The 61,465-nt window shown below is 42.4% G+C and overlaps 2 protein-coding genes across 2 annotated transcripts; one reads left to right on the forward strand and one right to left on the reverse strand.

Annotated features, from left to right (window-relative positions):
- Window positions 1-25,678: 25,678 nt before the first annotated feature.
- On the reverse strand, window positions 25,679-36,694 carry FAM76B (family with sequence similarity 76 member B). Its single transcript, XM_086481739.1, has 10 exons — window positions 36,590-36,694; window positions 36,322-36,386; window positions 35,920-35,974; window positions 34,194-34,349; window positions 33,053-33,249; window positions 30,991-31,038; window positions 30,713-30,793; window positions 29,894-30,029; window positions 26,432-26,533; window positions 25,679-25,776 (listed from the first exon to the last, which is right to left on the reverse strand). The coding sequence occupies exons 1-10, from the start codon at window positions 36,692-36,694 to the stop codon at window positions 25,687-25,689; spliced, it is 1,035 nt and encodes a 344-aa protein (XP_086337865.1). The 3' UTR covers window positions 25,679-25,686.
- Window positions 36,695-37,567: 873 nt separating this feature from the next.
- CEP57 (centrosomal protein 57) lies at window positions 37,568-58,604 on the forward strand. Its single transcript, XM_086481740.1, has 11 exons — window positions 37,568-37,597; window positions 42,934-43,090; window positions 46,052-46,231; window positions 46,554-46,675; window positions 47,533-47,649; window positions 52,771-52,848; window positions 53,976-54,080; window positions 54,231-54,311; window positions 54,666-54,910; window positions 56,102-56,246; window positions 58,104-58,604. Exons 1-11 carry the CDS (start codon window positions 37,568-37,570, stop codon window positions 58,338-58,340), a joined length of 1,497 nt encoding a protein of 498 aa, XP_086337866.1. The 3' UTR covers window positions 58,341-58,604.
- The last annotated feature ends 2,861 nt before the right edge of the window (window positions 58,605-61,465 follow it).

Raw genomic sequence — 61,465 nt, forward strand, 5'->3', positions numbered from 1 at the left:
AACAGTTTGGGTTGGAAGGGACCTTTAAAGATCATCTAGTCCAACCCCCCTGCAGTCAGCAGTGACATCTTTAGCCACATCAGTTGCTCAGAGCCCCATCCAGCCTGACCTTGAATGTTTCTAGGGATGGGGCTTCTACCACCTCTCTGGGCAGCCTATGCCAGTGTTTCAGCACTCTCAGTGTAAAAAATTTCTTCCTTATATCTAGTCCAAATCTCCCCTCTTTTAGTTTAAAACTGCTACTCCTTGTCCTATTGCAACAGGCCCTACTAAAAAGATTGCTGCCATCTTTCTTATAAGCCCCCTTTAAGTACTGGAAGGCCACAATAAGGTCTCCCTGGTGCCTTCTCCTCTCCAAACTGAACAACCCCAACTCTCTCAGCCTGTCCTCCAGCCACCAGATCATCTTTGTGGCCCTCCTCTGCACCTGCTCGAGCAGGCCCATGTCTTTCTTGTGCTGAGGACTCCAAAGCTGGATGCAGTAGTGCAGGTGTGATCTCAGCAGAGTGGAGAAGAGAGACAGAATCACCTCCTTTGACCTTCTGGCCACACTTCTTTCGATGCAGCCCAGCCTTGATTCTGCCAGCATTCATCCTGCCACTCCAATTTCTATATCTCATTTATTGAGTGAACTGCTGAGGAACCTAGCTTAGGTTCCAGGGTTCACATCTCGGATCCAAGACTTGTAGGCCACTTGCAAGAAACCTGATATCCTGAAGAGACTGGCTTATGCCAGATCCTTGCATTGCAGCAAAGTGCTTCAAAGTCTTGGACGCATCACTTAGAAGAGGGCTTTCATGCTTTCCACTCTTCAATGAGAAACATCTTCTAGTATTCCCTGGGTCTTCTGCTATTGCCCTCTGCATTAACAGGTGCCTTGAACAGGCCCTTGAGAAAGAGGTCAGAGCCATGTTGATCAGTAGGAAGAGAGAAGATGTTCTCTGGAGGGCTTGTTCTACATGGGGGCCAATCTTCACAATAAAAGGCAACAACTAGGATGTAGCCTTACAGATGCCCAGAGCCAAACCAAATTAATCAGGGATGCAAATTGGTTAGCTTGCCTTGGCCCCAACTCGTTATCATACTCAGCTTTTCAGACCTCTCAGATTTCTTCTGACCCAGCCTGGGAGACCGAACTACATCATGTTTTTGGGAAGGTCTGTGTTGGATCAATGTTTTGAAGAGGGATTGTAGCACTAGGGTGCTCTGTGCCTCCTAATGAATAGTATGCATTTTTCCAACTTCAGTGAATCAGCACACCAATCTTTGATGTAGGCCTCCCCAGCACTCCTAAATCTGAACAACATGGAGGAGGTTGAATGTCACCTCAGCAGACCTCACAGAATTAGTGCTCTCATCTTAGAAAAGTTTAAAAAATCTTATTTTGCTAGATTTAATGCTAAATCCTGTACCTTTGCTGGATTTTACCATTTAACCTTCCTTTGCACATCTTTTTCACCACTTTGAGACTGTAAGCAGCTTAATTACCTCTGTTGCAAGACCCTTTGCATGTAATGTCCTCACATTGTCTACAAACGTGTAATTTAAAGAACTTCAGGGGAAAGTGATGCTTTCTAGGTAGTAGAGTATAGAAATCCAGTGGTTTATTTTTTTTTGCCCACAGATTCCCTTTAGGGTCTGCAGGCACTCATAATACCAAGAGATATTACATTGCCTTTCGTAAATCAGTCACCAAGTACTGCCACCACTCCTATCACACCACTTCATATTGTTCTAGGTAACCACCACCATGGAAAATTCTCCCTAGAAAAGTAGCTGCTCTGATTTGGACACTGTCTCATGATGACATGGTTTCTTCTTTTTTTTTTTCACCTTCACTTAAGGTTTGCATTTGCTTGCCTTTGCTTGTGTGCCCAGGGGATTCCTGTTTCAATCTGTTATTCTGGGGGAAAATAATATTGTCAGTGACATTGCTCTGCTTTCCTTCTATTGATTTCTTGCCCGTGCAATGTGGAGAACACACTCTTAGGATGAGCATTTTGCATATGCCATTCATTTAGGTGTTAGTTGTTGGAGCAAAGATCAATGACGGACAAAAATAACCGCGTTCCTCCACAGGGCACTGAAATGTGTAGTCTGAGCTACCAGAATGGTCCTGGGACAGCTGTGGCACGAGGCTCTTCACAGGGCCACAATTAGTTCTCGCTCCTCTCCCGCCCCATGACAGAGGCAAGTAGCAGTCAGCCCCGTCAGTGAGCAATTAGAGACCCATTCATTGTCACAGCTTTGTTCTGTGGACCAAGGAGCAAAGGAGGAAGCATTGCCAAGGCTGCTCATGCAGAAGTGAATTTAGCAGGAGCAGGGCCCAAGTCGGGATCCAGCTTCTCATCAAGAGCACCATACTCCCATCAGCTTAGCCCCATTGGTAACCCACGCAAAGGAAAAAAGGGAAATCTTATCTCGCTTTCTTCCCTTCTGTAAGTGAGCAGATGAATTTAATTTCTCTCTTCCCCTGCAGTCTCACGGGCTCTCTTCTGATTGAAATACTGTCATTCTAAAAGTCTTTGCTGGAACAAAATCTGCATCTTAATTCAGCCTGGACTGGAAACTTCTAAATTACGTTAGCTGGATTCTCCTTGGTTACACTGGTTTGGCACTGGCTGTACTGGAGCGATGTCTATCAATGGGGAAAAGTCATCTCAGTTACTATACTATTGTTCCATACTTGATTCTTTTTCTCTCCAGTTTATCCCTCTGCAATAATAAAGAGATCTTTCACATGATTATGAGCTAGCATAACTAAGCTGCATAGCTATTCATGACTTAAATGTCCCTGCTATGAAATTCCATGCACAAAAGAGAAGGCATAGCAAAAGCTTATTTGGAAAAGCAAATATTCCATGTCAGTGTATTCATTAATGACTGTCTCACAGTCAAGTTCTTGGCATATTATTGTTGTATTTTTTCCCAGCAAGACACAGAAATTGCTCGGCAAAGCGTTCATCAAAGCACATAAGCATATGTCTTAAATAGATGCTTTAAGTTAGTCATATGGTCAAGTACTTTGCTAAACTGGGACCTGTGCGTTACACAGTGGCTGCTTCCAGAGATCTAGTCTACTAAAAAGTGCAGACAGACAGACAAGAAAGTGTAGGGTTGACAAAAGGAAAAGCAAACTTGAAATTATACGATGACTACCTCTGCTCCAGATAATACATTGTCTTAATGACATAATGAAGTGTCAATTTACATAAAAAATAAAATTATTTTACCAGTCATGACTTACCCACAGCCTTGTCATCATCAGCCTGTAAGCATGGAAGGACATCCATGAAAAATAGGCAGAGGCCACGTGGATAGAAAGAATGTAGGGAAAGGCAAAGGTGATTTTTGGGGTATGAGGACAACTGATATGTCAAAACTGATGTCACTGGCAAACTGTAAAGGACGGTTGCAGTAAGAAGACAACAGGCATCGATGAAGCAGAAGTACATTACTGGAAGAAGGAGAAGCTTTAAGTGACACAGAATGAAACAGAAAAGAGCTAAGAGCAATTAACCGCATGCAACACTTCTGACTTGACCCGCTATAAGCATGGCTTGACATAAATATGCTGTCATACTAGCAGTGAATGAGAGAAATCTGTCTCCAGCCCATTCCACAGCTCATCACCTCAACATAATCATCTCTACATTATGAACAACTGTGGATAGACTTTTTGCTCCATTTCCATACACATATATTTTTAAATTCTGTTCTTCTATATGTTGTTCAAAATCGATACTTTAGCCTACCAGCCTAGCCTGAAATGCTATTATCACAACAGCTTTTGAAGTGTTTTCCAACAGACATCTAAAACCACTTTAAGGACTTTAAAATCTAAAGTGTCAAGATAACAGAGCAACAATGAACTGATCAGAAGATTCTTCTGCACCTTCTGATAGGGGGTTTCAGAAAGAAAGAAGTTAGCTGTAAATTTACTTTTCCAAGGGAACAACCACTGTTGTCCACACAAAGTTCACAGTGTGCAGGTTTGTAGTGGAAGTCAACTATTTGTTAACATGCAAACAACATGCTCAGTAAATATCAGCATCTAATCATGCTTTTTTACAGTAACAAATTTTCTGCTATTATGGCTCCCCTGATAGAGATGTGTTATGAGAAAGAAAGAAATTTCAGACCAATTACTGCCTCTAAAAAACATAATAGCAAGAGCAAGGACTACTTTTGTTCAAATATGTTTTCTGTTTTGGGGTGCATGAGTTATTAATCATCACTGTACAGGGAAGTGACTTCTACTCCAAGAAATGACGACTAAAGTTCAAACAAGGTGGGCCCAGATTCTTATCATAAACACATAAACTTAAGAGGAGGGTGTCTCCTCTGCCTTCAGCCTAGTCTTTCTGGATTTAAACAGGTATAAATGAGATCAGCATATGATAACCTTTCAGATACCTACAAGGAAAATACTCAAATAGCAAAACATAATTTCCAGACAGTTCCAGTAAGTGCATTATGCTAGTAATTTAATGACTAATTGCAAAATCTGTTATCTTGGAGATGAAAAGATTTTGGAAGATTCAAGATCAGATTTCAAGTTCAAGAAAAGCAGGAAACAAAAAAGAACAATAAACTAGATACTGGAAAACACATGCATGACTCAAAGTCCTGCAATAGAAACTGCTGTAAGCTTTCATACACATTAATATGATTAAAAACAACTACAAGGTATGAGGGAAAAGTTGAGCTTAGTATCGAATGTGAATAAGAAACTTTCAGAAGACCACTGAAAATGAAAAGGAAAGGACAAAGCAGCGTGAACCTTTCTTTGCCAAAACTGAACAGCAAATGACTGAGAGGCCAAAGCAGTAATGCTTACCAGGCAAGACAGCAACATCCAGAGAGGCCACCATCTTCAAAGGCCAACCGTTATAATTGCCAGTTGTACGGAGCGTCTGAGGCACTGAAATGTCTAAGGCAAGTTATTCAGCAGCATACAGCTAATGGAACAGGGGGGAAAACAACCCAGGAGAACTTGGGGAGCAAACTATTATGTTAGATGTGAAAGAGCTTATAAATATTGTTACAGGGACCTGGCTGTGTCAGACTGATGGTTACACAGTGAGACAAGACACTAGCTCTTGCTGGGTAAAACTCATCTCTGTAGCAAAGGCTAGTTTTGCAGACTCAAGTGAGACATAAATAATGCAAAAATCTTATGATGGCTCCTCTCAATGGACTGAATTTAGCCTACTGTGCTTACTGTAATGACTAGAACGAGAAAGAGAATACTGGGGGCAAAAAATACAGGGCTGAGATAATCAAGGTTTGTTACGATTTTTCAAATAAGCTTCTAGGTCAGAGATTTCATGCACATTTGGGTAGGTTTAGGATTATTTTCCCTGTCTTTTATCTCAGTCTCTGCAATGAAAATAATCTTCAATTTTCCAGACTGTACATAAGAGCTTCAAGTGCTCAGGAGGCATAAAAACACACAAATCTTTGGCTTATCCGGGAAAAAGAGAGTCCTGAGAGTAGTCACTGAAATGCTGGAAACTATGAGCCATTAGTGGTGTTGGAATAGATGCAGATAATGTAAACCAATAGCACAGACTCAAAACATTAATAGTCAAGAAAAATTAATTCTGCACACTTGTATGTTCAAGGAAATGTCAAATTACTGCTTTGCAAAGAATGTTAAAAAATGGTGCAAAAGAGAAAAGCAAATGGTAAACCCTTTAAAGAAAAGAAAAGTTGTGAGATGAACCTGTTGGTGCCTCCGCTTTCTTCTGACCTTGTTGACAGGCTTCTAGCGACATTCCATTGTAAGACACAAAACCATGCTTTATCCCTTGCAATATATAGCTGTGTTAACTTAAATAATGCCAGTGCTTTGGAATCATGAAATCAAGGATGATAGCAGATCAGTTATGCAATAACAAGAGGCAAATGAAGGTTACATACCAGCTAATTCAAGAAGATCACACAGGACTCGCACAAAGAAAGTACATCCTATTTAAAAGGAAGTTAGCATACCCTTCTCTACTGGGACATGAATGAGACTCCCGAACTGCTCTTACTTACACCATCACCAGAGGGTGACAAATTTCAAGTAATACCAACGTTTACGCACACAGGTAAGAAGAAAAGGAAGGATATTCTGCGCATACAAATTTTACCTCTATATAATAGACTCCACAGTATAGAATCATAGAATCATTGAATCATTTTGGTTGGAAAAGACCTTTAAGATCATCAGGTCCAACCAGTATCCTAACACTACAAAGCCCACCACCAGTAAACCATGTCCCTAAGCACCACATCTATATGTCTTTTGAACACCTCCAGGGGTAGCCTGTTCCGATGCCTAACTGCTTTTTCACTAAAGAAATTTTTCCTAATATCCAATCTAAATCTTCCCTGGCACAATTTAAGGCCATTAGCTCTTGTCCTGTCATTGGTTACTTGGGAGAAGAGACCAACACCAGCCTCACTACAACTTCGTTTCAGGCAGTTGTAGAGAGGAATGAGGTCTCCTCTCAGCTTCCTCTTCACTAGGCTAAACAATCCCGGTTCCCTCAGGTGATCCTCATATAAGACCTGTTTTCCAGACCCCTCACCAGCTTCATTGCCCTTCTCTGGATCCCCTCCAGAACCTCAATGTCTTTCTTATACTGTGGCGCCCCAAACTGGACACAGTACTCAAGGTGTTATCTCACCAGTGCCAAGTACAGGGGCCCGATCACTTCTTTACTCCTGCTGGCCACACTATTGCTGATACAGGCCAGGATGCTGTTGGCCTTCTTGGCCACCTGGGCACACTGCCGGCTCATGTTCAGCCGGCTGTTGACCAGCACTCCCCAGGTCCTTTTCTGCCGGGCAGCTTTCCAGCCACTCCTCCCCAAGCCTGTAGCACTGCTGGAGGTTGTTGTGACCCAAGTGCAGGACTCAGCACTTGGACTTTTTAAACTTCACACAATTGACCTCAGCCCATCGATCCAGCCTGTCCAGATCGCTCTGCAGAGCCTCTCTACCCTCAAGCAGATCAACACTCCCACTTAATTTTGTGTCATCTGCAAACTTGCTGAGGGTGCACTGGATCCCCTCATCCAGGACATTGATAAAGATATTAAACAAGACCAGCCCCAATACTGAGCCCTGGGGAGCACCGCTTGTGACCGGCCGCCATCTGGATTTAACTCCATTCACCACGACTCTCTGGGCTCGGCCATCCAGCCAGTTTCTAACCCAGGGAAGAGTGCACCTGTCTAAGCCATGAGCTGCCAGCTTGTCCAATAGGATGCTGTGGGAGACGGTGTCAAATGCCTTACTGAAGTCCCTGGTAAACATCCACAGCTTTCCCCTCATCCACTAGGTGGGTCACCTGATCACAGAAACAGATCAGGTTGGTCAAACAGGACCTGCCTTTCATGAACTGATGCTGGCTGGGCATGACTCCCTGGATGTCCTACACCTGCTGTGTGAGCACACCAAGATGAACCGCTCCATAATCTTGCTCGGTACCAAGGTCAGGCTGACAGGCCTATAGTTCCCCAGATCCTCCTTCTGGACCATTTTGTAGATGGGCGTCACACTGGCAAGCCTCCAGTTATCTGGGACCTCTCCCGTCAATGAGGATTGCTGATAAATGATGGAAAGTGGCTTGGCAATTTCCTCCACCAGCTCCCTCTGCACTCTCGGGTGGATTTCATCCGGGCCCATAGACTTGTGAGTATCCAATTGTCATAGCAGGTCATTAACTACTACTTCCTGGATTTTGAGGGAATCCTTCTGATCTCCATCCCTGTCCTCCAGCTCAGGGGGCTGATTACCTTGAGGGTAACTAGTCTGATTATTAAAGACTGAGGCAAAGGCGGCATTAAGTGCCTCAGCCTTTTCCTCATCCTCGGTGACAATGTTCCCCCTCACATCCAATAAAGGATGGAGATTCTCCCTGGCTCTTTTTTTATTGTTAATGTATTTGTAATGTATGATGTTAGCAATCCCTGTAGTAAACTGTCATTACTCAGGGTTCTAATTAGACAAGCAGACAAAAGTGGGCCAACTATGCCTTTTAAGAAAATCATACTGGGAAAGAGAACCATGGTACCAATCAACCATTTAGGTCAACTGGAGCCAGAGTGGGAGGCAGTGGGAAGGGCAGGAGTGGGGCTGTAGAACAGAGACGCATTGAGAAATCTGTGTGCATTAGAAGAGAATGGGGGACCTTCAATAACCCCCACTCCCATGAAGTTGCTGACACAAGCTGGAAAGCACAAGATTCCTTCTGATTAATCTCTTCTTTCTACCGCAGCTCCTTTGTAACCTTCTGATGCATCCCTCAGCCATGATCCCACCTCCATAGGACCCTTCAACCTACACCTACTATCCTGCTCTCAGAGGCTTCTTGGAAACACCTCCACCCACATCCACCCTGGGCAAGGAGGGGACAGACATCCTCCTCTTACTCTTCACAATGAATAGGAGACAGCCAGCAGGAAAAGGAGAACAAGAAAAAAATGTGAGCATCTCTAGTCTAAACAGGCAAGGAAGACAAAGGGGGCATGGGAGAAGTAATCTGAATTCCACCTGTAGAAGGGAAAGTACCAGAAGGAGAGGTGAAGTCCAGAGAAGGTTGGCAGAGGAATCAGAAAAGCAATCCAGCTCTTCTAAAACTATTGCAGTATCAAGCTTGAATCTTCCTTCCATTACTTTAGATTTAATACAATAGAAAATAAATGTGTCCAATATCTAGCAACCAGCAGGTAGTTCAGCTAGGTTTTAAGGTAACAAAACTGTCTAAAAGCCCCACTAACTTCCTACCTTTATCAGCAGCAATTAAGGCTAGTTGGTACACTCATCTGATTTAATCTGAGCTTTGAAAATACTTTTTTTCTCCAAATACATTGCAGGTGTTAAATGTCGGGTCTCCTCCTGCTTTGTTGAATGGTTTTCCTCCTTTGTAATGGAGAGAGAATAATGTCAGATATTTACTGAGATCTATTTCTTTTCCTTCCTATGCTTCTCAGTCCATGTATCTATCAAGTTTAAGGACCTGTATTTTACTAAAATAGCTGTATTTACTGATTTTTTTCCAACATCTTCTGTTCTATCTTATCCGTGTGCTTTTCTAGTCTCACTATGTGAAAGTAAAAACAAAATCAAGGTCCACAGACAAATTGTGGTGTAATTCATGAATACAAATCTAGAGAAGGATAACCAGAAACTCCCTCTGGTGTTGTCTTGCACGGCATTCATTCCTCCCTTAATGCCTCTTATTCCTTAGGATTGCTTTGTGCATTGGTATTTTCTCAAAACAGCTCATTATTTTAGCCAGCTGATTATATTGTTGCTTTATAAGAAGCATTTATTCTTCATCATCTTTAAGAATTATTTCTACAGCCTCAGTGTAGGGACAAGATGTTTTGGTCTTGTTCTTTCTGAAAGGCTTGTATTTTAATCAAGTCACAACATAATGACAGTGTTTTACATAAATATCAACATAAAACGTGGATCTTAACTACAGCATTCTCTGCTCAGTCATTTAAGTACTTTTGTGTTTGACCATCTCACATTACTTCATGGATTTTCATAGGGCAGAGCTATTTGCCTGGACAGAGAACTGAAGCAAGGATGGAGAGTCTGGAGTATGGCTTCATCAAAAGAGTAAACAGATCCAGATTTGCACTACTGGTGGAGAGGCTGAGCTTGTCTCTCTGCATGCCCAGCCGTGCATGCTTTCAGGTTTCCTTGTACAGACACCAGCTCTGACAGCGGTGCAGTCAGTCGGGCTCACCAGCCACAGAATTACACAGCTGCTTTGTCTCCGGGCATCAGCACCACGTATTTCTGCCTGATAAAACCTTTTGTTGCATAAAACAGCTTCTGAAATACTCTCTCATGAAGTGGTTGCAATTTGATAGGGAGCCATTTTCTTCCATAGAATTTAATTCAACCTGCAGGATGTAGCACACAGTAATATTCCTCCTCTAGAAGTGTGCAGGGTGCTCCTGAGGAAGCCCACTAACTCGTTTTGCATATTGGGAACTAGCTGGACCTTTCTTACAAAAAGGCAGGACACAGATCAAACAGAACCAGCAAGCAGCAAGACTTCCTCTTTGTCATGACCAGGTACGATAAATCCTTAATCAAGCTACTAAACCTTTTTGCACTATTTGACATAAGCAACTGTAGACTTCACTATTTCTGCTTCTTTTGCCAGAAGCAGGAAAGAAGAGCAAGATTACATAGCAGTGACTTAATGGAGATCTTGTAGGATACCCCAGGACAGCAGTTCTGCCTGTGTAGCTGGCACGTCAGTCCTCTGCAAGTTCAACCCTACAGGAACAGGACTGGAAGAGTTTACACAGCAGCATAGACTGAAATGCCAGTAATAGTTCGACTACACATACTCCCAAAGGCTTTTCTTAGACCATTATAAAATGGCATAGATTGGAAGAACATGAAAGTGACAGAAAAGTAATTTAGGGGGAAAGGAAATTCTTTTAAAAAGCTCCATGCTATCAAACTGTGAGGGAGAAAAGATCCTTAAATCCTGAAGATGGCCTGCAGCCTGATGTTCTTCACTACGCTGGGATTTCCAAATGGCTGTGATTAGGGAAAAAAAAGCCTTGGTTATCAGTATCTTGCTCCTCTTCTCTAATCCTGTCTTGGCTAGAAATGAGTCAAGCTTCCAAGACGCGTTCTCCCTCCCCAAATACAACTAATTTTTGTTAGAAGGCTAACATCATTCCCATTTCATCCCTGTTTCAGGATGAGACTGCCCACTTGTAAATGTTGGTTCAGATCCCAGGAAGCCATCTGTTCAGGGCACATAGACTTCCCAAAGTACATCAACCTGGCATTTAGCTCCATCCCACCATGTCCTGAAGGATGATATTTGGAGAGGGAGGAGACCAGGGGAGTGTGTTTCCTCAGCTTCAAGGCCCTGGAAATCATTGACCCAAACAACCTCTCCCTAAGTTAACAGTGACTGCCAGCGAGTGCCATGTTCCGTCTAAATGATCTAATGTCAGAGTAGGAGGAGGCAGACCTCTTTGGACAGTAGACTTGCCAATAAACTAAAAAAATCACTACCAGCAAAAATTTGGGTAGGCATGAACCTCATGCCTTCAGAGGCAGGCAAACTCGTCCCCCAAACATCCACTTTGGCAAAAACAGACTCACAGACAAGATAACAACAGACAACCAATTTGGGTTCCAGCTGGTGACGGGAGGGGAGAGATAAGTATACCTGTGAGCACTCCATGATTTTGAGAAGTATTAACCCAGCAATAGCATGAAGGATCATATAAGACCTATATTAAAAATATAGAGGAAGTAGAAGAGTTATTAAAATGTATTGTTTTAGAGTATTCCTGTGATGTTATTTTGACTCTACCAATAATAAATCAATTAATTTTTTTCATACTACTATGTTTTCATTTACTTGGCAAAACTGATTACAACAACAAAAGTTCTATCAAAATGTCACTGGATCACATGAGAAAGTAAGTACTTACAATAATGGTTTGGCTAAATTATCTCCTCTGGCCTCCTTGGAGGTAAATCGGGATTATTGGGCTCTAATGTTGTCAAAAGAGGCTTTGTAGAATACCATACGGCTAAAAACATGAGCTTTACTAGAGGGGACCATAATTCTAAAGTTCAGCAGAAGGTGTATGTTTGTATGCAATGACTAAGCATATGCAAGTAGGAGGCAATTACAGATGGCTGGAAATATGCTACTACTGCAAAACACATATGATGTTTTGTATCCCAAAGCAGAAAGCAGAAATGCTCTAAAGTACACAAGCTCGGCTACTAGCTGATACAGTGATGCTGAATTTGTGTTATTTAGGACTACAGCATCACACTCAGCAGCTGCAGATCAGCAACAAAAGGTTGCTCACTTTTTTTTTTTTTTTTTTTAATTGGAAAAAGTTAATAAGATCATGGAGAATTTGCAGAGGAAAGAGGAATGTACCAAGTGGAAAACAGTTCAGTATGTTACATCCAGTAAAAGCTCCATTAAAAACAAAGGTATGAATAAACTATGAACAGCATGCTTGTGGGATATAGGAAATGAATGCCAGAGTGGTTAGCCTGCCTTCTCTGCCCCATTTGGGGTTGTCTTATCTAATTTTCTGCTACACTACAGTTCTGAGATTGATTTGGGCTTAATAAATACTGCTGCCGATTGTAAACTATTAATTTGAGGTGTATTAATTCTCTTAGATATAATTTACATGTGTATTTTTCGCTTTTATCTAAGCAGTCACCTACGCATTGAGAGATCAGCGCTCACAGCACTTACCAATTTGCATCTTAACTGAGGAGGTGTCCTGGAGGAGGCTTATCAAGGGATTGTTTTGGAAGCGTTGAGTGTGAACTGTCATTAACGTGAGATTTGCTGGAGAGGACAGGGAAAGAAACAGGTCCCAGTCCCTCCCTGCTTATGGGGAGGAACAGAGACCTTGCATTGCATGACACATTTGTGTTTCGTTAAGAGTTATTTACAGGAAAAACAACTTGAAAACCAAACCACTCTCCACTCCCTATTCCACCTGTTTAGGTTTTGAACCAAAGAACAATCCTACTGATGCCTACTGACTGATCAAAAGGGAGCTGAGTAGAAAGAGCCACCCTGATTTTACAAGCAAACAAGTCTATAAAGGATAACTAGGACCCATGCTAGTGATTCCACCAGCTTTGCATTGGGTGAGAGAAAAGACAGCTAACCAGACATTTTATATAGAGATATAAAAAATTATATTATATATAATATATATAACATTATACAATATATCGTATAATATTATATATAATTATGTTTCTATATATAAATATAATTTATATAAATTAGAGCTACTCATTACTTCCTTCGATTTTTCCTTTTTTTTCTTGAAGGTCTGTTCAGCAGCCTTATTGTAGGGCCAGCAGGGCAGAGAATTCTGCCTTTAAGCCTGGAAATCGCATCAATGATTGCAATTGCATTTTGAAAGACGGGAAAAAGGAAAAGAAATGAGGATTTCCTGCAGGAATAGAGGAGGTAATACACATCAGCACACTCTGGCCAGAATTTACATTTGCAGCAAAGCTCTAAGAAATAAGTCAAACTGAGGCCTCTTTCGGAAAAGTTACTCTAAGAGCATTCCCACTTCCTCTGTTAGGAAATTAAGACCTGTATACAACGATGCAATACAGGCTCATCCAAAGGACAAATGTGAGAAGTCTTTTTTTTTTTTTTTTTTTTTTTTTTTTTTTTTTTTTTACTTTAAATTGCTCACTAGAAGAGTCTGGTAACTTGTTAGGAAGCCTAGACTGCCTGTCCTCCTAATCTGGGCAGTATGAATGGCCTCAGGAATATGCTACAGATGTTTAGTCTGTTTTGGTAAACTGGTCATTGAACACATCTCAACTTGATCTTAAACTAGCTAATGAAGATACAAGTTGAACAAAGTCTGCTCTTCCCCTCAGGGGTCTACCATCTGCATTGCATCTTCCTTCTTCAGTGAGACTTGTGTATTTGCTCCTGCAAAGCTTCTGACAGCAAGTAGTTGTTGTTAGGTTGACAGCACACCTTTTACCATCCTTTCAAGGGACAAAGAGAGAAAATCCTCACCAGGATGAGTGCCCAGCAATTCCAACTCCCTATCCCATGCTTAAGAAGACAGAGCTCTTTCTGAAGAAGTACTTCCAAATTTTCTAGATTTTGCAGTGCTGTCAATCATTAAGACTTTGTACACTCCACTACATACACTCACTAACAAATGCATAACGAAAACATGGCAAAGGCACTATACTTTTGCAGATTAGCTCCAAACTACTTAATTACGACCATGGGGCTCTAGACCTTATGTCAGGGATCACTGCTGTAGCGCTTCTTCTCACCACCAAGTCAGCATGGGGACATCGATCTGTTCACCCCTCCTTCGTTACAGCAGGATCCCTATTCACCCTCCCTCTCTCTTGCTCCACTATGGAGTAACATGGGGTAGCTTGATGTGTACAACCTCTGCCGGCCTCTTGGAGAGAGACCATAGATGGACATGGACTGGACCTCAGCCAGCCCAGTGGGTGGGATGAACTGGAGAGTAAAGTCACTCCATGGAGGGCCACAACAGCTCTTTCACTAGCTCCAGCACCCAAAACCGGGCATTTTTACTATTGGTAAGCAACAGCACTAGAACAAGAGTTAAGAAGATGGGAGTGTGTTTTACATTAAGCCAATGGTCCTTCTTTTTCATATGCACAGTGACGAACCTATTGACTCCTGGAAGAACAAATCTTACTGCAAAAAGGAAAAGTCAATGGTAATAATTAGCAGCAAAGTAGATTAATTGAACCAAAATGCTAGGAGAATCTCTGAATATGCTGATCCCAGAGGGCAGAGTTACAGACTTTAAATTCTAAGCCAATAAACGTATTAAACAAGAAAGAACCGTCACAGAAACTGTGATAATATTGATTACTTTATGGTTCTTTTTGCCACAAAATGAAACTAAGATTACAACGTTACTAAGATTTAGGCAACTGAAATTAGGCTACAGAAAAACTTCCAATGGGATTAAAAAGAAAACTCACCTGTCAAGAGGCTGGTTTGTATCAACTACCAGAAAAATTCTTTCAAGTTCTACTGAAGTAGCAGAGATATTTTTAGACTAGGTAAATAACTGGTTTTATAAGCTCCAATACTATTCTGGTAAATAATATATCAGTATCTGTGTTCCTAACTATAGTCCAAGAATGAAAAACATGTTGTTTTGACGTTTTGTAGAACATACTCATTTTTTGTTTTTACGAGATAAAACCTGTTTATCAGCCTGATAGCAATCTTGACAGTAGAACCAAGATTATGAGTGCACTCTGAATCACCATAAAATTTCTATTTACTGCTTTTCAAAATGTTGTGGATCACTTCTCTCTTTTTTCCACTATCACCTAGTTTACTCAACTTAAAATGTTAAGTACGACAACATTATAAATGGATTAAGATACTACCTGATTTTTGTATGGCTTCTGTTTGCCTGTACTTTCATTCAGGAATTATGTTCTGTGAGTTGTTGCAAAGATAAAGGATAAAAAATGCACCTGTTTATGTCACAGCAACAAAGCACAGGGAAAACTACATTCCTCATTCAACTGCAGGACTATTCTCCTGACACAAGGAAAGAAGTCAGGAACTACTCCACACTTTGAATCTGCTTTTTTAACTGAATGGATAGACTAAAAATACAGGATAATATAAATATTGTGTATAAATACAGAATAAACGCCAACAGTTCCAAAATACTGCTTTTCTGACTCACAAGATCTATGATTTGGATGCATATGCAAAGTAAGATTAAATTAATATGAAAGGCCTGATCCAAAACTTCTTTTAAGAAAACAGAAGCTTGGGGCTTTCCTAAGAACAGGGGATACATACTGAATGTGATATACAACTCCAGTTCAACCATACACATTTAATAAAAGGTAAGTCATATGGCTATGGATAAAGGGAAAATACCACAAAACTATGCATATTCTTGATGTCCTGCAGGCTTCATACCAAACTTATTTTGAATGCTGTTACTAAACATAGAGAAAATAATGCGAAAGGGCTTAAAAATTTGGACAGAAAGGCAAGTACTCTTGGGAACTTTATCATTTTCAACGAGACAGTTTCTGATTGTGCATAGTATAAGAATTACGTCATGCTGGCAAACAGATTAACAGGAAATAAATAAATAAATGGGAAGTTACTGCTTCCTGCTCTGTTTACTTGAAATTTGCTACCAAAAATAGCTTATAGAAATGCTTCTTTATGCTGAAGTATTTATTTTACAAGCTCAGCAAACTATCTCAATGATTATGTAACAATCATCCACATAATTTAAAATGTTTCTCTAATGCAGCACTCTGCCTAACAGGTGAACTGCTCTTACAAAAACTGTTGGGTTTTTTTTTTCTGTTCTATTCAAATGGGACTAAACAGAGTGAGGGAAAAACCTGAAAAATCAAAACATTGCTTACCTATTTTTTCATAACAAAATACTGTATCTTAATAGATGAAAGAAAAAATGTTTGCCTTGTTTAGCTTTCAGGGTCAACAGGACAGATGAGGTCAGAAGGGGCATCTGGAGGTCATCTGGTCCAACCCACCTGCTCAAGCAGGGCCGCCTACAGCCGGTTGCCCAGGACCATGCCCAGATGGCTTTTGAGTATCTCCAAGGATGGAGACTCCACCACCACCCTGGGCAACCTGTGCCAGTGCTGGGGCACCCTCATAGTAAAAAAATGTTTCCTGATGTTCAGAGGGAATGTCCTGTGTTTCAGTTTGTGCCCGCTGCCTCTGGTCCTGGCACTGGGCATGACTGAAAAGAACCTGGATCTGTCCTCTTCACACCCTCCCTTCGGGTATTTATAGGCATTGATAAGACCCCCGGAGCCTTCTCTTCTCCAGGCTGAACACTCCTATCCCTCTCAGCCTTCGCTCACAGAAGAGATGCTCCAGTCTCTTCATCATCCCTGTGGCGCTCTGTCCTCTATGTCCATGTCTCTCTTGTCCTGAGGGGCTGACTAGTCTGTGGTTCCCTGGGTCTTGCTCATAGAATACATAAATACAATACACAAAATGGCTACAGAATACACGAGTGAAAACACTTTTCCCTCTACTACAATTACATCTTTGTGACTCCAAGACTTGTTAAAAACAGCCTGAACTTTTTAAATGGTGATGAGAACTGTCACTAGAAAGTCATAAGATTTCACATATATCTACTAACAGAATCAGACTGGGAAAAAATCTGTATCAGAAGTGCATCAGACTCAAAGAAAGAGGAAAACAGTAAGTCTTAAACCTTATTGTTCCAAGTCAAATGCATATTCTTCTCACCTTTGTATCGCTATCCATACTATGAATCAATCAGTTACATTTAATAATGGTTTCTAAGGTTCAGATGCTAAGTCAGCTAACTAATGCTGCAGATTTATTACACATCTGTGGTGACTAAATAAGACTTTAACTTATCCATAGAAGCTCCTTCAAAGGAAAAACATACTCAATCCCCACATTACTTGCGGAGTCTGTGAGTCTATTTTCATTTCTAATAATGCCTTTTGTGTGACAGCAGTCAAGCTGCATTATTCCATGGATCAGCCTCCTGAGCTATAAAATGTGGAGTTTTCTTTCTTAAGGTAAAGCAATCAAAGAAAACACAATATAGTTCCAAATATTTTTTTAATATTTAACGATATTAAACATGCTTAATATCACTATGCTTAATTTTCAAAAATATATTTCAAATTTTCTAAAATATATTTCAAATTTTCTAAAATACATTCTGAAGTACAACTATTTCAGTATTTAGGATATTCTCATTTTAGCATCAGTGTTGCATCTGAACAGGAACAGCTATCGGCTGTGGATGCCGGCTGGTGCCCAGAAAGCCCTTACAACCATATGCTTCCGAGAAACTGTGTGGTTTAAGCAGCACCTAGTGGCTACACTTAAGTAGGCAGCCTTTCCTATTTAGCTCTCTTCAGCATTTAGGAAGTAAGGGAAGAGGTTCACGCCATCACTTCTGGTAAACAAAATCCAGAGGGGTCTCTGCTTTAAAAAAAAAATAAAAATCTTTATGTATCATTACCTTTAATGCAAAACAAGAGGAAAAAGCACTGTGGACTGCTAATCACACCCTGAAAACTGGAGCAGATTTATTACAGGAGAAAGACTGAAGACCTTCAAGGAAGGAATGCAGGAATTAAATTTCAACTGTATCTTGCAAGGCAAGTTGTTTTTTTAACGCAAGATAATCTCATGCCTTTCCACTAAGAGGAAGAATCAACTTTCGTGGATGTCAATGTTATCAGATATAAAGGCGTCTTGCGCGGTATCTTTAATGAAAGCTGCACTGCAAGTCAGGTAAGTGACCAGCAAGCAAATTCTTGTAGACCTTGAAGGAATGATTGAAGTTACTGTTCCTAGCTGCATTTGGTACCACGCTGTGCAACTACAGCACTGCAACAGGTTGCACAAGTGCCACTAGACTGCTTCAGTGCAGTCCACTAGATTAATGTTATTAGCCTTTCAGCAGTGATTTAAGTTATTCTAGCAAATACAGCCTTACACCTCTTCCCCTTTTTGGCAGGTTTTTTACATTCTAACACATCACACCTGTAAATATACTAATTTAAGTGGTACAGTTCTCCTCCTTAAATGAAGGGAAATGCCTCACTTTATCTTCACATCCAACAAAACGAATAATCTCTACCTGCAAAAGACACTTTTCTGTTAGTAAATTGGTTCAATACATTTTCATTAGTTAATAAATTTTTAAAAGTTGAATTCTAATCAGTGTAGTCACAAAATATTTTCCAGCAACCATGGCTGGACAAAAACATTCCAGGAAATAATTCTATCATTTACGCTGCAGTGGAATTTCGAGCATACAAATGTAAGGGGAAATTAACACATGTGAGTCTGCAAAAAATAAACCACTATGCAGAGTTGTCTCAGAAACTTTAAAAAGTTTCCCAAGGAACATCTATAAATACAACTGATCTTCAAGATTTCCATGAAATGAAAAGACATGAGTTGATGTACCTGGTGAAGGATAAATTGTGAATGTGCTACATCTTTTATTGAAATAAAGCAAACCACATATATCTGTTGATTCAAGGGAAAAACATCTTCAGGTTTTCAGCAGTCAGTTCAAAATAAATGGTTGTAAGTTACTAAAAAGGGGGGGCTGGTGGGATACAACTGGAGGTAAAAATCAACTTGGGCTGCAAATTCTAACACCTGCAGAAGCCATAGCAGGAATACATCACATTCCTGTGACCCAACCTGTGATAAGATCATGGTGTTCCAAAGCAACTCTGACCTATTTGTTTGTCCAACTTATTTTTGTTTGTCCACAAGCCTTCTGCAATCAAAACAAGCCACTACAAAAGCAGTCTTCTGCTTATGCCTCTAAGACTGACCTTTTGTATGCAAAGATGATGCAGGTTTATCTTCAGCCTTTAGTATCCTTCAGAAGCTGGAATGCCTATTTTCCAACTGGTGATTAAAAATAAATGAACTTATCCAAGTACTCCAAGAGCCAGAAAGCCTTAGCAGAAGGAAAATCTACACTCTACAAACAAATCTCTACTTTCACCTGGTTTGTTTGGCACATCAGCATCCATGGTACTCAAACCCCCTTCAGTCAAAATGCAAACTTGCCTTTACCCACCAGAAGGAGAGATACTGAAGAGAAATTGCCACGAGCAAGAAGGTCAGTTAGAACAGTGCCAGCATACTATAATGAACATTTTAAAAGGTAAACGGGCAAATCCAGGCTTGTTTTCTGTTTGGCTTAAAGCAAAGGAAAATGTCAATGATTCATGTGCTGGTGAGTGACATATCTTCAAGGACAATTTCTGCCTAATGTGTAAGAACAGACAGACAGAAAGTCCAAGTGATATGCTGAAACTTGCACCATTACCCAGCTGTGGCAGTGGTATACAGTACTCTGTTACAGTTTTATCTCTCTTTTTCTAGGCCTGAGCAGCATGACTAAGTGCTTATAAGACAGATTTTACATTGTTCATCTTTATATTTCAATTTAATCAAGCTGTTTATTATGTTCATTTCTCAAATTTGGACTCTACTATCATTAAAAGAAAAAAAAAATGCCTTAAGCAACGCTGCATTTTACCTTAAAGAGTTCACAGAATCACACAATGGCAGAGGTTGGAAAGGACCTCTGGAGATCGTCTGGTCCAACTCTCCCGACAAAGCAGGTTAGCCTAGAGCAGGTCACGCAGGACTGTGTCCAGGCGGGTTTTGAATACCTCCAGAGAAGGAGAGTCCACAGCCTCCCTGGGCAGCCTGTTCCAGTGCTCTGCCACCCTCGACATAAAGTTTTTCCTCATGTTCAAGCGGAACTTCCCGTGCTCCAGTTTGTGCCCCTTGCCCCTCGTCCTGTCACTGGGCACCACTCAGAAGAGCCTGGCTCCATCCTCTTGACACCCACCCTTTAGATATTTGTAAGCGTTGATAAGGTCCCCTCTCAGTCTTCTCTTCTCCAGGTTAAAGAGACCCAGCTCCCTCAGCCTTTCCTTCTAGGAGAGATGCTCCAGCACCCTCATCATCTTAGTAGCCCTCTGCTGGACTCTCTCCAGTCGTTCCCTGTCCCTCCTGAACTGGGGGCCCAGAACTGGACACAGTACTCCAGACGTGGCCTCACCAGGACAGAGTAGAGGGGGAGGAGAACTTCCCTTGACCTGCTGTCCACATTCTTCTTAATGCACCCCAAAATACCATTGGCCTTCTTGGCCACAAGGGCACATTGCTGGCTCATGGTCCACTTGTAGCCTACCAGAACTCCCAGGTCCATCACTGCAGAGCTGCTCCTTGGCAGGTTGACCCCTGTCCAGGTCTCACTGAATGGCAGCACAGCCTTCTGGTGTGTCAGCCACTCCTCCCAGTTTGTGTCATCAGCAAACTTCCTGACAGTGCGTTCTGTCCCTTCATCCAGGTTGTTGATGAACATATTGAATAGGACCAGACCCAGTACTGACCCCTGGGGAACACCACTAGTTACAGGCCTCCAACTAGACTCAGCACCACTGATCACAACCCTCTGAGCTCTGTCCTTCAGCCAGTTCTCAATCCACCTCACTGTCCACTTGTCTATCCCACACTTCCTAAGCTTACCTGTGAGAATGTGATGGGAGACAATGTCAAAAACTTTGCTAAAGCTGAGGCAGACCACATCCACTGCTTTCCCCTTATCCACTCAGCCAGTCATGCCATCATAGAAGGCTATCAGGTTGGTCAGTTGTGATTTCCCCTTGGTGAACCCATGCTGACTACTCCTGATAATCTTCTTTTCCTCCACATGCTTAGAGATGACATCCAGAATGAGCTGATCCATCACCTTTCCAGGAATGGAGCTGAGGCTGACAGGTCTGTAGTTACCCGGGTCCTCCTTGCCATTTTTAAAGATTGGAGTGACATTGGCGTGTCCTCAGGCACTTCTGTCCTGCACGACCTTTCAAAGATGATGGAGAGCAGTTTAGCAATAACATCTGCCAGCTCCCTCAGCACTCACAGGTGCACCCCCATCAGGTCCTATGGTTTTGTGAGTGTCCAGCTTGCCTAAAAGATCCCTAACCCAATCCTCAACCAAGGGGCAGTTTTCCTTTCTCCAGACTTCTTCCCCTACCCCCAGGGTCTGGAATTCCTGAGGACCAGCCTTAGCAGTAAAGACTGAGGCAAAGAAGGCATTCAGTAACTCTGTCTTCTCCGTATCCTCTGTCACCAGGGCACCCATCTCCTTCAGCCGGGGGCCCACATTTTCCCTCATCTTTCTTTTGCCACTGATTTATTTGAAGAAGCCCTTCTTCTTGTCTTTGATGTCCCTAGCCAGATTTAATTCCAAGCATCCCTTAGCCTTCCTTGTTGCATCCCTGCATACTCTGACAACATTCCTATATTCTTCCCAAGTGGCCAGTCCCTTTTTCCACCTACTGTAAATTTGCTTCCTCCCTTTGAGCTTTTCCAGAAGCTCCTTGCTCATCCAAGCAGGCCTTCTGCCTCCTTTGCTTGATTTCTTCCTCATAGGGATGCACCAATCTTGAGCTTGGAGGAAGTGGTGCTTGTATAGCAACCAGCTCTCTTAGGACCTCATTGAGCACACACAAATAGCATCTGTCTTGAAAAAAAACCAACACGTGCTTAAGTACGTCACTTAAATGAGTAACATGGTATCTCAGAGGTTTATGTACCCCCTCTGCCCTTACACCTCCCTTGCCCTCTTTCTTTCCCCAGGAGCACCTCAAACATCTCTTCTTTCTGTCTCAATAATCCCCTTGCCTGATTCCCCCAACTTCTTCTGTGGGATTCAACAGAAGTAATTTTATATATCAATACCTCTTCCATGAGGAAAGCTAAAGGTGTTGCACATAGTACATTTTCTTACGTATTTTCTATTGCAATATTTTGAACAGAATTGATATTTTACTAAATCATTTGAAGGAACAAAAATTACATGAAAAGCTTTTACTCCATTTAAAAAAGTTAGTTAAAATTATAGTTTGCAATCCAAAATTTCAGTGTTTTTTAAAAAAAAAAAATAAAAAAATCACAGTGGATTCAGAGCTTCTGAAGCTACTGAAGACCATTAAGTACCTCCTAAGTGCCTATACACAGGTTGTATCCATTTATATCTTCAAGGAAATTTGCTTCAAGTGATGCAAATCTCTTTTAGGGAGTCAATCTGTTACATGGCCAGTTATACAAGTTTTGCATGTGTCACATGGAAGCCGTATCTAAACTAGGTACCACACATGGTTTTGATTTGCTCTCGGCTTTAAAAATAAATGGCTTCAACAAAGCCATTGCAAATTTGCAGTAAAATGAGGCTAAGAACAATTCAATATTAGAATAGCACATTATTCATTACTATACCTAATATAAAATATGCACGGTTTTAAGAGCAGAGATCTGAAACTCAAAGACTCCCCCTTCTAGGTAATTGCCTTGACCAGAAAACTACAAAATCTCACTTGACCTTTTTTTTTTTGCACCCCTCCACCCCCACCCCGCCCCCTCTATTTTTTTACTCTGAACTTTTAATTCTTAAATGAGAAGTATTCTGCTGGATTGTGGAAAGACAAAGACGGCCTGCTGAGCGAAATATAAAATGAGACCTACAAATTGCAGCACAAGTGCTTTAAACACTAGAAGTCACCGTGACCGGCAGCACGTTTTGTGGGTGCCGAACTTCTCCCAACACAAGAAAGGGAACGGACATAGAAATCATCAATGTCACTTCGAATCTCAGAATCCCCTAACTGGGCCACAACGTATGTACAGGAAGAACAACCTTATGGTTAACAGACTAAGACTGAAATTCAGGTACTTTTAAACACAAGTGCCAATGTTAATCACAATATAAAAAGCCTGTTCAAGGCTTTATTAAATGCCACTAGATTTCAGTTAAACCTTAAGGTTTTCTTCTTCTGCTCCATAGGAAAGTATTTCTATGTATTATAATCCTGTTGACGATAACCAAAATAGTTTCTTGAGCAAAATTAATCTGAAGCTGTTAGAATTTGTAGGCAGCCCAAGGTGTCTAATCTTCCCAGAAATCTAAATACTAAATGCAAATATTAAATTCTGCCTTTTTTTGACCATAGACTTTTAGGGAGTGACATAGCGTGAAGGATTAACATGAAATATGAACTTCTGAATAATTTTAAAAGGACAGATTAGTGTTTTGACAAGATTTTATTGTGAAACATTGGATTTAGAAAAGGTACAAAATGTCGACGGTCAGATGTGTGCCAGTACAGTATTTCAACAGTCTATACATGTGGACAGCTGAATAGCTTCACTTCAGAACACGTATTTAGACACACTATCTAAAAAGGGGCCGCAATATTCACAGGCTTAAAATACATAAATAACTTGAGCCAAAATGGCCATTACTGGTCAATGCTAATCAACATCTGGAAACAGGCTAAAAAGCACAATACAGTACAACAATCTCCTCGCAGATCCACATTTAAAGAACATCAGTTTATTATGTCAATAATCTACAGCTCCGGGACATGATTTGCAGGACTGGGATTCAGCTGGCTAGTTTACAGCTTTAAAAAATTAATTTTAAAAATGAGATTATGGAAGAAAACCCACAGATATTTAATTAGAACTAAATACTGTGAAGCCCCTAAAAATTTTTTGGACTGGGATTTATAAAGTCAATTACTTCTAATATAGAACTTCAGTTTCTTCGTTTAAAACGTCCTTACTGCAGCTTGAACAGATATCACTAAGTGATCTGAATTCAACTATTTCAATTTGCTATGCATTTCTGTGTTTTAAAACCAATTTCACCAAACATGGGTCGCCATTCAACTGGAAAAAAAAAAATCATCAAAATACTAACTCTGAATTAATGGCAGTCATAAATTTGTATATTAAAAAAACCAACAACATCCCCGAAGGATAGCAGCATTCTCTACCCTAGTTTAGCAAGTTTAAAGAGCATTTACAAACATACAAAGTTGATTTTAGGGTATAAAAATACATAACATACGAAACATAATAGCTTGATTTTTTCAAATTCTTCAGGAGTCTGTCACTGCTGGAACTTGTTTGAACTACTGAAAAGGTGTTCATAGTTCAGTACGTGGGCAGACAGCCAAGGAACTGTAGATTTTAGCTCTTTAATTAAAGGGTGTGTAGCTTATTCTACACAATTAAGCTTACTGAAATATAAGCAGTTACTCTGTTGCCAACCAGTACCTGAGCAGAACTAAACCTTTCCTTACCTAAGTCTACCTCACCTTATGCCGATTCCTAACTCACCTTCCTGAACAGAGACCTCAGGGTGTACTAAACTATGTTTAACAGAAATTTCTGAATATGACCAATGTCCATTAGGAGCAGAGCTAAACTTAAACTGATGTCATTTAGAATCAAAATCTACCCAAAACATTAAAACAACCCACCCTCTGACACCACGTCCACTTCCTTAATTAATTTCAAGACCATTACTTTTGGCTACTCTTTTCTCATTGTGTGTCTTTACTGGGGGACGAGAATCTTGCAATTCATTAAGAAGAATCACCATAAGTTACAACTAAGTGCAAAAGCAGACAATGGGGAATAATTTTTTTAAAAACTTTGAGTGTATACCACTAATTAAGGATGCAACATTGGGAGTACAATGTCTGCTATGGAATTAAAATTAGCGCTGTGCCAAATGGGAAAAATATATAAACAAACCACTGAACTCCAGTGTGGCAAAAAACATTTTGGTTTTTTTTTGTTCAGGAAGTGTTTGGCATGAGCAGCACTAACAAAATTCTACACCTCACAGACACAAGCAATAACAAAGGTTATCTAAAGCCAATACTCACTGTCCATCAATTAGCTAGCTCTTAATGCTGCTTCAAGCACTGCACTAGCCATTTTGATCTTTGTTTCAGGTTCCTCTGTACACACATTTATATTTACATAAAACATTTATTAAACATGTTTTTAAAACATAAAAACCTTATGTACAAAATACCAACATTCCTATAAATAAACAGTTGGAGAAAGGCACTTGCAAGAAAAATCTACAGTAAATCTTACAAAAACCACACTGCCTCTGTTACTGTACAATAGATAATCTTTCAGTAAATCCCTATCACAAGAATGTAAAACACTAATTACTTGTTATAACTAAGAATATAACCGTTAACAGTTGTATTTACACATACATATAAGCCTTTTTTTTTCAGTTTCACTTGAGAGCACCATTCTAAATTTGTATTTTGATACAAAGTAAAAGAACAGTTGCCAGAAACCAGTGTTCAGTGTCACTGCAGATTCATAAACTTTTGGCTGACATCAGTGTAGTCGAAAAGACTCGGTTGCTGCTTTGTAAAAAGTACACCTAGTTTGTTATTGCATGTTGTCCTTTTAGAGAGAGCACTGCTATGTTCTCTATGCAATTGTTTAATACTATTGCTGGCAAAAAGTTTCCAATATCAAAAAAATAAAAACATTCTTCAAGCCAGTTGAAGTATTTCATCTGAACAGTAACTAAAAAAAGCTGCATATTAATTATAAAAACGTGTAGGAAACATGCCAACTAATCTGGTGTGCAAAAATATTTTTTCCACTACACAGGATTTTAAGGGCTTCACAGAATTACTCAAATTTACATTGAGTAGCAAACCCCATGAATAACCAGTTCCTCAAGGAGATGTCAGTATACTCCCACTTTTATCAAACTTTTTACCCTTTGACAATGCTGCAACCTGTTTGAGCAGTTCTCTGTTTTTGGCCTGCAATACAGACAAAAAAAGTTTTGTGAATAACTGAAACAACCCAGAGAGTAGTGCCACACACTAATTTCCCATTGCATTTATGAAACAAACTCTCAAAATGTATACACTGAGAATATTCAAAGTAGATAATGATCACTCTTCAAAGATTTGTATATGCTTTTTGAAAGCATATTCCATCTTTAACAGAAAAGATAACCACATTTCCTGTACTGCAAAACTTAGTATCTGAGGTATTGCACTGAGTATCTGTTCTGTGATTTATAAGGCAACTAATTCAGGCTTTTTCTCCCGATAAATTTGCTTTAACAAGAGACATTCGACTGTCAATTGTGTTAACGCTGAGCCCTTAAATCAGGTCAACAGCACACTGACAACTGCTTAAGTATCAGAGAACAGGCAGAAAAAATGACATGACCTTTGAGAAAGCACGTGAGGTCAGCCCCTGTCTCTTCAAGTCAGAGGCAATTCTTACAGTGAGTTTATTTCGTATGGAGATTGTCTGTTCACTGCAGAATTGCTGTACGACGCGTTCAAAGTTAAACGTGGCAATGACCACTCAAGAACTTGGTACTATTTCATTGCTGTGAGTGAACAGCCTGAACGCATAACGCCATCTGAAGTATTTCTCAAGTACTGATAAGCAATTACTCACCTGCAACTGTTCCACAGTTTCCTTGTGAGCTTTCTCCATACTGTTCATCTTTGTCCTCAAGTTAGACTCCTGGTACTGGAAGTCTGCTTTCAATTCTGTCAACTGAAAACACAAATTCTATGAAGATTCCTTGGAGTGCTACAGTACACATCTTCCACTCAATCTGTGAAACCTTTTCGGAAGCCTCAGGAATCGCTGGAAACGCTGTATTTATTTATTATTGTAGTATTGACAGCTCAGTGCTTGAGCAGTAGCTTGAAAAGTAAGTATGTCTATCTTGTATGAAGGATAAAATTGTACTTATATAATCATATTGTTTGCTCAGGATTTGGTATAAATTAAGTTAATTCTCAATTAAAAAAAAAATCAAATACAAGACTAACGATTTATAGTCTTAGCTGCTCTTTCAGCTAAGAGATACTTATCACAATCTTCAGTTATATGGTACAGCAACATATGAGAAATCTCCCATACAAAGACAACAGAAAGGATTCCTTTGTGTCCTTTTATGCTACCATTTGTCCTAAACTGAAGTATACATTCCAGAGTTTCACTGCTTCTTGATCCACAACAATAGTGAATTAAACTGTGTTATTAGAAATGCATAATTAAAATGATTTAACTTAGGATTTAATTCTGAGTGTATGGTGTAGTATTGCTGCCACTGGGTCTCTCCCGAACAGGCAGAGATCCAGACGACATACATAAGGCAGGCATTTCTAAATTGTGGTATATGCTTCCATCTAAGCAGCTGAACGCTTCTGCTGGAAGCACGTGCAGCTGGGTGAACTACTAACAGTTTGTTGTACATGGACCCAAAAGTTTTAGGAACTACTTCTTTAAAAAATTTAGCTCCTCAAAGCATCCCAGACTCACCTGGCTGTCTTGAACCTCTCTGGTCAATTTGGATTTATCATGGATAAATGGATTTTGCAATGAAAGAAGCCTGCTATAACAAACCAGAGCATACAACCCTAAAATGACTACCAAGACTGCTGTTAACCAACCTTAGCATGTGTCAAATCCCATGTAGTGAAACAAGGAACTCAAAAGAACTGTCAATAAAATGGTCCTAAATAAAGTGCAGGTATCTTGACACAAGGATACACACCTCTAGGGTACACAGACTGCTGCTCAAGGTATGTACTTATAGCTGTTGTAAATTCCAGGGGATCCAGTACAAAACCACATACCACAAACTAAATATCAAAAAACCCTCATGGTAATATTGCACCATAGTAAAGTAGGCAACTAGGCAAGCAAAAACACCGCCTGTGAACATTCAGCAAACGACAGTCCCTTCCTAATGATCAAGTCTTCAGGCCCCACAGTAACGTCTTGGTGTCTCACTAACACTTTGTCCAGAAAGCAAAACAAGGCCGGTACCGCAAACAATAAGCACTGGTAATGACGTGGCTGAGATCTTGATTCCTATCAAAAAACGAAGGGTAAGGACTGTCTGTAAAGCTGGTGTACTGAGTTGGTTTTGTTGCCATACGTTATACATTTCAGAGGTTTCTCTCGGAGTGCTCCAAACTGTTAAAACGCTGTCCCTACACAAAGCTTGGGACGTGATCTTAATGGGAATCTCCCACAGGTCTGGCTCAGGCTTTTATCCCAGCACATGTCTTGCATTTACCATCTCACAGTCAAAAAAACTCTGCAGTGCATTCATTTTTTGTAATTTTTCCAGCTATGCAAACACTATATAACGTGTTCAGCTTTTCTCCCTCCTGCAGCAGCTGAAGAAAGCAAGTGACATTCTGAAAGTGTGCAATTCCTGACTGAAGGAGTGAGTCTTTTAACTTCAAAGAACTCTGAGGTCAAATAGTTTTAGTAGTGGGGATATTGCAATTACTAGATGCTCTCCCCATGGAAACAGCACAGAACAGGTTACTGCAGTGGTTATGCAGAAGTAGGTGACATTTCCTTACCTAACCCTTTCGTTAGTTTCGCCCAGTAGATGAAATATAAAGAGAAAAGTGAATTTCCTACTGACTCATGATCTTCTACTGGCTTTGTAAGAAAGAGATCAGGGCCTTAATGGCTGTCCTTTGAAGAAAATACCTAAAGAGAATCCATGACAGACTGTTCAGCTCTTTCACATTAACCACTTAAAGGCTTAAAACAACAAGTACTTCCAACACTAGGTATAAATGTGACATAAACAAAAAAAGGTTCAGAGCCAGGCTCATCTCAGTGATGTCCAATGACAGGACAAGGGGCAACGAGTGCAAGCTGGAGCACAGGAGGTTCCACATTAACATAAGGAAAAACTTTTTCCCTGTGAGGGTGACAGAGCCCTGGAACAGGCTGCCCGGAGAGGTTGTGGAGTCTCCTTCTCTGGAGACATTCAAAACCCACCTGGACGCGTTCCTGTGTGATCTACTCTAGGTGGTCCTGCTCTGGCAGGGGGGTTGGACTAGATGATCTTTCGAGGTCCCTTCCAACCCCTACCATTCTGTGATCCTTTACACAGAATATTTAAGTGTAGAAATAAAGATACCGAACTATTGACCGTTCCAGGATCAATGAGCCTTTCTTAACCATCAATGGAAATGATGATAGGCCATCATGCAACTATAATCATAATTTTACTTGAAAATACAGTAAATTTATTTTTAATACAATTCCATAATCTACTCAATCCTGAACAGACATTCTAGAGCCACTGTTACAGACTGTGTCTTAAAAGCATATGGTGTGTGGCAGAGAAATAAGCTCTAATAAAGGTAAAGTACGTATTCGTAGTTATTTCTCTCTTCTTGTTAATCATTAGGTCATTTGATGGGTGACTCTCTTGCACAAGTTTCACTGCAGCCATCTGGGGCTATTTCACTTAACTTTTGCTGACTGCCAGGCATCCAGTCCAAGCTTTTCTTCTAGTCTCTGACCATCCACAAAGACCTGGTTACCTACACTACACATATGCTACCAATCTTTTAAAATCAAACTACTTCATTCTCATACGCTGTACGTGTAAATTTGGATACCAACTCATTAATTATAGCTACAGTTGCTTTAGTTTAAAACTAAACAAAAACTATGCTAAACTCAGAATGGTTACTACTCTTAATCTCCTCTTACCTTGTGTGCCCATCAGCCTATGTAGGGATCTGGGATCTTTGCTGTGACTCAGTTTAGAATACAGAAAACACGGAAACCACTGTCTGGCATTTTATCCGTCACCTATGGCACACAGCCTGAGTAACAGTGAGCCAGATGGCTAGCTTCTAGATGGCTGAAGTGAGGCAAGATGAACTCCTTTTTGACTTAAGAGTCAAAATAGATTCACAATACAAAAGTCCCAAAGTTGTCCTTTAAATGGTAAGATCTGGATCATTGCTATATAAAAAAAATTGTGTCTGATTTTCATTTTATCTCATCATTTTGACACTGTTAGGAGTCTACAAAACATAAAACAAAATTATAAAGTTCTTATTAAGCAGGTGCAATTTTTACCTTTTTATCTTTTTCTAAAATGGTCTGATCTCTTTGCTGCAGAAGACGTTTAAGTGACATTACTTCTTCTTTCAGCTGACTTATGAGGACAAAGTTGTCAGTTCCTCCACTGTCTGCTGACTGATTTATAGAGCTACTAAAACCAAAAAACAATAGTTACTTACAACACTAATAGAAAAAAACAGTACTTAAAAAAATTTCAAATTGCATAATTAATAATTCCACAAACATCCTTAAGGACTAATGCAAAAGAAGCATGTACCTGACAGAAATGGATGCAACTGGCAAATTACCTTACTAATGGCACACGTTACATACACCTGCATAAATATAATCAAGTATTAGCTTTGATGGGGGACAAATACCTTTTGACTGAAGCAGCTGCTTTTACTTTTATTCCAACTGTTTGGTCAGAGACAGAATAAAGATTGAACCACACACATTAAGGTCCAAAAGATTTCTCTAGATAACTGGTCAGCTTAAAGCAGCCCATTCAACCCTACATGGAATCGACAAAACACCCATGGCAGGGAATACTGTTTTGTTGACAACTGTTGCTTCGTACACGAGCTTTATTTAGTTTTGCCCGAAACAGCTTAAAAGCAGAAAAACAGTGCCAGTTTTCTGCTAACAGAGTCATTTAGTTGACTGACAGCACTCAGATGTCACCCAATAATCTGGCTGGCTGGACAATAGTTTCACCTCCCTCATTCTTCAGAGCAAAAACAAAAAAAAAAAAAAAAAGAAAAGAAGCAACTGGCCACTCATCAGTACTCTATTTGGTTGAAATGGCTCAGCTTTACAAAGATATAACTTTACCTATCTCCATTTGATGGCTTGGATTCCAGTTTGGGTTTTTTCTTTGGAGTTTCATTCTGAATAGCTGCAGAGGATTTATGGCTGAAATCAAACAAAATGTAAACCTAAAGCCTCATACTACATAACTCTCTAATATCACCATTTGGTACATGTAAAATAACTAACTCATGCTCCTAGCTGGAATGCTAGTGACTAGCCGGAAATGCAAGAAAAAAAGTCCTTTAAATGAAAACGGCAAGATAAATTAAAAGAAAATTAATAAATAATATCATATTTACCTCTGTTTCCATAGTCCCTGATCTTGTTCTGGACTCAGACTGCTGATTCTGAAACATGTGAAATGTACTTGGTAACTGACCAAACACACCATTATTTCCAAGTTTCTGTGAACAGCATCCCTACTCGAGAAAAATCCACACCCTCCTTCCTTGTTTTAATAAAAAGTTAACAATATGAATTTTCAGCTGGACAGTTGTATTATCTGTCATATTCATGACCACTTTTTTCTATGCCAGGATGCTACAGAAGCATTTCTTGGCTACATGTTTACACTGTTCTAAGGCACAATGGGTAGACTTTGAGACTGATGGCCAAATGTTTTTGCTGGTACCTCCCAATTTTTGTGAACTTTACATTGCTAATCTTGGGCCCAGCAAGCTGCTCTACAGCAGCATTCCTGGGATTCACATACTGCCACATGAACGTTGCCTGAAGCTGAGCTTGTGTGGTGGCATAAGAGCAAAGTTACGTTTTGGATCCCTGAAAATAACTGCTTCTCAGGTCTAAACACTCGCTTTCAATAATTTCAAAAGCAACTAATAATCACCACTGACATAGGAACAGAAGAATGTAGAAGATTGCACTGAATGAAATAGTTCAATGAACCTCTATTTCTACCTCATTGTCTCACCTTAACAATAACTGACATGGTCAGGGGAAAAGGGTTGTACTTATTGGACCAGAAGCCATGGACCTGGGGTAGCCTATAGAAAAAAGGTGCCAAACCAGGAACATCCTGATCTGTATAGCGATATGCTTACTTTTGTAACTCTTGAGTATATTTGAAGCTCTACTCTATAGTAAAGAACTAACTTCTTTTTTATTTAATCCTTACTAGATCTTTGCCACATGCATTAAATTAGATCTTGCTTGTTGTAACTCAATTTTCAGCAGAGATTTGAAAGAACAGGAGTAGCACAATAACCCTCTGCATGACCAGAACAGTCATCTTCAAATTCCTAAACAAAAAAAACCCTTATTTTTCTCTTTTCTTAAGTGAACACACATGCATTTCTTTTCTCCTCATTCCCAATATCATTCCAGCTTATTTTGCTTCTGTATTTAAGTCACGCTTAGCCAGGCAAGTCCCAGTCAAAAAGGACAATTATAAGCATTAGAAAAATGAAGCTCAGAATGAAAGTGTTTGTGTGTCTGGGGTCAGGGGCATTTCCATCGCAGCCATAGTATTTACTACCCCACACAAAACCAAAACAAATAGCTCTAAAGATACACTGCCATAACCCTACCAGTGAAAACAAGAACCACGGCTACTACACTGATGTAAACCAAATCAGTTCCAGCATCTACAACTAAACAAACTGGGCACATATGTTAAGTTTGGTAGGCTGTGTGCGCCACGGCCAGAGATGGCACACTGAGAAAGGCTGCAGAAGAGGGGACAAAACTACGTGAAACGTTACCGGAGCGCCAGCAACGGAACTGACAGTGTTGTTTTCCTACATCTGTATGGCAGCCACTCTGAAACTGCCTGTTCCAGCAAGATCTGATTACAAAACCTAGCAAAGAGATACAAACTGGTCCTAGACTGAGGGTGATCCCACCCAGTTGCTTCTGCTTCCCCGTTTAACTGCAAGCACGTGTGCGCAAACAAGTCAGGATGAAGGAAGTTAGGGTGGGGATTCTGAGCGAAGTAGCTGTTCTGTGCTCACGGCTAACACACACCTTTTACCCTGTGGTAAATGCACGTAAAATAGCAGTTACCACACAGCAGTTACTGCTTAGAAAGCCAAATTCCAGTTTATCCCTAAGCAACTTGTTTCTGTAGCCATTCTGTGGGTTTCTTTTCTAGACTTGCCACCAATTTTAACATCGACTAGTTTGATGATCACCAAGAATTTCTGCTTTTTCCTGACCTCCCTTCATCCAAACTGTAAGAATACGAGGATTCAGACAGACCATGGAAGAACTAAATTCTGCTACTGCTTTTGATGCCACGTTTTAAACAACATTTCTTATTTCCTTCGATTTGATCTCTGTACTAACAGAGCACAAAAGAGCAAGGGCTACCAACAGCTACTTGATTTTTTTTTTAATACTTACTTATGATGACTGCTGCTGTGACGATGGTGATGGTGGTGATGGTGGTGGTGTTTTGAATGATGCTGGTCTTTCTCAGCAAGAGATGAGGATGAGGAGTTAGAATGTGAAGATCCTAAGCTCTTCCTCTGTTCTTTTGTCTTCTGTAGCACTCTCTTGTAGGACAGCGTGCAGAGCCAACACAACAACTTTCCATCAACCTTTTGGGAAATAATTCATACCAGGTTTTTTTTTTCCAAGTATACTTGCACTAGAAAGATGTACTTCAGTATTTGCAAGAAAAATTTGTTTCGCTTCAACTGTTATCTTTGGGAAAAATTCAGACATCTCTTTGGTATGAAACAGCACTACCGTATCTCCAACGTATGCAAGTTATCTTTTTGTAAAGTAAAACTTATTCCATTTATTTTTTTCATTTAAGGTTATGCTAGAAAGGAGTCTTAGCAAATGTTGGACTTGCTCTTTACCACACAAGTGACAAGGACTTTTTAAAGGGACAAATAATTCTTAGTTTAGACACCATGTACCCTCTTCCCATCCCATCGTATTCCAGTCAGAATCAAGATGTCCAGATAACATGTTACTTGTACCAAGTAAATTCTTCTGTAAAACCAGCATTACTCTTGGCTTCAGGCAAGAGGCCTTTGAGGTCATTTCCTCAGCACCTTCTGGAATGAGAAGGTGGCACTCACCAAAGCTATTTAAGAAAACAACACAATAGGCTGCTCAGAGCCGTCTACCTCTCTGGTGCTGTACTTTAAGGCAGGGCAGGCAAATCAGAAGAGGTAAAGTCACAGATGCAAGTTACGGACATAAATAAGATCCAACAGATGGGAAAATTGTAAAAAAAAAAAAAAAAAAAAAAAAAATCAAAGCACCAGGAACTGTTCAGCTGCTTAACCTCTGTTCCCAGCTACAACTGTCAGCTTAAGCTTATATTTAAAAAGAGTGATTAAATTTAAAGTAAGTTAGCTCAGTAGCTAACATAACAATTGCAAATTGTGGAGTTTAATTCAAATACTGTAAAGCACAGCAACTTTAATGCTAGTGAACATAAGATACATTCCTGTTAATCTTTCTCTTACAAAGGAGGAACCTTGTCTGTTGTCAGCCCAAGCCACTACAGCTGTGGAACAAAGCCTACCTTCCTTCTTCCCTCCTCTTTCCGATCAAAAGCACACTGCTGTTTGCACTGTTCACACGTCTGAGGGGGGCCATACTTCTTCTCCGAGTTGGTGCAACGCTGACATTTTGTGCCAATAAATGCTGCAATAATGTTACAATACTGACAAGGCTTGGGCTGAAAAACAGGTAAGTTGAACTGAAGTTAATACATTTACAGTTTTCTGTAATGAACACAGGTATTTCAAATCACACCATGCTGCTTCTAAACTACTAGGGCCTCACATTGCCCATCTTAAAGAACCTTTTTCCTACCATCTCTGTCTTCAGTACTAAACTTTTCCCCTGAAAAGATGCTCCTTCAGAAGTCAAAAACAGTCTGGACTTTCCATGAAAACCGAGGTATGTATTAAATGAAAGAAACACATACAATGTGACTGCTCACCTCTACACCTGCCTCTCTGTTCTTTTAAAATATGATGACATTTTCTCCCCGTTTCATTACAATACTAAAGAAATTACTTAAAAAACTTTAAAAGAAGAGTAATCAAGTCACTCTTCTAGACTGTAAGTTTCTGAAAACATCCCTCTCCCTTGCACTACTCAGGGATTCGATAAACCTGCAGCTCCAAGATTAGTATCCTGATCTCCGCACTTCTGCAGGAAACTAAAAAAAAAAAACCCAACAAAATCCAAACAAACACCACCTCCCTCCCAAAACAAAACAAAACAAAACAAAAAACCCAAACCACCAAACAAAAACCCAACAGAAAAATCCCAACAATTTCAGATACTCTCAGGTCAGGTTATCAACTTTTTTATCATACAGTCAACTAGAATAACATGCTGCTGGAAAACAGAATTGCTGTCAGTTTTCATAGGTTCGAAATGGCTGATTATCTTCAGTGCAGTTCCACGTTTTGATGAACTACCGGTAAAAACGACTGTGGGATCTGTCCTGCACTTAATTTTGCTACATTTTAAGCTTTTGAAAAAAATGTTCTTTACTCAGTTTACACTTACATTCACGAAATGCCTGACTACATACCGACAGCTGTTATGTTTCTCGAATAAGCTGAATCTCATCTAATATGGTTCATGTCAAATGTACAGAAGTTACACACTTTTGTTTCACGAGATTATCTCAATACCCTCTACAAACTAATATCTGCAGGACGCTCAGATACAATGTGTGCATTCATATATTAAAAAATTAATTTTTCTAACAGAACTGAAACTAAATATCAAGATGAGAAAATGCAAAGTAACATGGATAGAGCTAATACTCATAAAATCTATTCTGCTTACTAGCTCAACACGATTAACATGCATTTAAAATTTTTAAGACTTCATAATACAAAGTAAGTAGTATTATCAGATTTTCACATTTACCACTCATTAAAAACACAGACAGCTAACGGTCTTCCTGCCATGCAGTGTGCGTTTATGAGAACATGCAAAGAATAATTTACATGCATAAAGTGAAATGATGCTGTTTTGGCTATGAATAGCTACTCTGCAGTTATTCATAGCTGTTAAACTACACACAACCACAATGGATTTCAATTTTAAAAAAGAAACTGTAAGCCAGGATGGAACCAAAGAGCTGCCAGTAATGTTCATCACCTTTTGGGTTTTTTTTTTCCCCAAAAGAAAATAAGTAGTTGCAAGAGAACTTTTTTTTTTTTTTTTAATTTAAAATGTGAATGAACTTTAACTTTGATATTTAGAACTAAGAGCCTACTCACCGTTCCAAACTGCTTCACGTTTTGGGCACATTTCTTGCATATCGTATTAGTTTTGCTAAAGAGAAAATTGCACAACGTTGAGTTCAACGACAGACACACACCTCGAAATTCTTTCCCACGCAACTACCGGCAAACCCACACGCAAACCCACGCTGCGGTAAGCGGCGAGCGGGAAGGGAACCAATCTAACGTTGCACTGCGTTTCTGCGACACACGCTGGTGCCGCGGGAGCGGGCGGGCGGGCGGGCGGTTTTACTGCCGATCCGCCCTCTTTCGCACCGCCACCGGGGTGAATTCCTGCCGCTACCGACGGCCGTGCCGGCGGGACCGCTGCTCCTTCCGCGGCGCCGGCGGCAGGACCTCCGCCGGTGGCGCCCGGGGCGGGGCGGAACCCTCCCGTACCTCTCCTGCTGGAACTCCGACCGGCAGTAAGTGCATTTCACGATGGGGTGGGCGATCCGGCACTCCTGAGGAGAGAAGAGAAGAGCGGCGTTACTCCCCTGTGCCGAAACCACCAAACCCTCAGAACCGACCTTCCCCCGCCGGACTGGCGGCGGCCTCCCTGCGCCAGGAGGGCCGCCGCCGCCGCCACCCTCCTCCGCCTCCTCCTCCCCGGCGAGGTGGCCGGTCCCGGTGAGCGCTGCCCCGCGCCCCCCTCAGCCCCCCGCACCTTGCACAGCTGCTGGCCCTGGGAGAGCTCCTCGAAGGGGTACCGCTGGTTGCACTTGGTGCAGGCATAAAGAGCCGGGGCGGCCGCCGCGGCCGCCGCCGCCATCCGCGGGGCGGACACAGAGGAGGCGGGGGGGGGGGGGGGCGAGGGAGGGGAAGAGGGAGGTCCCGGGGCGAGGGCCGGAGCGGCCGCCTGGGCCGCCGCCGAGGAGCCGCCGCCGCCGCCGCCCCCCCTCCCGCCCGCCGCGCCTGGGGAGCGCGCCCCGCCGCCGCCCTAGGCCCCGCGCCGAGCCCGCGCCGCCGAGCCGCGTCCCCCTTGTGTCGGTGTCGGCATCAGCGTCACCCCGCGCCCCCCGCCCTTCCCTCCGCCCCGGGCTCGGGCTCCGGCGGCAGCCAATCACCGCCTCGCGCCAAACCTGCCTTCAAAACTCGCCGCCCAATCGCCGCTTACACCGCCCATCCCGTCGCCAATCCCGCCGCGGGCGCCTTGCCCTGCGCTGGGCGAGGATTGGGTGGCCTCGCGGCCGCGGCGCTGATTGGGCGGCCCCGGTTGACTTCTGCTTTTCGATTGGTTGAAGCTCGGGGGCTCACTTTGACAAAGACCATCCTCTTCCGCCGTCCGCTCCCCGCGCGTGCGCGGCAGGTGCCGTGTGCCGCACACGAATCCCGCGGCCGCTCGCCTCCTCCCCGCTCAAGCGATTGGCCGTAGGGGTCACACCGCCTCTGTTGGCGTGCCGCGTTCGATTGGCTGAGAAACGCCCTTCTTTTTATTTCATTGGTAGCTCGCGCGTCACTCAAACCTGAGTCTAGGACGGGCGCTCGTACTTCTTCGGGGTGGGGCTTACGCCCCTCTCCTTCTTTTCCATTGGCAAACCGGAGTGCCAGTCAAGTGGGACTGGCTCGGCGCGAAGGGCGCCGCCGCCGCAGGGGTGCCGCGCCTTAAAGGGACAGGCGCTGGCGCGGGGCTGCCCCGGCGGACATGGACGCGGCGCGCGGTCACCAGCGTTCGGTGAGGGCTCGGCGGCGCTGGGGGAGCGAAGGGAGCCCGTCCGAGCCCCGCTGGTGGGGGCCGGTGGGGCCTTCTCGGGCGTGTGGCGCTGCGGCGGCGGTCCCGGCGGCCGGGGAGGGGGAGGCGGGCCCGGGGATTTCGTCCTCGCCTTGACCCACCGGCGGGCGCGGGGGAGCCGTGGTGAGGGGAAGGGCGGGCGGTCCCGGTCCGGCCGCCGGGCACTTGGGCGGGAGCAGGGTCCCGGCGGGCCCCGGGGTCAGCTGGGGAGGGTGGGCGGGGAGCGGGGCCGGCGGCCTGCCCGCCCCCGGCGTGTCGGCAGTAGCGCAGGTGGCCGAGGCTCCCTCGTCTTTTAAGTGCGGTGCGTGCCTAGGGAAGCTCACCGTGTGTGCACGCGTGTTGCTTAAAAGCGACAGCCGAGGAGAAGGATGCTCTGCTATTTAAACCACCCCTCTTCCTGTCCCCGTCCTGGTGTCCGAGGAGTGTATTGGTAAGCGACTGGGAATAAAACGTTGCAATCGCGTTTATTTTCAGGAATAATTTGGGGTCATGACTTTGAAAACACCTGTTCCAAAGCCAGACGAGGCTCAATTAAGCAGTTGATGGTGCAATTACGGGTCAGCTACGCTGATACAGCAAGCTGTTGCTTCCCATGGGAGAGCTGGATTTAGCCTCTGTTTGTTCCTATTTGCGAGACAAAAATGGTGCCTTAAGCTGAGGTTTGACTTTAGTATATACCTGTGTCCTTAGGCGTGTGTGTGAGCACCTGGCAGATTTGGAGGTAACGCGTAGGTGGTTGCGTGCAGGGGACCAGAATTTCTTCATTCATGTTCCTCTCGAGGTGCTCAGCGTGGTGAAGCAACGGGACCCGCGTCTCTGCTGGTGACAGGTGGCATGAAGAAACAGAGGCTTGGCTGGTGTAAGCACAGCGGGCTGTGCAGAGCTGGGTGGATGGAGGCTGCCTGCCTCCACCAGATCGTCGCCTGCAATGGATGTTTCCAGTTGGGTTTCTTGTTTGACATTTTGGCTTGGTGTTTGTAGCACTCTGAAGTGAGGTAGCTGTTTGGTTGGGGTTTGCTGTGAGTAGCTGTGTCCTGTGCATGCTTTGGAGGAGTAGAGATGGTGCAAAGGATGCAGCATGATGGTGTGCAAGCTATGTCTTGTGAGGATTTGTGGTTCGGGATCTCAGTAGCTGCATGGTGAACACCCAGCTTGGTGTTCCCTGCTGTGTGTGTCTCCTCCTCCTCCTCTGCAGTGTGCTCCCATCTTTACACCTGTACCAGCAAGAGTGATGACAGAGTCATTTGAGGATTCCTGTATCCTTCTTGACTGGTATTTTTTCTAGCATGCATAGAGAAGGGTGCAAGAAAACTAGTTTTAGTCTTAAGTAGATTAATGTAGGCTGTTTAATTTAGTTAATAAAACAAAACTTTTAGGAAAAAAGTTGCCTACTAAAGACTTCTTGTATCTGTTGGGGGGAAAAAAAAAGACAAAATCAAACGTTACCCTTTCTGAACTTTGAAAATAGTGGCTTTTAATGCCTCTTTCACACTACAGCAGAAAATAATAATAAAAAATACTGTATTGTGCCAACATTTCTTTTTTCCCCTGTTTGGTGTAGTGGCTTGACTCAGTTAACTTTTTAATGTCTGCTTTTCACTAGAGATGTTACTTAAATTTAGAGCACTCCTGACTCAGGACTGTATCTGTATCAACCAGGCACAGACAGTGCTTAAGTCGGCCTCTGGGTGATAGGGGCTGTTCCAGCTTCCCTGCTCTCCCAGTAATAGAGCACTGGGGTATGAGGGCAGGCTGCTAATCGAGATTGTCCCTCCTAAACAGTCCCTTTTTCCAGTGCCAGAGTCCTAGTACCGAAGGCGCTGACTCTGTGCCTTCGTGCTTTTTTTTTTTTTTTTCCCTGCAGTTATTGCCTGAGAGATTTTCTGTATTTTTCTACCTCTTTGGTTCTACAGTTTGTTTATAAATCGTTATTTTTACTGTCCAGGGATCTAGCCCAGTTCTGTATGATAATGAGAAAAGCATAGAGCTTTTTTTTTTTTTCCTTACTGGAAACATTTGATGTACGACTGAGATCAATAGCCCTCTAGAAAGCTTTCCATGGTGTGCCGTATTTCTTTACTGCAACAGGGAGGTAGCAATGTTATGGTGGGTCGTTTTTACCATCTGCCCAAGTTGGTTGGTTTGAAAAATGTATCTTGCTGATTCTTACTTTAAAGCTTTCTATATGAGGTTATGTCTTTATTTATTTATTTATTTATTTTAATTTCCACTGTGGTTAGTCTTTGGGAGCTTCAGGAGATCACTGCATGCTACTGGTGTGTCAAGCTATCTCTGCTCTGTGTTTTTAGTGTTCCTTTTTGCATGCTTGAGTAGGCAGGTGATAGGCAATGGTAGCAGCAATGGATTTTGGAAGGTAATGTCCTCAGACCTGGAAGGTTAAATGTGCTCAGCTCGCTACACTGCCTAATGCCAGCGCACTTAGCTCCGTGTGGGACTGCTAAGCTGCTTTGTTTGCTATTATGGGGCTTTACTGTGGCGTAAGGAAGCAAAGACTAGGCAGTACCCAGAAAGAGAGGAGGTGTAGTTGGCAAATGTGGCCTAGCTGAGACTGAGAACAAAGACATAAAGTTCGCTGGTTTTCATATGTTGTTTTTTTTTATGTTTCAGGATTTTCCTGAGAATTGCAGCATGATGTGAGAATTTCCAAGAGCAGAAACAGACTTAAATAATTTTTAAATTACTTGAGAGATATCAAGGAGAAGAGCAAAGAATTGGTGTGATATTTGAGTCTGCGATATGTGATGGGAAATTCCTTGATGCTGTTTCATAAACTTTCTCAAATTTTTTACTCAGGTTATTTAGAAGGTGCTATTTGTGAAGTGGAATATAAACCAGTCTTTTGCTTAAACATACAAGGAAAATATACTTGGTAGCAAGTGATTATGTAGACTGAAGCAAAGAACGATTGCCTATACGATAGACAATATTTCAGCACAATTTTTTCAGTATTTATTTCAAACAGGTACCTGTATTGACTATTACACTGTTCAAATTAGTGCCTATACCCTGCAGCCAGCTGAAATTTAGAAGACGTGCAACTAGTCAAAAGCCTGTACTTGTTTTGCTTTGTGTAACTTTGTGTTCAAATGTTTGAGTATGCTAGCTTTTTCTTTCAGTTTGTTTGCTGTTGGCTAGAAAAATGTCACTTATGCCAGTAAAACCAAAAAAAACTCCCATAGTTTTGGGTTTTTTTTTGACGTAGTTATGTTTAATTCACAGACAAGATTTTACAGGTGAAACGTAAAGACATCTAGGAAAATTGTGATGCTGGCAGCCCTACTTTCATTTCAAACTGATTCCCCTTTTCTCTTGGCTGTTTCGTTTGAATCAATAGCAGATAGCATACTGATATTTGAACCCATAGGTACTGTCGTTGGGGTTGCTGAGGCTTACGTTGCCACTGAGATTCCATTGCATGCTGCATAAAGTACTGTGGTTTGCTTGGGTCATTTTTACTTCATTATTTGTGGTGGTTTTTTTTTTTTTAATTCTGTGTTCATCAATTCAACATCCTGTAATGCCAGTGGTGTTTTTGCAAGAGTGAGGTTTAGGTCTTCATGTTCACACCTAACAGGCTTTCATTCGGTTTTAAATTCCCACGTTCCAGTTAGACCAGTACAGCTGCTGAGCATGAAACAGTGTGTATATGCATGCATACAAAAAACCTGTTCAAAATATTTTTATGAATATATTCTTAATTAGGGATTAGCATTTTAATTGGCTTTCTGTGGTAGCAAAAGTTCTTGTGCAAATGCAGTTATTCCAAGAAAAGCAATTATGTTGTGTGGGAAAACATTATAAACACAAGCTGCAAAATATTCATAAAACTGCGTGTAGGAACAGTGATTGATACATTCAGAGTACTTAGGGTCCTAATTTTCTTGTCCGCAATGAATCACTTCATTTATAAAACGAAATTAGCTGTGTACAGGCTTTAAATAACTTACAAATTTTCTTAATTTTTTTCCTTGTGTCATTTTTCTTCCTCATAATGTGTTTTGGGCTGTTGTCTAATTTGGTGTGAGATAGTTACATAAATATTTTCTGTATTTTAATTTAGGTTGTGATATGCTCTCAATAATTGATATTTGCAAAAGCTTAAAAAAAACCCTGCCAAGATCAGTAGTTGCTCAGTTGACACCTTAGTGGAGTAAATGCTCTGTGGAAAGCTGCAGGAGCATTGCATCTGCCTGCAGCCCACTCCTCTCCTAGGTTACCTTCAGATTCTGTTGCTGAAGTGTTTAGTGGTGGATGCAGTTGAGAGAAATTACTCTAGCCTCTTAAAGTTAAGTATTCATATTTTATTTAATTCACGTACACAAATCAGAAAGCTTAGGCCACGTAGCCAGTTTTTGAGTCAAAACCATAAACACAGCATACAAAGTGCTGCGGCCTTGCTGCTCAGAAGAATCTTGTTAGAAAGCCCATGGTTTAATGGCGGCCTGACTGCGCAGCGTGTTCACAGCTAGGTGGTCCCTTCTGGTCTATCCAAACCTTCGGTGTGTTTTGGATGTTGCACAGTTGATGTAGACTGCTGGGAAATCCGCGGACTCTGTGGCTGTGTTTTTGAGAACAGCCTCAAGCTGATGAAACAGCACGTCACTGCTCAGAGGCAGAGGTACCTTACTGGCCGTGACCTGCAGCTGTTCTTGTGCTGATACCGCTGATCAGGTGTAGTCTAAAGTCATCAAAATGTGTCTGCTGGTGAGATTCAATCTATTTGTGGGAGGATAGGAAAGATGGGTTGAAGCCAGTGGAAAAGAGGGGTTGGGGCTAAGCAGCTGGGAGGGTGAGGTGAGGGGAGAGCGAGTCTCGTGCCCCATCTGCAATCAGGGAGCCGTTATGTTAGGTGAGTGGCTGGGGAACTGTGGTCCTAGGTGTGCTTTGTCAGGTTTGGCCACCTTAGTACAGTGTCTTCTGCACGGTGACTATAACCAGTAGTTAAGAAGGTGGCTATTTTCCTGCTAATTGTGTATTACCTTCTCACGATAAGCAAAAGACAGTGTAAGTAGAAAGCAAAAGTGGAAATTGGAAACTAGTATGGAAAAGTCATTTTCTTTATGATACTGTTTTTAGTGGAGGAGAGTTTGGTGTAAAAATGACACAGCCTAAGGCTGTAAGGAAAGAAATACAGCTTTTGAGGTATTAGTCTCCTGCAGCAATACTTCTACACATCATCTAATTGGATTCTACTTTTTGTTGTTGTTGTTGTGACAGAGAAACAAATGTGCTGAATAACAGCTTTGTTCTGTTTTCAGGACGATCTGCACAAAACTCATAACTCTGCATCAGCCACAGATGGACTCTCTACAACTTCATTTATAGAATATCCGAAGTACAAGCCATTCATTAATTCAGATTTGTTGCGCTCCCCACGGAAACCGGTAATTCCGTATCCCGAAAGCAACAGCAGAGGTAATAGTTCAGCGAAGTTGTTTTCTTACCTACGTCCAAATCATGTGGTGAAATACTGTTTGTCCTGTTTTGTAGGTCCTTTGCACTTCCCTTTCTGAAAGATACCTAGTGAAAAAAGGTCATCTTACAGCTGGAGAAAGATGCTCCCCTTCAGTAGCAGAGAGCTGTAGAATTGACTCAGTGCTTTGTCAAATTATCCTGACATATTTTCTTTGTCCCCCCTTCAGTCCTCCTCTCCCTCAGTCTTTCCTCTCCTGAGTTCACAGCTGAGTTTGAAATAAGGAGGCTTTAGTCCCCAGAATGGCTTGGAGCAAAGGAAGAGGTTTGGTCCTGTTGAAATGGGAAGGCTTGTCATGGACAAAGGGTGTGGCGAGAATATTTATCAGTGAAGACTTAGAGGATGCAGAAAAGAGTTCAGCCTAGTGCTGAACTGAGAGCTTACAACACCAAAAAGGGAGGTGATTTTACTCCCGTTTATTCCTGTTTCTAGGCTATTCCTTCTCCCTCCTTTCTTGTTTCTAGGCGATTCCTCTTGCTTGACATGAGCAAAAACACATTCTTGGTTAGTTTTCTGTTATTTCAGTGGATTGGCTTGTCATGCAATGAGATGTGCTCCAGAGCTGCCTTGGGTAAGTACAGGAGGCAGCACCGGGGGTTGGGAGGCTAGAGCAGGACCTGTCCTCTGATGTGAGCTGGTAGACTCAGAGTCATTGCAAAAATACTGCCTTTAAGACTGGAGTTGCATGGAGACTTAATGGTATGAAAAACATGATACTTTTTTCCTCATAGGGAGAAATGTGAGAAAGATTTAGGATTAATCCTAATATTACTCAGAATAAGTAAAGAATCAGCATGATAGCCTCAAGTCCCTGTTCCAGTAATGTAATTTGTGTCTGAATTGCTAGAGACTTTACATTAATGACCTAGTAGATGAAATCTCAATTCTCAAAGTGCTATTTAAAATGCAGTATATGCTCTCGTCAGCTCAGTGCTGTTGACACAAAACTAAAGGAGCCTTGTGACAGATGAAAAATGGGATCTGCAGGAAAGAGTTTCCTTATGAATTACTGATGCAGGTGTAGTTTTGTAGGTTGTGTTGCGTTTTTGCATTAGTGACAAACTTTTGGCTTCCAAGTTTTTACTTGGCAACTTTTTTCGAGCAGGGAATCTGCCAACTCTGAACTAAGTACGGGTGGAGGGAGACAATCTGATAAATTATATTGCTTTTTAATAATTATGAAATGTCTTTATTTTCAAAAAATGCTTAAGTAAATATGGATTTGTACTGAAAATCAAATCCGGTAGGCAGATGATCCAATGTCTTACTCTTTTGCATTTTTAAAAGCTATGCAAAAAAATGTTCTGGATTGTATATTTTAGTAAGTTTAAGGATATGGGAATTAACCTCAGATGGGAAAATAGATTTGATTGTTCTTGAGGGTCTTTACTGTTCCTCCCACGCCCCCCAAAAAAATCCTGTTGAAAAATCCTGAAATTGAATATAGTAAATTCTGCTATTTTAAATTTCTTTGTGTTGTATATGTGTGTGTCTTGGCATACGTTGTTGGCTTTAATAATCTAATAAGGATGACTGAACAATACTTGGCATCCTGTTGGGTTTCACCTTTGTTCATTGCTTGAATTGCTTCATTGGTGGTTTTTGTTAGTCATTATTGTAAATATACAGAGATTTCAACTTGGCTTTCAGGATAATGGTTTCCAAGCTTTTACAGTTTTAGCTATGCCCATTTCAACTGAATCCTGGTAGCAGTAATATAGAGAAGAGGGTACAGTTGGTGACCCTGATCTTGCAAACAGGGCCAAGTTATCTGTAACTTTCCCCATAACAGTGACTGCTGTCACCCACTTACTTAACAGGTACCTTAAAGCAGGTAGTGCTTATTGATGTGATACTCTAATGTGCTAGTCTGCATTTCAAGATTTGATGGGTTTTTACTCTGGAAAACTCATTCTGATTTTTTTTTTTGTAATCTGGTGCTCAAATAAGTATGCAGTCCCAACTTTTCTTGTGCTCGTACATTCGGGAATACAGGTGCATTCTCTCTCTAGAGTGGATTTAAGCACAAAGGAGTGGGCTAATGTGAGCTCACAGATTAAGCTGCTATATGAGCTGTCTGCGCAGATGTTCCTGTGTGTTACTTTAACAGGACTGTGTAGGGGAAAGGGCTTATGGTTGTGGTTCCCTTGGCAGAATTAAACAATACAGCGAAGAGACGTAATACGTCAGATTACCAGCAGATGGTCTAATTGCAGGGTGGTGTGAGTCCTATTACAAGTGCTTTTCTTTTTGTGGGGATGAATATATAAAGGTTTTGTTGAGTAATTGCTAAATTGGGGAACGGAACAGAAAAGAGGGAAGGTTGTTCAGCACAAAGGGGATGCATGTCTTGGGGAGGAGGAGGGGAACACAAGTGCTAAACCAGAAGAATTAAAAAAGAGCTGCCACTTAGAGAAAGAAACACAGTTAGAGCCCTTCTGATAGCTAACCTGTATTCTGCTCTGTGACCGTTCATGGGAACGTTGTGTTTATGTGTGTGTTGTGCTAGCATGCACTTGTAGAGGAAGAATAATTTAGAGACCTGCTGCTGTTTTAACTATCCAGTTGTGACCTTTCATTCCTTTTGATAAAGAGTCAGAAAGATGCACTGTTTACACTTAATCTACAGAACATTGACATGCCTTGCTCTGGGAAATGGGTGCATCTTTCCCAAATATTTCAGGTGAGGGTGTGCACCAAGGGCATCTATTTGTTTAAGACTAGTATTAAATCAGTTACTGTTTAAAGGGAAGCAGGTCTTAATTCCTGGAAGGAGTCTTGGATGTTGGTAAGGAACACTGACTTTCTTACATAATGTGCTTTTATAAAAATGTTTCAAGTTCAATGTTATCTTGAAGTGGTGGTTTAATGTTACCTAACAAAAGGTACTTGTTCAATTCCAGCAATATTTTCTGCTCTGAAGAATCTTCAGGAAAAAATTAATCGACTGGAGTTGGAACGGCTTCAGGCAGAGGAGAATGTAAAACACCTCAGCAGGGAAACCGCAGACTATAAAAAAATACTAAGTGAACAAATGCAACACAAAGAGCGTGACAAGACAGAAGTGTCAAAGAAAAATCAAGGTTGTTTGCAAACTTTATATAGATACCACAAAATACTGTTGTGGATGAAACTTGATTTTTATCAATGCATACAACTGTTTTCTTTGTTCAGCATCTTTTACTTTGCGGTGACACAGGGGAGTTGCAAAGAAAAAAAAAAGCATAAAAGCATAGAGTTTTGGTTTAGAGATTTGCATGCATACAGAAGTTCATTGGGCTTAATCTGTGAGTTTCTTTTGATGGTCCTTTCGTTGTTTGTTTTGGAACTGTGCTGAAAACAGAAAATAAAATCCCAGCAACAAGCAGTGTGTGATTTCACTTTTCTGCCTTCTGTTATCTTCAGAACTGGCTTCTCAGCTGGCAGCTGCTGAGTCTCGGTGCAGCCTGTTAGAGAAACAGCTGGACTACATGAGAAATATGATCCAGCATGCGGAAGATGAGAAGTCGCATCTCTTGGAGAAACAGGTGTGTTCTGAAGACTGTCTCAGGGTTAAATTATAAAGATCATTAACTATGTCATGATTTTTTGTAGTTAATAGCTTTAAGTGTGGATGTCTCTTTCAGATGGCCTTTATATACTTAGGTGTGGATAATTTCCTTACTGAAACTTCCTGGTCTTATCAGGACCCTGTATTTTCTGCCTTTTGTGCACTTGTCTGTAAGGTGATACCAGGCTCTGGTATTAGTAAGAATTGTTTGCTTCTGTGTGATTGGCTTCCTGCAGTAGCTCATCCTTATCCCTTGGTGTTATACCCATGTGCCACTGCAAAAAACCCCTCCCTTTCCTGTTTATACCCTTCAGGCCTTTGGAGATTTTCTTTCCTAGTACTGCTTCTGCTAAACTGGGGCCGAAATTCTGATTCTGTAGAAATCATAGTAAAATTTCTGTTTCCCACTATCAGTGACTGTGAGATTTGCCTTTTACCTAAAATTAACTTGAATTTTGTTTTATAGGAGTATGGATCACATAGTGTTTGTTTGTTGGTCCCTGTGGCTGTTCTATTTCAGTCTATTAAATAGTTACTGAAGGGAAAAAAAAAATAAGAAAGCTGTCTGTAATAGCTGAGTAATGGGGGTTTGGAGGGAGGAGAGACTCTGCAGAATTTTCTCACATCTGAATCTGGTTAACTCTGAAGTTCCCAGCGCTGGATCAGTGGTGCAGTTGCTCCCTAATCATAGCACCATTTAAAACTGCACGGAGGAAGCAGTGGTTTCTTTGGACTGTTTGTGGGCCTCCTTTGTGCTGCAGGCACAAGGCTTGCTATAGATGGTCTCTTTTTATCGTGCTTATAATTGTTTTGCTTTTAATTTCTCCCTTCAAGGGTTCGTTGGAGAGAGATCGACTTCTTGATCAATCACATGTTCAGTCTAAATTGGAAAAGCTGGATATGCTGGAAAAAGAGTACAGCAGACTTACTACGATGCAGTCCATAGCAGAGGTCTGTCATTTGTACTGGATACTCTTACCACATTTATCTTGTTTATTGTAGTCAGCGCTTTATAGCTGTAGGTTAGTAATAGAGCTGAGCAAAACTTTGTACTGTACAGGAAGACGTGGCTAAACATCTTTTTAAAGCTCAAGTGTTGTAAAAACTTCAAGTTATTGCTGAAAGTCTACGTGTCCAGGTAGACTTTAGGTCACTACGCACTACAAGAGGTGGAGTTTTGTTAAGCCTTAACGGTGTATGTTGGTGTTCCTCTTCTGTGCTCAGTTGGTGCCTGGGCATGTAGGATTGCGGGCATTCCTAAGCGCTCAACTAGCAGTTGTCTTCTGTTATGTCCCAGACTTTACTTGACTTGTGCAGGTTTAGTGTGTGTGTTCTTTTAGCCACTTACACGCCTCCTTAAGAAATACATTTTTTAATTATTTTGCTTGCAGTATTCTGGAGCCTGACCTTGCTAGGCCTCCAGCACTAGCTGGCTGTCAGTGGGTTTGAACCAATCTGCCTCTGCAGGATTCATTTTGAGCACGTAGCTTCTAAAAGTTCAGCACGACCGTGTTTGATCATACTCTTTCTGTGTACCACCTGTGGTGTTGGCTTCTGAAGTCCAGTCCACATTCTACCTCCTTCTGCTGCCATAGAGAGACCACAAGACTCTTGAGCTACAGAGGGCTTAACGAGGGAGAGGCTTCCGCCAGCAAATTCCCTCCATCCAAAAGGGGCAGATGGTACATAATTAGATTGGGGTATTGAGGACAGCTCTGGACTCTATCAAAATTGTCGCCTTGCTACCCTGCACGCCAGCCCTTACCAGGTGCTGAAGCAGATGGTGTTTTTCCAGGAGTGCATAAGGAGATGCTTGACAGTAGTAACAAATCTGTAGTTGGTTGGCCTACTGCAGGACCTTTAGACACTACAGCTATTCCCGGGAGTCCCTGACCCAAGGCAGCTGTAACAAGCTGTTTAAGATCTTGACACCCCATTTTGTTAAGCTGCATTTATGGAGTGAAGGTGCCTGTGCCATTTACCTGGGCCAAGCTCTTTCAAAGAGAGATGAGTGTCTCCTGGGCCTTGCTCACTGAACGTAGCAGCAGGTTCCTCCAGGGTCAGGGTTGAAATAACTGGTTCAGCAACAGGAGTTCCTTTCTCGAGGGATTTTACCAAGTTTTTGACTGGTAGCAGCTGGAGTTTGGTGAGGCTGGGTTGTTTGTCTTTTTGTGCCTGGCTAGTGAACATAATTTCAGCATAACAGTTGTTTGTGTTTTGGTTGGTTGTTTTTTTTTTTCCTGGATCAAACTAGATGTCTGAATCTTTGATATATTTAGGAATAAGTAGCTGTCACAACTAAATCTATTTTAGTGGAGCTTGGTGTTCAATTCACACAGTTTTGAATCAGTCTGAGATGAATCTGAATTTAGTTCTGACTAAAGGTCACTTTTCCTTGTGGTCACTTTGCTGTCGTGAGCCGTTTTCTGATTGGCAGGTCTGTCTGCCTCTGTGCTTGCAGCTGTGTTTCTATGTGAGCATCCATGTGCGAAGTGTTCCCTTATAATCCTGAAAAGGTGCCTGCAGGCTTTGCTCAAAACAGTCGCATCTGTTGCCTCTTTGATCTCTGCTTCAGTTGTGGCAAGACCACAGGAACATTTGCAAGTTTAATTTGAAGCAAGAAATAGATAAGACTATTTCTATACATGGTGTGCTGAAACGGATGGAAAGTGGTGAGATGACTACTCATGGGTGAGCAATGATTTAATTGCCTCTGATTTCAGACACTCTGCCAGAGCACAAGTTGTATATGGGTCTTCCTGAGAGCATTTAATCTCTGCAAAGCCACTACCTGGCCTTATAAGTATCACCTTCAACCAATTTGCCAATGTTAATATTGGTTGTGAAAAGGAAATGCTGAGACTCTCATTCATGTGAAGTGTTTGTAATTGGAGTACTTGCCTCAAAAGCATTTTCTTGTGTATTTTTGTTGCGACTGTAGTCCTGCAGTTCAGTCTCTGGATAGCTGACTTCATGAACATGTCTATGTGTGAGGATGGAGTTAGGGGATGGGGTTGTACCCTAAAAGTGCAGTTTGGGCTCTGGTCTTATGTGTGGCCAGATGGCCAGAATTTGACTGTATGTGTAGATGACAGGTTTTGAAGAACTCTAGTTGGTAGTAATCGATCTCTCCTTAATGCTACAATGAGACTTAATAAAACCCCGCCATTCTGTGAACAACAGAAGTAGTGAATCCTCGCATCCTGCTGTGGCTGTGCACTACCTACACCTCTAGTTTTTCCTCCATCCTCTAATTGCCAGGTGGTGAGATGTAGCACATGCCCTGTTCCAGCTGGGTATATGCTGACTGCTCAGCTGTCAAGCAGGTGCTGATTTGCAAGGTAGTGAAGCACAGAGGTAAAAGGTATCTTCACACTGGAGACATTTCCTCTCTGGTGGAACTAATTTGGATGTTTATACCAGCAGCCAAGTTTTAAAAAATTCAGGTGTTCTTTATCTTTGAGGTTTCATATATTTCTGCTGTCTTTGGTTAAAGTTGTTTGAGGGATGGGATGCCATCCTGATGAGAAGTGGTCCTGTGTGAACTTCATGAGGTTCAACAAGGCCAAGTGCAAGGTCCTGCACCTGGGTTGGGGCAACCCCAGTATCCGTACAGGCTGGGGGATGAAGGGATTGAGAGCAGCCCTGGGGAGAAGGGCTTGACTGTGCTGGTGGGTGAAAAGCTGGACATGAGCTGGCAATGTGCACTTGCAGCCCAGAAAGCCAATTGCATCCTGGACTGCATCCACAGAAGTGTGGCCAGCAGGTGGAGGGAGGTGATTCTGCCCCTCTGCTCTGCTCTGGTGAGACTCCATCTGCAGTGCTGTGTCCAGCTCTGGGGCCACCAACACAAAACAGACGTGGAGCTGTTGGAGCAGTTCCAGAGGAGGGCCATGGAGATGATGAGGGGGCTGGAGCACCTCCCCTGTGAGGACAGGCTGAGAGTTGGGGTTGTTCAGCCTGGAGAAGAGAAGGCTCTGGGGAGACCTTATAGCAGCCTTCCAGTGCTTAAAGGGGGCCTGCAGGAAAGGTGGGGGCAATCTTTTTAGCAGGGCCTGTTGTAATCAGACAAGAAGTAATGGTTTTAAACTGAAAGAGGGCAGATTCAGACTGGATATAAGGAAGAAGTTTTTTACAATGAGTGCAACTGTGGCACAGGCTGCCCAGAGAGGTGGTAGAAGCCCCATCCCTGGAAACATTCAAGATCAGGTTGGACGGGGCTCTGAGCAACCTGATGTAGTTGAAGGTGTCACTGCCCATGGCAGGCAGGTTGGACTAGATGGCCTCTAAAGGATCCTTCCAACCCAAACTGTTTGATGACTCTGTGGCTCTGTGAGTGAGGTGATTGCATGAACCTTAATTTCCCTTAGAAAACAGGGAAAAATAGACATTGAAATATTTTATGTCTATTTTTTATTAAAACTTTTTGCAGCAGCTACTCGTGCCTGAGCAGAGTGTTTTAGGCAGCCCAGTGCTGACCTGCAGCACGCTTTATGCTGTGCTACCTTACATGACGGGCAGCGTGGCTGGGCAGTGTCTGTGTTCACTGGCAGCTGGCCCTCTGGCCTCTCCCTCTCAGTGATGGACCAGTAATCCACATAACAACTACTTTTATAAGCAAGAAAAAAAAAATCATTTGGGAATGTGACTTGGATAGGTGATTTCTAACAGGGTCTGTCACTGATGACACAGTAAGATACACTCTTGCTGTGCAGTTTGAGCTGCACACTGCAGCTAAGCAGCTGGCTGAGTGAATACTTCATTCGTTTTAGTATAAAAGCCTTGGCCCAGCTTCATGTCAGTCTTCAGTTCAGACAGAAGATTTGCTTTGGTATTTTCATATTAGAAATTCTGTCATACTTTACAGGTTAAAGATCTCTGTGAGACTGACCACATGGAAATCAAGAATTGTGCCATGTGCTGTAAAGGGCAGGAGATGATTTTAAGTTACCTGGAATATATTAGATTTGAATGAAAAAAAAAAAATAGTCAGAAGGGGTTTTTCTTATTCAACAGAAAATGTTGGTTCGTTATATAGTGCCTTCGCCTTCAATGTTTGTCCAGGGTTTTGCCTTGTAACACCTTTGTCTAACAGCTGTTTACATTAATCTTGCAGTTAATGCTTAAACAAAGCAGAATTGAAGTATTTACTACTTCATTGAAGTGGGTTTACCAACAAATGGGAGCATACAAATATAGCTGTTACTGTGAACTACCTGCTGCTCTGCCTGAAGTTTGATTAGTGGCTCTGTGAATCATCAGTCTTTGGGGGAAGAGAAGGGAAGTTGTTTTGTGTCCTGGAGGTCTCTGGATTTTTTTTTTAACTCTGTTGTATGAAATCAGAATGTTATTTAATAACTTGCATGTTGGGAGTTTAAGTAAGTGTATCCTGCTTAAACAAGGTTTTCATCTTGTTGGAGGGATAACAAAGAAATGTGTGCCTTTCCCTTAACCCTATTCTTTGAAAAGGGCTTTCAAAAGAGTTCTTACAGGTTTTTACTGTAAGAAGATGAAATCGCTTCAGTGTTGGTTAAAGATATAGCAGAGGCATCATAGAAACTTTCCTCCCTCTTTATTAGGAAGGTGGCTACATGTTCAAAAATTCCTCTCTTGTAGGTTTTTAAGTTACAGATATTAGCAAAAATACTGCTAGTGGTCTGAATAAAGCAATTCTTCCCTCAGCTTATAATGATATGTGATATATACCTTTGTTAGCCCTTCTGTAGTACAAAATCTTTCAGGATAATGTACACTAAACAACCTACTTTCCAGGTTTTTTTACAATGGAAGTGAAAGACAGGCTTGTATGTGGCTCTCCCTGTAGCTGCGACTTAAATTCAGATACCAACTGCAGAAGTAAAAATAGAAAAATCAATTAAATTTTAAGCATAAGCACTCAACTGCTATATTTATGCCTATACAGACAAAATATCTGCAGTCATTCTAATGCTGAAGTCTTCCCTTAGCTTTAAGTCCTAAGTTAACTCGTATACTTTTGCTCAAGCTCTTCGCTTCAGGAAAAAAAGAATTGTTTCATTAGTAACGCTATTATTTTTGTTCAACTTCGACTAGAAAAAAATGAAAGAGCTGGAACAGAAGCTTCAGGAGGAAGAACATGCAAGGAAGCTTGTTCAGGAAAAAGCAGCTGAGGTAACCAACAGGAAATTTCTTTTGTACTGGTATGCATTGTAATTAGCTCTTCCTTTCCATCAGCTTTTCAACTAAACTTGCTGGAAGTGCCTCCCATATACAGAATAACGAAAACCTTGGTTTAGGTTTGGTTTTGTGGTTTTGTTGGGTTTTTTTTTTTCCCCTGCTCTCTGTGGTGCCGAATGTTCTGAAGTTCTCTGAGCTTTTTGGAAACCTTTTTCTTAGAGCACCTGTGCACTGAAGCTTGATTTCTTCAATAAAATAAGCTAGTTGGAAAAGAGGAGTAGAAATCTAGGTGTTAATTCAGACTAATTCATAGTTGAGGATGTGTGAAGATCTCTGCTTTACGTAGATCAAGGTCAAGTGTGCTCCCTTGTTTGTAATTGTAAGTAGAAATACTGTAGGGGACAGCAAAAAAGAGCCAACATAGTATTGGTTATGAGCCGGTAAGGACACTGGTCTTCTAACCTTGACGTGTTGTGTCATTGACATGCATTGTACGCTGAAGACGTATGTAGGTAACGTGTTAGGCTCTAGCATTAACCTTTGCCGTGAGCTGGGGGGAGGGTGTCTCAAAGTAATCATGAATAATTGTTCTGTGAGTGCTTCTCGTTGAGATTGGTTAGGAGGTGATTTCTGCAGCTATGGCATAGCTTCCTCTTGGGAGGAAGAGCGAAGCGTATAGAACTCACTGTTGACAATGAGACCCTAACCTTAACTCTTGCAATAGCTGGTTTGGGTTGGGGTGTTTTGCTGTCTAGCAGAACAGTCGTCTGTTAACTATATGCCACAGGATCAATTGATCAGGGTTGGGTGCCTTAACTTCCCCAATATTTTTGTCAAGCGTAAAGCACAGCTGGTGTTTTGGCACTTGCCTGCATGGGTGTAATGCAGTTAAGACTAACTCTCTAACCTACTAGGATTAGCAATGAGTAGTGCTACCAGAGGGAGTATTCTTATTTAATGTTTAAATTGACCTTGGACTGCAAAAGCATCCTAAAAGCTTGCGGCACTTGCTTTCAGGAGCCTGTATTTTAAAAATTCTGGTTTCACAATTCTCATCTTACTCTGTCTCTGGGTATCTATTAATATAATTCCAGTAACTGCCCTTACTCTCTCAATTAAAGCTTCAGACAGGCCTGGAAACCAACAGACTACTGATTCAAGCAGCATCACCATTGCTTTCTCCAAAAGCAAGAAAACCCAGGAAGAAACCTAAGCAGCCAGAGAAGGTAACATGGGGGGAAGAGAAGGGCAACCACTGAGGAGTTAAACAAGGTTGTGTGCTTGCAATCAGAAGGTAGGTTGCCCCTTTTATTACAAAGCAAAGGGAAAGTGGGTTTGCTGTAGTCATCTTGGATTTCTCTCTTCTTTCTTTCCAGAAATGCTCTCTTACAAGCCGTCTCACCGCGCAGCCCCATTACAGACTGTGTCTGGGTGATGTACCCTTTGTAGCTGGGAAGGTGAGCTGCTTAACTCCAAACCTTAAGGCTCAGTAGCTGCAGCTCCTTAAGTGGCTTTGGCTTGGTGCACTCCTGACACCCAGTGGTCAGATCATTTAATTTTCTTTGACTCTCTTCCAGTTTGTCTTCAGAAGGCTTGCTGAGTATCTGTAACTTGCTGAAGTGGCATTTCCAAAACCAGGTCTTCTCTATGCTGCTTGTCAAGCTGTTCTTGTTAGTGCACATCCATTCAAACAAAAAATACATTCTTGGTAGCAAATAACAAATGTTACTGTTTCTAAATGTTCTCCAGTATTATCAAGTAGGTTGTTGACAATGCCATTTAAAAGAAGTCTCTTCTACTTTTCCTTCCAGTCTACCAGTCCCAGTCACTCAGTTGGCGCCAACGTGCAACATGTCCTGCACCTGATGAAACAACACACAAAAGCTTTGTGTAACAGTCGTGTGGTGAATGATACTCCGCTAGCAAAGTCCATCAGTACCGGTCACCCTGCCAGCAAAAGCAGGAAGTCATCTCCGCCAAAAGAATCTTCTTCCTCCCAGGAAGAGCTCTCAGAAGTGCTGCTGACTTTACAAGATGAATTTGGGCAGATGAGTTTGTGAGTTTGGCATATTCTCCACTGCGGGTTATGGATGTTGATATTTTTGACTTTTACTTTAAAGTTGGAAGGTGTAGCTTGAGAAAGGAGTTAGTTTTAGGAAGGCTCTCGCATATAATCTCTTTGCTCTACTGCCTGCACAGGCTGTGGTTTCTCCTTGTAGTTAAAGACAGATTCTGATGAGCAGTCTGGACTCCCTACCTGTGTTTATATGCAGCAGCACTGAATGCATAAAGGGGTAGGGGGGAAGTGTGGTAGCAGCCCCTGATGCAATGGACAAATACTCCACTACAGGACAGCTTTACTGGTCATTTTGCTTGTCCTGGTTAACAGAATGTGAATTGTTACCCTACTGCACAGCTGGAGAGGATACAGGTACACGAAGCTGTAGCTGAATGAGTGCTGACATCATGCCCTCAGGGGGTTACATTTGGTCATTCTGAATGCGTGATTTGAATTTTAAAGCTACTTACGTCATTGAGACTTAACGTTGCAGCAGCCTGCCACTGGGATGTGCTGCTGTAATAATCATAGAATCCTTTAGGTTGGAAAAGACCTTTAAGATCGTCAGGTCCAACCATTAACCAAGCACTGCCAACTTCACCAGTAAACCACGTCCCAAAGCACCACATCTACATGTTTATCAACACCTCCAGGGGTGGTGACTCCACCATTTCCATGGGCAGCCTGTTCCAATGTTTGACCACTCTTTCAGTAAAGAAAATTTTCCTAATGTCCAATCTAAACCTCCCATGGCACAATGTGAGGCCATTTCCTCTCATCCTATTGCTTGTTACTTGGGAGAAGGGACCGACCCCCACCTCACTACAGCCTCCTTTCAGGCAGTTGCAGAGAGCGATCAGGTCTCCCCTCAGCCTCCTCCAGGCTAAACAACCCCAGTTCCCTCAGCCGCTCCTCATCAGACCTGTTCTCCAGGCCCTTCACCAGCTTCGTTGCCCTTCTCTGGACACGCTCCAGCACCTCAATGTTCTCCTTGTAATGAGGGGTGCAAAACTGCACACAGTGCTGGTAACCAGCAGAACTGTTCTTACTGGTTCATTATGGCCTGTTGAACATGGCTGGCTGCTGGTGCTATGGTTTCCTAAGGGTGTTACTTCTGAACTGGGTGTACAAGCACTAGAAGCCAAGGGGTTCTGATGCAAACTTTGTCCTGTCTCAATTCTGTGCTAGTGATCACCAGCAGCTGTCAAAGCTTGTCCAGGAAGCCCCAACGATTGCAGTGAGGGAAGATCTGGAGAAAGAACTTGAGGTGTTGGTGGAAAAGATGGAAGCAAAGGCAGACCAGATCAGCAAAGTCCGGAGGCATCGGTTGCAAGTGAGTTACTTTTGGCCGTGTTCATGCTTCTGTAGAGTTGCTGTCTTAAGTTCAGGTGGTTTTTTGCATTCTATCCTCATTTAGCAGTAATTGAATAAAGCAGAAATAACGACTGTAGGGCAGTAGTGTCTAGCTGTAGCTCTGATGCCCCAAAGTGAGCCTGCATACCTCCATCTTTCTATCCCAGTATTTCTGCAGGAGTGTCCCTTCTGTCTTACCATGTCACCCTTGTGCCCACTCTTCACCCTGTCCTGGGCAGAGCTGTCACATCTGTTCTTGCATTGCATTTTGCACTCCTCTCCTCTCCAAAGCAGAGAAAAGGCTGCCCACTGTACACAGCAGATCCCACCGCTGCTGAGTTCTGCACACACAGCAGGGGTTGGCTGGGCAATGCACAAGATGGGGAACAGCGAACAGGACGGAAAGGTGCGAGTCTGCTTCCTGGGCCCCCAGCGGTCTGTGTGGGAAACACTTCTGGTCGGATATCCGAGGTGTCAGGAGATCCCTGTGTTCTGGGCAGCCATGCTCGCTCCTGGCATGTCAGACAGCTGTGCTGCGCCAAAGCAGCCGCTTCACGTGAGGTCCCTGGTGACAACCAGCTGCACAGGTAGTGGGGGAACGCCCGCCTGAAATGCTGTTCTTCATACGGAACTTACAGGAACCTGCCCTGTCTTTTGAGAGAGACCTAGATTTCTGGGGTCTTTCACTGTTGAGCTGAATCTTTTAACATTCTCCCTTGCTTGGAGTGAATGACCTATTTATGTTTTGAGTCACATTTTATAAAACCTGAAATCTCTGTTTCAGTTTAAAACAACTTTCAAAATGCTTTGAATGGTGTAGCCTGTTCATTCAAAGCTGTAAAACCTACCGATTCCATATTTTCTGTAATCTTCATTCATTTTAGTGAATTTCTTCCAAAGAGCTTAACCCCACGTGTTTAATCTGGTTGAGTTCACATGAACCAAGGTTCGCCCTTACCTGACATGATTATACACAGAACATGTGCTGAGAGCACTGCTGCTGACACCCGGAACGGACCCGCCAAGTGTTTTCGGTTGGGAGCAGTGCTCACCCTTGAGCTCTCAGGACCCCAGAGGAAGCGTTGCAGGGAAACAGATGTGCAGGAGCTCCCGGTAGTGACGACCGTGCATGTGCCGAGGCGTCTGACGGGCTGTGGGCGAGAGCTGTAGGTCAGGATTCGGGCAAACTGCTGCATGCTCGAGCGTGGGGGAGGGAGCAGCGCTGCCTCCAGGGAGGGGAGCTACGGACGCCCGTGTTGCTGTTTGAGAGCAGGGCGTGCCCGCGCCGTGATGGGCCAGCGCCCGCTCAGGCTTCCGCCAGCTCCGTCCCTGCTGCCGAGCTCAGTCTTGCAAGCTGTGATACGTAGTGCTGTGGGGGATACCAGCTCTTCACCTCAGCACAGCTCTGGTGGTGTGCTTTTTAAAGCCACATCTCTGACAGTGACTAGCTAGTAAAATCACTAGTGTGTATGTAGAAAAACTTGTTTTCTGCTTGGTGGGTTTTTTTTTCTTTTAATCACTGGATGTGACTATGACAAATCAACTTTTTGTCATACATAACTTTTTCTGTTGGATTCATAATGGAGATGTTCCCCCAGTTTTTAAGGAGGTAACCCAATTGCTCAGACAATAGGCTGAACACAGTTCTATAGATGCAAATGTAGCAATGCTGTGTAAGGAAAATAAAATATATGTATTATTCGGGGTGACTTGGAAGTATCTGTTTGCTTAGTTGGACGAGACAAGTGGTGGGATACTTCATCTGTCTGGAAGAATTGCCCAACATAAACTGCAACAAGGTCACTGCTTCATGTTTTTCTTTGGGCTTCTCTTTCAGCTAGAGAGACTTAAGAGAGAATTCAAGTCCAAAAAGACTTCTGCTAAACAAACAAAAGACAGCAGGTTCCCTGTTAGTGAGGTTAAAGTGACAACTACAGTAACCACAAAAGGAAAGAACGCCGGCCCCATCAAAGTGAAACCTGGAGAGAAGAGTCGGAAGAACCTTCAGTTGTTGAGAGACATGCAGACCATACAGACCTCGCTACAGAAAGACGACATCAGCTGGGACTACTGACCGTCCTGCTGGAGATGTTCTCGAACCATCCTGGTCAAGCTTCCTGGATGTAAAGCAGCTGCCTTTCCTGCCCCGTGGAAGAGACTACTGTACGCTAAGTGCACTTTTGAAATACAGGCCCTTAACTCCCCATCCCCGGGTCTGGTTGTATATATTCTGGTCTGGCTTAAAACACATCCCATTTGTAAGGTACCCAGCCACTGAGCCTAACCATATGTCTCCACCAGTTCGTTTCGTGTTATGGTTCCAGTGGTCCCTCCATCTTCCTCCAAGCACTGCACAGTTACGTGGGTTGGGGGGTGTTGCTGTTGCGCTGGTTGGCTTCTTGAGGGGCTGCTTCTCGAAACCGATGCTGTGACCAGGCTTTTGTCAGGGCTGTTCTGTGCGCGGCTGCAACTGCTCGGGCTCTGAGAGTGTCTGAGGGGGAACCTTTGGAAGGTGCTCCGGAGCTCTCCTCAAAAAGCTTTTGGCAGCGTTGTCTTAGCATTAATAGTGGTGGATGTTGAAGTACTCCAAAAAGGAGCAAAATTATTTTTCTGGAGTATTTTGCTTAATGATTGATTGAATTCTTTTCAAGTCTGAAGAGTGACATTTTTCTACAGAAATCCTACTTTATGAAAAAGCTGTAGAATGGGGGGATATCCCCTCTCCCCTAGTTCACAGCTTTGGGTGGTAAAGGAGTGAGCAACCCCCAAGTGTTTTAAACTGCAAGTGCCTCAATCATGCCATTCAGTCCTGGCATCTTGCTTTTAACTTGAAATATGTGCTTCGAGCTCTCTACTTCGGCAGTGGTGCAATTCATTTTGCACTCTGACTTGCACAGCTGAGTAAATGTTATTTATTATGTTAATAATGTAAAGGATTTCCTATTAATGGAATGTATAGAAGGCCCAGATTACCTGTTTATACAGTTGAAAAACAATAAAGCCAGCTTGCCTGTTGAATGAACCATGGGAAAGCTGCACTGCCTCTAAATTAACTGGATGGTTGCTGCAGCACCATGCCACATCCAGTGTGCTTTTTGGGGTGACACGACCTCTCCCTGGGCAGGGTGAGGAAGAGGAGCTGTGAGCAAGGTGAGGCCCAGAGCTGAACAGGCTGGGAGCGCTACAGGGTCAACATGGGCAGAAGAGGCTGGAGTTTCAGTTTTCTGTATGTGATCCAGCCGGCTTGCCTCTGAGGCATGGGAGGTTTTAGCTGTGAGGGGAGAGGTCAGAAGCTGTTAACTAGGCCTGGAGCTATCCCCCCTAATTTCATTTACGTCAGGGGCGTGGGCTCAGGAGTGTTTTAGGCTCTGTGTGTGGTACGTACAGTGAGTGCAGTGCCCAAGCTGGAATTAAGGGGTGAGGGCATCAAGGAGCAGGCACTGAGTCGATCCCACATCCTCCCAGTGAATTTGGGATGAGTTACATAGACAAATGTATATCCTCCTTTTAGATGGATGTTACTGTGCTAATGCACTGTAAAGTATTTTGTAATATTGAGCAGCTAAGCACTGCATCTGTATTGATACTGGTCTGTACAGGATAACAGAAACTTGTCCAAAGATAAATTTTTTTCTCCTGTCATTCTAAATTTCTGAGTTTGAACATTAGCATCTTGCCAGACCGTCTGAAGAAGAATGGGAGAGACTTGGATTTGACATCCTAAATTTTTATTACTATTTGCATGTCCTACACGTCCTCTGGAGAATCACAGAGTTGAAAATAAGAGCACAGGAACTTTACCCATTTATCAATTTTTATTAGCGTTAAGGAACCCAAACAGCCTTCATCAAGAAACAAAATATACACACGTAGTCAATCTGCTAATATAGAATAATGCTATGACCCATCTTCTGTAGTGATTGTACGTAAGAGCAGATCTGCCCTTCAACCTTAAAGCAAATCCAAGTCCTTCAGAAGGTGTTTTGTGTGGATTCTTTGCGCTGTCAAACCGTCATGTCTCAGGCCACCCTATAACAAACACAGCGATGCTCTACAGCCCGTCACTCATTCTGTCAGAAGGTGGCTGTGAATTTCTCTGTATGTACTGAGACACTGCGGTAGAGCAGGCAGAAATGGGGGGAAATTATTGTTACTGCCTCGGAAGGAATGTGGCTTTTGAATGGCAATTCCTTATGTGTAAATTGGTCCACTCTTGTACTTCCTCAGAAAATACTTCCTTATCATGGAAAGAGAGGCTGAGCGGATGTGCGTGCTTGTGGGTGTATTAAATGGGTGACCACAGTCTGGATCCTCTCATAAAAGAGCAACCCAGGAACCCAGGCCAAGCAGTGCCCCTCTTCCTTAGGGTGGAGCTGAGGAACAGCCTGAGTAAAGAGCCTTGCACGTATGCCCTGTCTTCTGCAACCCTGGCCTTACCTGGTTGGAAGAGCAAGGGGGCAGGCATGGTTTCACCGGGTGTGTGTTTTTGTCTATCATCTCCACTTCTACAGTAAAATTTTGTATCAAAACTGAATTTGGGCTTAACTTTAGTCAGGTGACACTACTTGAAGCATGCTATGAGGAAAAGGACCTAAACATAAGACTCGGAAACTGGCTCAGCTGTTTAGTCTACCAGAATAACCATAAGCAGCAGTTGCAATGCAGGCAGAAAGGCTTCTTTGGTTGATAGACAGTTGCTTCCTTTAGTTAACAGAAATACCTTAAGTACGCCACTATGATCCCGCACAGAAGCATTAACATCACTAATTACGCTTACCCAAGCAAAAGGAAATGACTGATCCCAGCAGTTCACGCGTGCCCCTTGGTGTCCCATGACCTTTCCCCTGATGAGTATGAGGCACTGGAGGGCAGAGGAGCTGCAGAAAGCCCCGGGGAGCCGTGCTCAGCTTCCCCCTCAGAAATAAAGGTGCTGAAGTTGCATCCTGGCACGCCCAATGTAAACCATAAGCGAGGCTCTGAAGTCGCAGAGATGGAAGTAAACTTTGTCCTACAAGGTCAGGTCACGCGGGTCGCTCCTCTGCCACCACAACTGTTGGTAGAAGCTGCCCTTTCTTTAACTAAGGCATCGGTTACATGGCTTCCTCTGAGCTCGGCCGGAGCGAAGGGAGAAGCGAGAAGAACGCGCTGTGTTGCAGACGCTGTCGCTGCTTGTCTCTGCGTTGGCAAACGCTCTCGTTA

Source organism: Leptosomus discolor, chromosome 1 (assembly GCF_034619465.1).
Source record: "Leptosomus discolor isolate bLepDis1 chromosome 1, bLepDis1.hap2, whole genome shotgun sequence".
In the NCBI taxonomy this organism is placed as follows: Eukaryota; Metazoa; Chordata; class Aves; order Leptosomiformes; family Leptosomidae; genus Leptosomus; species Leptosomus discolor.

Bases quoted from the DNA above. Each gene is read 5' to 3' on its own strand.
- CEP57 (XM_086481740.1), top strand. From the start codon at position 37,568: ATGGACGCGGCGCGCGGTCACCAGCGTTCG. The intron at 54,911-56,101 runs GTGAGTTTGGCA...ATTCTGTGCTAG, and splicing joins GAATTTGGGCAGATGAGTTT to TGATCACCAGCAGCTGTCAA. The intron at 56,247-58,103 runs GTGAGTTACTTT...CTTCTCTTTCAG, and splicing joins TCCGGAGGCATCGGTTGCAA to CTAGAGAGACTTAAGAGAGA.
- FAM76B (XM_086481739.1), bottom strand. From the start codon at position 36,694: ATGGCGGCGGCGGCCGCGGCGGCCGCCCCGGCTCTTTATGCCTGCACC. The intron at 35,975-36,321 runs GTACGGGAGGGT...TTTTCTCTTTAG, and splicing joins TCGGAGTTCCAGCAGGAGAG to CAAAACTAATACGATATGCA. The intron at 30,794-30,990 runs GTAAATATGATA...GTTTGATTTCAG, and splicing joins CAGGGACTATGGAAACAGAG to CCATAAATCCTCTGCAGCTA.